The sequence below is a fragment of the Melospiza georgiana genome, chromosome 12, assembly GCF_028018845.1.
Source record: "Melospiza georgiana isolate bMelGeo1 chromosome 12, bMelGeo1.pri, whole genome shotgun sequence".
Classification (NCBI taxonomy): domain Eukaryota; kingdom Metazoa; phylum Chordata; class Aves; order Passeriformes; family Passerellidae; genus Melospiza; species Melospiza georgiana.
In genome coordinates, this window is record NC_080441.1 from 3,629,866 (window position 1) to 3,701,954 (window position 72,089).

At 39.5% G+C, this 72,089-nt stretch overlaps 1 protein-coding gene across 1 annotated transcript; it reads right to left on the minus strand.

Annotated features, from left to right (window-relative positions):
* Nucleotides 1-19,815: 19,815 nt before the first annotated feature.
* KLHL4 (kelch like family member 4) lies at nt 19,816-59,131 on the minus strand. The gene is made up of 11 exons (XM_058032559.1): nt 57,940-59,131; nt 39,352-39,522; nt 38,336-38,472; nt 37,508-37,704; nt 34,447-34,659; nt 33,231-33,417; nt 29,645-29,869; nt 27,580-27,742; nt 24,728-24,940; nt 22,723-22,894; nt 19,816-22,011 (listed from the first exon to the last, which is right to left on the minus strand). The coding sequence occupies exons 1-11, from the start codon at nt 58,362-58,364 to the stop codon at nt 21,952-21,954; spliced, it is 2,163 nt and encodes a 720-aa protein (XP_057888542.1). The 5' UTR covers nt 58,365-59,131; the 3' UTR covers nt 19,816-21,951.
* Nucleotides 59,132-72,089: the final 12,958 nt, after the last annotated feature.

The following is a 72,089-nucleotide window of genomic DNA, read 5'->3' on the forward strand; positions in this document are numbered from 1 at the left end:
GAATGGAAGTTGCAAAAAGAGTCTAATGAGAAAGGTGCTATAAAACCAAATTAACTGATGTTAATGACTGACAGAAGCTAAAAGAGCTTCCATCTTTGGTGCCACATGAAGTACTGAAAAATGTAGCAGTTAAATTGTGTTAATGTTCAAATTTCAAAAGAATAAAGGTAATAAAAAAGCCTAAGGAAAAATAATGAACTACCGGAAATACTTGTGAGTATACAGGTGTCTATGGGGGGTAAAATAAAGAAAATGAAAATATACTGATATAGGTCAGAAAATAGTGAGTAGTTTCTCTGAATTTTCTTTATTTATATGCACTAAGCGCCTGTTTTGTGGATTTTCTTGATTAGATTGTGGATTTTTCCATTTCTAATGTGATTTACTCTCAGTGACTATATAGAACTTTGAATCATTGCTCCATTCCTTTTCTATACCCATAGTCTGCTTGCAGCACAGGAGCTGGATGAGGTTTGGAGTCAGACAACCACTGACAAACAGTTCTCATCCAGCCTATATCTGCATTAACTTTGATAGATCTCTAACATTCTCAGTGAAATGAAATTTCTCATGAAATTTTCTATCAGCACTGGAATGCACAAGATCCCTACCAGGAGGAGGTGGCAGCTGAGCCTGTAGAATTTGGTGGCATTTCATGCACAGATTCCCATCCAGCAGCTGCATCAGCTTTCACATGGTCACATATTTTTATTGCTGACACAACAAGCACAAGGATCAGCGAAGCTTTCAAATTTACATGTTGCTTTTAACACAGCACTCTCCCTCTAAAGTCACTGGATTATTTTCTATCTTTATATATAGCACAAATGCAGTTGGGTATCCCTGGAGAACTGAGGGGAACCACCTTTGTGCCACCTCATTTCCCACAGTTATCACCTCTTGTTTCCCTATTCCTCTACATTAGCAATTTCTGTAATCCTTTCCAGCAGGCAGCTTCAAAAGATTAGAAAATATTTTTTCACTCTAAAGTAGTCAAATAGAAATGTTGCTATTGAAAATGAATTCTGCGTTCTCTGTCCAGGAACTGGTTTGCACCACTTGAATTAATGGTGGAGAGTGGTTGCTGTGATTATCCCACAGCTAACAAAAGGGAAAAAGAGAGAGAAAATTGCAGCACTTACTCAGGAGGAATCACTGGGATATTTAGGGAGATGCAGCCACATTATACTTCACTGTAGCCCTTGTGTCACAACGTGAGGGGATAATAAAAACCAGCATTTGAGTAAAGTTGACAGATTCCAAATTTTGGTGGCACTGACACGGAGCACGCAAAGAGCATCATCCCAGTGTGTGTGGGGAAACAGCATCCCCAGCAAAATTCTGTGAGAATGGCAGAGTTTAACAGCTGCAGCATCAGAAAATTCAAAGAGGATTTTTTTTGTAACCTGAAAAAATATTAAATGTCAGAAAAGAAGTATTGGTCATTCAGTAGAGATAGGAATCTGGTGGTTTTAAGAGGAAGGTAGCAAGGCTCGCTTGCTCAAAATATAAGTGGGCAAAGTATTCTGATTTCGGGACAAAAAGAAATAAATCCAAGTACTACAGGGCTTTAAAACTGAAGAGACTGACAAATAACATTTCACTTTTGAATTCTTTTCAATAACTTCAGTGGTTTGGGAGTTACCTGGGAAGGTCTTACAGCTCCCAGATATTTTCACTTTCACTTTGAGAGACATGTTTGAGTAATGCCCAAATATCTTAGATTAAGAAAAATTTTTAAAAGTTGGTTTTTACAATGGCAAAATTAAAATATAGATGTTCATGTGCATACTTAAACTGACACTCATAATTAAAAATAATGCCTTATCATTTCTCTTCTACATTACCTGTTGCTACTGGACAAATTATTTCTTTACTGTGTTTTTTTATTTTGAAAAACTACATGTGATTATTATGAATGAGCTTGCTGTAAATTTGCCTTTCTTGCACGGCTTTATCAGAGAAACAAAGGCACATTTGGGGTTTTCCTGCTACCCCACAAGCTTCTGCTCCTGGATTTGTGGGCTTCTGGAAATCCACCACCCCACAGTGGCACAAAACTCAAATAGTGTTGAACTCTCTTAAGAACAGCTTTATAACCTATTGCACCTCTACTTTTAAAATAAACAGATATTAAATAATTTGATTCTTTCATCATGCAGTAACCTCCTTGGAGGAAATGTCATTCCCTAAAGTTATCCAAAGTGAATATCTGCAAAAAAAAGATGTGCTGAGATTTTAGGGATGGAAAAAGATGATTACTGATAATGCCCTTGTCTGGTTGCCTGTCAACACACAAGTACTTCATCAGAAACCTGCCAGGGTTTTGTTACATCTCACTGTAAATAACTCAATGAATCATTTTCCCTCATGGATTGCCGAGGAAGAATTCCACCCTACAGGGAGTTGAATATACTCTTTTTGTTTAATGTCATTCAATACATGAACTGCAGGCTGTAAATATTTCCCAGCTTGGAAGGACTTTAAAACACTTTCCCTGTTGTCATTCCACTCTTTATTCATTGTCATCTGAGCATTTTGTATTTTCCTTTACAATGATCTTTCCTGCTCTCATTGCTTTTTTTTTTTTTTAGTTCTTCCCAGTGTAGAGTTTGGGGTTTCTCTTTAATTTGTATGATTCTTAGTTGTTTAAATATATCATACACATTTCCCTTAAAAGTATTGAAAAAAATTCTACCACAATCATTCTCTGTAAGCACTGATATTATAATTAATTCTCTCAAGGCTGTTAATCAGAATAGAAGTGCAGACTTGTACTCATTTTCATGTATATTTTGGAAATGGGGATGCTTGAAAGAAATTTGAAGAATTAATGAAATATCACTGATTTGGCCCCTTCTAAGGAACATTCCTTTCCTTTGATGTTGTTATTACATAGTAATAAACAATGCTTAGAGCTCAGCCCTGATAATGGAAGAAATTTGGGGAAAGTTTTAGTGAAACTGATTTTTTTCAGACCATGGCATTAAAGTCTGTTTCTCTAACTGTGCAAGAATCTGTTTGCAGACAATGGAAATGGAACTGCAGCACAAGGGCAAACCTGAAACTTTTGTGTGTGCATCAACTTTATTGCATGAACCATCTGAGAACAGAAACAATGATGGGTCAGGTTTGGATTTTATATCCTGAAAGACATCATAATGCTCTTTCAGGATTATTTTGTGGTACTGTAAAGGTGTCTTGCCTTTAGGGATTTTTGTTTATGTTTGTGAGCATGTGTATCGTACCTTAATTTGTGTATAGAGGCATAATTCAGCAAAGACTTTTATTTTAAATTTGAACAGTTCTGCAGTCATCACTTCCTGTGGAAGTGAACGATGAACTGTAAGTCTGACAGTAAAACTTCTTTATTTCATGATTGCAATGAATATTTGCAGGTAATTCTGTGTGAGTGAGATCTGGGGCTGTTTGAAACTTTGGAGTTATTGCTTTTTAAGAACTCCTGAACTAAATACTGCTTGAGGGAGCACTGCTGGTGTGTTTGCAGGGTGCCTTGCCTTGCTGAGCCCGCCAGGTCTCTCAGTTCAGAGCAGGTTTGCTGCAGTTCTGCACAGTGAAGCATTGGCAGGTTTTGCTGTGAGCGACAGGGACAATGGATGGGCTCCAGGACACAGGGAGAGCACAGAGGAGCCCTGCAGATATTGGATCCCTCTCTGACAGATGCCCTGACAAACCTGGGCAGCTCTGAACGCTCATTTTATTTTATCTCCACTTACATCTCGCCCTGATCCACCTAGGCAGCACTTATTTAATTCAAGAGCCAATTTTGCCTTGATTTTGGGAAGAGCTGCGTGCTCTTCAGCTGATTCTGGGATGGATGGTGACAGAGCTTTGCTTTTGCTCCAGTCCCACCAAATCCATCAGTTCCTCCCCAGTCGCTGCGAGTCCAAGTGAAGAACAGAAAATGGCTTTTGTTTCTCTCCCTGTTCCTTGGTATTGAAACAGGAATGATTTATGAACTGCAGGGTGGAACAGTGTGGAGCAAATACCTGCAGGAAAGTCCTTTGGGTGCTGCTGTTGTTGTTGTTCCTCTGGCCAAGGCAAAGCTGGTGCTGCCCCATCCTGCTAAAACTTAACTCTGACTGAACCAAGCTAACAGTGGTATTGCCCTTTTAAAATTATTATTCCCGCATTAAATACTATAAATAAATAACAAACTGATTTATCAGGAGTCTTGAAAGTGAAGGCTTTTTGATTCAATAGAATTGCAGTGTAAATACTAGACCAAAGAACATGAAAATTAATATTTGATGGAAGACAATAAAATACACCTTTCTCCCCAACTTTAAACAAATAGAACAAAGACAGAAATTGCAAAAAGAAGAACAAAGCAGAAAGGATCCTGGTATCAGATAAAAGATCTGAAGTCTCAGGAAAAACAAAAGCTGTCATTTTATCATAGTTGCCATCTTTTTATCAAATATTTCAGTATTTTAGCTTATGCCACCATCTACTGGTCACCAGCTCAAAGTGTTCAGCTCACTCCAGTGCGTTCCCCAAGGTTTTCACATTAATGTCTGGTCTTGACCTGAGCTTTAGGAATAGATTTTTAAACACCTTTTTGCATTGGCATAAAACTGAAAATTGGGTAGAGTGATAAAAATTGCTTCTTGATTAGACACATGATTTTGAAAACTTGAGCAGCTCATATTTCTGTGTGCAGTGTGGGAGCTGGTGAGAGTCACCTGTTGCTGGAAACTTGGAAATGTTAAATTTTAATTAATAGCTTGCATGTGTATTTAAGGTTAGCATGGCACTTGCTTCGTTTATAATCCATAGGATTTTTTATCCTTTGGCATGATTTAATGCATTGCACGTGCCACATCTAAAGAACAGGGTTCTGGTGTTAACAATCTATTTTACCCTCACCTTCTGCTTTTTTCAATAAGCTGAAACAGAGAAATGCCAAAACATAGATCTTAAAATGTCAGGCCTTTAGATAAATTTCTGCAGAATTTACATTCCTTTACTGTAAATTTGGGGTCTTGGCAAGCGTTTTCACTCACTGCATGTGAGAAACTGGATGATACAGCCCCGAGTTCTGCATGGCTGGGGAGGGAATCGGGTAATTCTGGTGATGTGGGGATGTATTTCGTGTACCATGGAGTTTACAGACAACCACCAAACAAATGGAAGAGATATGATGTCCCTTCATCCTTTTGGTCGAAGGATGGCCTAGTGATTTTCCCCAGCTGGCCTAGAGATTTTCCCCAGCCCTGGCTGTTGCTGGCTTTCCTTTTCCTCCCTCTCCCAGAGACAAACCTTCCTTTCCAGCAGGAGGAGCAGGAGCAGGTAATCACCCTTCTGGGAAATCTCCACCATCACAGCAGTTTGGTACTTTTGGAAGTTGGCCAGAGTGAGGAATTGTGGCAGGAATCTCCCTCCTGCCCTACCTTTGGTGGCTCCAGCATGATCTAAGGCTGTTCTTTGCCCAGCACCAGTCCCAGGTGCTGTTCCTGTGCACAGCCTGGGACATTTGTCCTGAAGGCGCCGAGTTTCAGCACTGGGCTTGAGTTCCTTTCACCTGTGAGGATGTGAAACCCTTCACAGCCCTCCCTGAGTTCAAGAGTGGGTTAAATCCCCACCACAGGCAAAACCTCTTCCACTTCAGACGACCCTGTGAACTTGAGCCAGTAATTCATTAATGGAAATGGAAGCCTTTATTAGAGACTTTAATTTCCATGCAGCTATAACCACAAAATGAGTGTGTGAGAGTCCATCCCTGACTATGCCTGAGTGGCTCACTCGCCTCCCATCCCCTGGCCTGTGCCCTGGCAATTTCTGAGGTGACAGCAGCACCCGAGCCTCTCTCACCCTGCCACACTCCCCATCTCAGTTTCTATAGTGATCACTCCAGGCCTTCCTGCTAATGGACACAGCCAATTAATTTCCTGTCTGTCCTTTTTGCCTTGCTTAGCTTTACTAATGCCAAAACTAAATGTCAAGTAGGAAAATCTGTTTTGTCCCCCTAGCTTAGAAACAGTAGATAAGGATAAAATCTAAGCCAAGCATTGCGCTTCTGGAGGTTTCACATATGACTAATTGCAATTTAGAAACATAGATGCTTTTAATTAAGCTTTATTTTTTACAGGCGGAGCATAGTCAGGGCTGCAGTGGTGAGCACCCTTAGGACTGTCAGGCTGTGAATTCCACTCTAAAAATTGGTCTGATAGGAGAGTGGGGTTTATTTCCTCCTGGCTGTCTTTTCCAGGCTTTACCTGAGGGAGAAAATAATCTGGTGTCAGGTCTTTAAAAAGCTGGAGGATATCCCTGCAGTCACACCCCTCACTGGCAATCTGTCCTGTGGTGAATCACAAAGGTTTGGCACCATAATGTCCTGTCCAGTAGCAGCTCTGGGATTGTACAGCAGGAAATCGAGGCAGCCTAATGCTGAGACAGATTTGTGGCTAAATTTGCGTTGTTCCTTGTGAAAAGTGCTCCTGCCTCCTCTCTGTCACTGCAGCAGGCTGTGCATGCATCACTCTGACAGGAGCTCCTTACAGCAGTGCTCTGGAGCTGGGTAATTTGTGCTTGGAAGGCCAGAAAGCAGGATAATGGGAAAGGAGGTGATTTTGAGTGGTTCTGTCCAAGAGCTCATTGATCTGCTGCTGTGGATTATGACACAACACTTGCACAGGCACAAAGTTGCCAGCACCACTTACACTGGGTTTTGTGAAAGAAAAACCCCAATTCAGGACTTGAAAATAATGTCTTGTTTTTTAACTTCCTTTCTAAGAAAATTCAATACTGATTGGCTGAAGGTTTTTTTTTAATCACTAGGCTAAGTCCAAAAATTTTTTTCTCAAAAATGTTGTTGGGATATATAGGGAAAAAAGAGCTTTGGTTCATTACTATGAATTTAAGCATTCATTATGGTTACAATAATAGCAGAGAGATCAGAGTCCATGGAAATGGCATTAATGACCCTTAGCAGGAAACTGCTGTAAAGTTGATCAGGACCTGTGAGTGATTTGCATATAAGTGACAGTCAGGAAGATGATCATTGTTCTCTAGCAATTTTGCAATGAAATGAGTAGTAGTCACACAATTAAAGCTCTAAGTGTGCAGTTGATTAAGGAGGATCGGTTTGCAAAGCCCTGCTGTTTAAAGCGATCAGGTTTGAGGAATGAAGTCTTTCATCAAATGATTAGTTGGATCATTGGGAATGGCAGCAGAGGTGGCTGGAATTTGCAGTTGACAGCACTGAAATGCCTGAGAGGTTTAAAAGCTGATGGATACTCTCAGCCTTGCCTTGAGGCTTTGTGTCCATATCACCCTCCCTTGTGCCACCTTGGCCCCAGCCCAAGGAATCCTTGGTAAATACACCTGGCTCTCCCAAAGCTTCAGGAATTGATCCCCAGCCCTCAGCGACAGTCAGGGCGCCCTGCAGTTAAAGATGGGCCCACAAGGAGCCGTGGTTTATATCCCACACCAGCTCACATCAGCACCAGCTGATCCTGCTCGTTCCTGGGCACTCAGAGAGGCAGAAATTCACTGTCCTGTCACTTCTCCCAGCCTGGGCATCAGCATCAGCACAGGCAGGGTTCAGCTGCCCACAACAAACTCCTCTCATTTCTGTTTCCTTTTCCCTTTTATGTTGGCGCCCCATTGTCGTCCATTGTGAGCGCCCAGAAAAGGAGTCCATTTTCCATGGGGAAACCTAAATATTTGCAAACTTCGCTGGGTTTCTCCAAAACTAAAGCTGCCAGCAATTAGGACCCCACATTATCTTAGAGCCCCTAATGCCCCCTCTGAGCTGATCCCCAGAACCTGGGGAAATTGTTTCTTTTTCCCATGGAAAATTACCTCCTTTTGCTGCCTGGCACTGGCCAACACTGGGGTGCCAACCTAAAAATTTGCAAATTTTGCTGGATTTCCCCAAAACTAAAGCTGCCAGCAAGCTGGACCCTTCACTCCCTTACTGCCTGAAATGCCACATATGAGCCTGTACCCAGACTTTGAAAATTACTTCCCTTATTCATTCTCAGGTCCCAGTACAGGCGGTGAATTAAAAATGTTGCAGCTCATAAGATGGTCCTACATGTGGATCAATGTGTTTTACTGATAGTGATTAATATTCAGAATGATTATTGAAGATAAAAGTAGCAATGCTTTCTGGGGTTTTTTCTGCAGCTGTTTTTTTCCTTCTTTTCTTTTCTTTCATTGGCTGCCTCTGACATGAAGTGATTTACCAAGTTAGGCACCTTGAAACACTGCTAATGAATTTCTAAACACACTGAGAGCGTGATCAGGACCGTGCTGCACACATAAAGAAACATCCCATGGAGGTTTCGTTCAGCCTTTCAAACAGCATTTTGGCTCCTGGGGGAAACTCTAAACAGAAGAAAAGCACAAAATGCTCAGAACCCTCAGAGAGGCTCCCAGCATGGAGAGATGGCTCAGGGAGCAGAGCCAGGATTTGCTGGGTTCCCATCCTGTGTCACCTGAGGCTCAGGTGTGCTCCAGCTCCTCTGGCACCTGCAGCAGGGGGCAGGGCTTTGGTGGAGGGGTTCCACCCCTCTTTGGAGCCCTTTGATTCCCCTCTGTCTTTGCAAATCTTTGCAAGGATGTCTTAATTAACCCTGGGCATGGGATTTAAATACATGAGAGGAGCCAGGAGGTTGTTAGGCAATCCAGTTGTTAGTTAGGTTCTAGCCAGGCTTTAAGGATGCTCTTTCCATAAGAACCAAGTGCCGGAACAAATCATTATTATCTCCATCACCTGAAAAGATTCAAAATGAAACTATACCTTCAAAATGAAGGTATAGGTTTGTTTAAAATGTGAGCTTGCACTAATGAACATGAAAGCAAATAAAATGCTTTAACGGACTAAGTTTAAAGCTCTTTCACATCTCAATTTAATTGCACTCACTGCAATTAAATCTCAGATTAATTCAATCTCACTTCACTTCAATCTCCTCTCAGATTTCCAGTGCTCATAAGAGTCTTTTTCATATTTACTTCATAAAGTCTTAAATATTTTTATGAAAAGGAGCTATCCTACAAGCAGAATAACCATTCTGCAAAAGAGAAGCTTCAGAAATTGTTATGGAGGAGTCACAGAGCATATTCTGGATAATGTAAGTGGAATGAATTAATCTCTCTCAAACTCTGGTGATCAGAAACTACTTTATTATGTCTAGGATATATAGTATGATGCATGTCAGGACAGAACATAAATTCCTTTGACATAAAATTACAGGGTTTAATGAAAATAAGCTACAGATGGATGGAACTTCTCCTCAATCCTCTGTCAACCCCACACAATTCTGAGAATAGGTGGCAACAATAAATATGGAGAAAAAGTGAAGATCTTTTACTCAATTTTACACATCATTTACTGTTCCTGTACCATTTTCCTTTTAAAAAATGGACATTTTCCAATGTCACATGCAGTGGTTTGGAGGAAAAGTTAGTTTGGGAGTTGTTTGGGCTGCTCAAAGTGAGCAGCTTGGGCAGTACTGGGCCCACTGAATCCACAAACTCCCTTCTCAAAAACACCTGCACACTTTCCTTCATGAGAATTGATATAATTTAATTTCACTCATATTACTTATTACAAGAAGTTCATGGGAACCTTGTGTTTCATAGAGGAACTCAATGAAAGAACTTAATTTTGTTACATAAAGAAAAATTTACCAGTGAGGGAGAGCTCAGAGAGAGCCAGCAAGGCAAAATGACTTCATGAATCTGCCAGGAAGTTTTTGAGTACATGAAATAGATTTTTGTGTCTGTTAAATCTTGTTTTAGCAGGACAAATCTTAAGGCACTGTCACTCTGTTGCAGCTATAGGCACCAACCGGTTCCGAGTGGGCTTGAGGTGATTCCTAACTCGGATTCCCTGTTTTTAGTGCAGCTGATAGAATGGCTTTATGTGGGAAGGAAAGCCAAAATTGTGACTTTCAGCTGCCTGCACTTCCTCAGAGCCATAAAATGGAGTGCACATGAGAATATTCTCCCATATAATGAGCGTATTCAGGTTTCAGACAGAATGCAAGGGCTGAGGGCTCAAAGGCAGAGCTTGACAAAGAACCTAAATACATTTCCTTGCTTCTAAGACCAGAAATTCTGAGTACTTTAAAACTGAAATCATCTCCACTTTTAACTGTTTAATTCCTTAAGGTAAAAAATGTCAGGACATAATAAAAGGAAGGTATTTTGGGGAAATTCTGTTTTGACCTGGGTGGATACTCATCCCGTTTATTATGTCCTGGTTTTTATAGAACTCCTTGAAGCTTTTCTGAAATTATATTTGCACTTCAACTCAGAACATTTTTATTCTTTTAAAAATTCCAGTAATGCCAACTTTATATCTGTATCAGTACGTACTTAATGAATTTATTGAGCGGCCTTGTTGTTATGAACTTGAGATAAATCCTCTGCCATATCTGTTTAGGGACATGTGAGCAATAATTAACGAAAACAAAACTGCTACTGACAGGTGGGCTTTGAGAAGCAATTTTGGTAATAAATATAGCTATAAACTTAAGCTACAAAATAAATATAAACTTCAATAGATATCTCACCATTGATTCATAAAGTCTTTGTGAGCAGCAAAAAACATTTGCATGAGCCCAAGAGGATTTTTACACCTTGGCATTGCCAGGTTGGAAAATACATTTACATTTGACATTTATTTGAAGATTTATAAAGCTGAGAAAGATGAAATATTCTGTTGGATTTTGTTTGCATTCTGTTTGTTGATTAGATTTTCAGTTCTGTCGTACATGGTTGGGGAGCAGAGGGAAGAAGGTTAAAGGGTTTTTATAGATTAATTTTCTCACCGTGTTCTCCTTCTTAAAATGGTGATGCTACTGCCATTTAGGGTTATGTTTTTCTACTGAATTACCTTGCTGTTTAATGACCAGAACCTGTTTCTTTTCTATTTACCTCCTGTATTATTTTGCAAGTGAATTGCTTTGAAAGCTGAAAATCATTTTGGTTTCCTTGGTCCAAGAAGTTTAATATATGGTCCATGGGGTTTAAAAAAATTAATAATCTTATGATTCTTTGCTTCATCTGAATATTTTCAATGTACTTAATGAGTTAATGACATGTTTTAATTCATGGATTATGTTTACATCTTATATTTACAGCTTAGGCCTCTTGGGTAGAAAATATTTCATGATACTTTTCTGGTTTTGTTCATCAATGTTGTCCAGAATGCCTGCCAATACCAAGATTTCTGGCTCATTTATATTCCTAAGAGAGGAACAGTGTGGCTGGATCATAGTCTTGCCCTTCACAGCGATTTCTGCACTGAAGTTTAGAGCAGTGGATTGAGTTTTGTTCCAGCAGAACTCCCAGTGTGCAGCTCAGCTGAGAACTGAAACTGGGATTTCCAAGGGTGGCCATTCATTGCTGTGACTTTACAGAAACCCCCCCTGGGCTGGGAAAGCCTCAGCTGGGCCCTGAGCTCCTGCCTGCACTGAATTTGTGCCAGAGGAAGGTTCTGCATTAGCACCAGTGAGCTCTGCTGAGTGCTGAGGTCAGCTATGCATTCCACACCTCAGCTGCAGAGGAACAACTTTATTGCTTTTCATGGTGCAGCGGGAAAGGTGCTTTATGGTGCCACAGACAATTAATTGAGGTGCGTTACCTAGAAACTGGAAAAGGTCACACGTGGAGCATAATTGGCACCTCATAACCCCTATTAATGATTGCAGAAATGCAAATTAGTACTTTTCAGTTTCCAACAAGTAGCATAATTCTTCTCCAGCTTTGAGTTATGTGTCCATTTGCTTACAATCTTTACTCTTTAAAATGTTTAATTTACCTTTCCTCCTAAAGTAACCTCAGTCTACATTAAAAGTTATACTCTATATAAATTATACTATTCAGAAGAAGTCTATTAAGCTGCAATTATTTTCCTGTGCAATAGGCACAGAGAGAGAGAACTGATACAAATCACACATGCAATGCTTCAGCAACCTCCCTTCAAGGCTACAACCTTTATGAGATTGCAGAAAAATGATTTTTCCTTCTTTATGAAGACAAACTTGAGAATCTAAGGGAATTTAATGTACTAAAGAATAAATAATAGGTTTATTTAAAGGTGTTTTGTTGTTATTATTGTGTGCAAAATGAGTAATCCTAGCACAGAGAATGGGGAGTTGATAACTAAGAGTTAGCGACAGGATTTGCTCCAGTCTTTATGTCCAGTTGTGTGTGGCCACTCAAACACTCAGATCCTACAGATTTTACTGTAAAAAATGGTGCAGTTTATTGGTATTTTCTGGTGATTGTGTTAAAGCATCACAGCATGACATCAAGGTGTGACACCATTGAGCTATGAGATTTCCTTTCCTCCAAGGCTGTAACATTTTCAGTGTTGACCAAGACCAAGAAAAAGTTCAGTGGAGTGTGAAAATTCTTTAAAGATAATTTTCTTTTAATTCATGAAATTTAAATTTTGTTTTAATTAATTTAATTTATTTAATTTAAATTAAATTAGTTAACTAAATTAAAAAAAAATTTTGGTGTAGCTGCACCTGAAATTGAAATCCTGTGACACAAAGTGTGAGATCTCAGTGCTCTGCCCACTCTTACCAAGAGCTCATTGCACCAGGTCTGCTGGAGCCACACTCAGCCTGAGCTGACAGTGCACAGCAAATCCCCACTGGTGCCTGTAGAAATAACCCCCAGCAGTTCCTGACCTTTCCAAATCTCACCTTGCAGAGGAATTTTAGAACAAGACCATTGATTCATCAGTTTTTCCCAGGTGACTGGGATGTTGATTGATAAAGTAATTTGATGGAAGGATTTATTCTAAGGATGTCTAAAACTCAGGGTCGTGCTGGAAACAATTTATTGTTTCGAGTTTAAAAAATTGCACATTTATTAAATGGTGCAAAATCTTCACCTCAGTTGTTGATAAATAATGCAGAACCACCATGGCTCATTCCCCATTTGATTCATTGTGTTGCTTCCCCTCCTGATTTAAAAGTCATGAAAACTTTTCCTTTTGTCCCTTCTTTTTCTTCAAGAACACAAAAATTTTAGGCTTGCACTCACAATGCAGGAGCTTGATGGTGATGGAGCTAACTAAAGAATTTGCCTAAAATTTAAAGGTTTAGAACCCCTGTAGTTCCTACTGTTCTGTGGCACTAAAATTTATTATTTTCTCTTTCCAAAATGAAAGGCTACTTAGGTCCAGTGTCAATTCCAGCCCTGAACATGTATTAAAATAAATAAATACCATGTTTATGTCACAGAAATACTTTTCCTATTGGCAGACAACTAAAAATTAATTTCATTTAGTAAACCTGGCAGACTGGCTGACAGTTTGAATTGAAACAGTCAAGTTACTGTCAGTCCAAATTAATGAATATGGACAGAAAGAACCACTTTTGCTTAAAAATGTTGTGCATTTCAGTATCCTAATTAGCATTTTGAGTTTTAATTTTAGTGTTAGTTTTGGAGTAAATGGTCACAGCTTCCATCCTCCAAAGACAGTACTACCCTATTTTAAGAGCTGCATGCATATTTTTTTTCCTAGTAATAAGTAATATAATTTTCTGTTATATCTGTTACTATTGAGACATAATTAGCTTTTAAACTTTAAAAATAGCATAAAAGTAATGGATATCTAGTCAGAGATACACCATATCCTTCCTTCTTTTCCTTCTTTTCCTTCTTTTCCTTCTTTTCCTTCTTTTCCTTCTTTTCCTTCTTTTCCTTCTTTTCCTTCTTTCTTTTCCTTCTTTTCCTTCTTTCTTTTCCTTCTGAAATGGTACAGCCCTATTTTGAATTTTCTATCCAATGCAAACAACAATTTCTCTCAGTTTGAAATGCAGTTTTTTCATTTCCTTTGAGCTTTCAGCCAAACAGTCTGCTGTTTGGGTTTTTGTTGTATTTTTTTTTTTTAAGTCAAAACTAAATTAGCGATATTGTAACTCAATACCATATATATATATATATATATATATATATAAATTGATTTGCTTTGTAAAAATAACTTGGAGTGCCATTACAGCTACACTGGCTAGACTGGGTGACTTTCTGAGCTATCACCTGTGGCAGACTAAAAATAAAATCAGTCTGTACTGAAATCTGAGACATGCAGGAGGCTCAGGGTGTGGGGGTTTTACTGATATAATGTGGAATATCATCCTTTGGTGATATTCAAAGACCCTTTGGTGTTTGATCCTCCTCAAATCATTTGTTTGCAGGTTTGTTCTTGTTTGGTCCTTCACAGAGGGAGCCTGATTTTCAGTTTTCTCTTCCTCTTATCCTCTCATTTCTTATTTGAGAGGAGAGATTGACCCTCACCTGCCCACAAAGCTCCTTTAGCTCCCTCTGAAAAACTGAGAAATAAATTATCTCAACATTCCTTATTTAACATGCCAGCAATGGGACCACATTGCAATAGATGTGTCTGCTTAATTTTAAAATGAAGTTTTTGCTTTATGAAGTGATTCTGGGCTTCTCATCGGTCATGAAACAAAAAAAATAAAATCTGTTTATCATAAGGGTAAGGCATGGTCTGATGTGTTTGATAGAACAGCTTGAACTCAGTTTATTTGACAGTTTTTGACAGAAGAGCAAATGAGCTTTAAACAGTAGAGTCTTTTAATACACTGCACAGAAATTATATATTAATTTGCAGATCACTTTTAGATTCTTGCAGTGTCCCTTAAAGTCCTGACTCTGTCAATACAAAGATGTAAAAAATGCTTTTCACTGAAAAAGAAGTTATTTGCATGCTCAGATAAAGAGCTTGTTGCTTGCAGTTATCAATCAATATCCTAACACAATTCCAGAAAATTCTGTTTAAACACTTGCAAATATCTGTTCTCAAATGAGAATTTGAGAGTAAAGCATGTAGCTCTGAATTTTAAATAATAACAACAATGAGATATGTCAATAAATTAGAGGACTATAAACCATTCAAGATAATGAGAATTATCAAATTGGTTTCCAAACAATATTCCTGGAACAACTTTAGCAAAAGCTTGCTTTCATCTGTAGCTACAGTACTTTTATGAGAAGATGCCAAAATTGTAGTGGACCCTGCATTATATCTGTCTCTGGAGGGCTGAATAAACCCAACAGTCATAAGAGAATTAGAAGGGTTTTATGATGACAACCTAGTGGAGAAAATACAAAAATACAATTAAGTAAAAAAGGTTTGACCAGGAAAAGAGGAGAATAAATACAAGGAGATACCAAACAAACAAAATATATGTAAAGTGAAGTTCATAGAGGTTGATTGTTAAAACTTAAGAAAATTACATTACATTTTAGATCTTGTTGGCTTTTATCCTTTTTTTAAAGGCCTTCAGCTCTTTATTGCTAAAGGAAATAAAAACCTCTTGGCATTTAATCACCATGAATTTTAACTCTGTTGCTGTGTCTGCATGCTAGGTAATTGAAATGTGAATTTTATACAATTTTAGTCTCTAAGTTACTAAGTGTAGAGTGAAACAGATTCCAAATAAAATGCTGCTTTCTGATCAGACAATTCTGTTGTTGGAAGGAAGAAAACAGGAAGGAAATCTGTAAGAAATTCTCTCGTATTCCCTTAGAGCTTCATTGCTCCTGCTTTGCTTCATGGCCCTTTTTACTTCTTGTAGTAAAACACCAGATGAGATTTTTATAATGTATTTACTGTATTTTAAGGATCAAATTAAGTTTGACAGGCTCCTCAGAGGAATGACTTTTTGGGTTTGGTTTTTTCCTCCTCTGTAGTGTCTCCTTTAGCTCCTGACCTCTCCTCCCCAATCTCCCCCAGTTTCACAGGACATTGCCAATGCAGTGTGCACAATGTTGCTGGGGAAGAACACGCCACAGAGATTTCTCTTTATCCTTGCAGCATGTTTGATTCCATCCAGCAGCTGCAGGCCCCCTTCCCCACAAAGGAATCTGATTGCTGAGTGTGATTAAAATGAATTTTTCTTTATATGGCACAGTGTTTTCCCCAAGTGAATCAGACAAGCACATGTTTTTCTGAGCTCGTGCAATACTTGAGGTTGTAAAGACACAATCATCACAAGACTTTTTATTTACTATTGTTCAGCACAAACAGTGAGGAGTGAAAGAAACTAATGAGGTCTTTGATAATCAATTCTTATCAGAGATGCCTTGGGCAGAATGGGGTTTTTCAATTATCATCAGTTGTTCCGTAGCTGTACATAGGCTTTTATTTTTTCATCTAGAAGTGCTGATTTTATCTTTATTTTAAGAAAGATTAGCCTACATTTGAATGCTTGAAATTAAAACTGTTCCCACTTGGACTGGTTTGGTGACAATTGGCATTATTTTCTCGTGCCTGATTTTACATGGGAGCACTGTCAGATAAAAGCTGAGCTTTGGAAGGAGAATCTCAAAGGCAGGAAAGCCTTTGGCATGTGGGGGTTTGGAGGATTTGGGGGCAGGATGTTTGTTTTTAAGATAATTGGAGATGGTTTTTGTGAGAATAGGAGGGAGGTAATGCATCGAGGAGCCTCTAGGGAAATAATATTTCCAAGGTTTTTGGAAGAAAGCTCGTTTTTAGTGAGGAGGAGAAGGCAGGGAAAGAGCACTGAGACTTGTTATGTAAAGAGCTGCATGCAAATATTAACTCTGGCTTTTAAAAGGGACCAGTTGGACACTGAGGAGCATGGGAAGCTGAGAAAATAAATTTCAATTTTTGTCTCTCTTTCCATCTCTGCTGCTTGTCACAGAAATAAAGAGGTTTTCTTAGGGAGTTGTAATTATTGAGGAAAGGTCTTTGGTTAGGGGGTTGGTGTCCTGAAAAGAACAAAAGCAAACTTTGCCATGTAATAGTGGTGGTTCACAATAGATTATTGATATATTGTGGTGTTTTAACTTAATAGTCAAATGTCTCTGAGCTCAGCCTTAGCTTCAGCTGACAGAAGTCAGTGAGGAATAGTTACCCCTTTAATCAAAAGTATAGCAGAGGAATGGGTCAGTTTCAAGTGCTCTAACATGTCACTTTCCCCAACATTTTTTAAATTATTGTTTTTATTTAGAGCTGTCTTATAAACGGTGTAAAGCTGATTGTAAATTAGTCTCTATTTTCTGTAAGGAATAATTCATAAACTGAACTTTTTAAATGTTTTGCTTCAGAACCTCTTTCTGGATTCTGGAAGTAGTAACATTGAACCATCTATAAATTGAAAGTGACAGGGAGAACTACATATAAAAGCAAGTTGCAGCCCTGTGTTTAGAGAGGTGAGGTGAGAACGCTGAATCCTGGAAAAGTTGCATCCAATATCTGGGAATATTGAATATTCCCTGTTCCCTGCTGCAGTGGAAGGATGAAGCCCTGCTTTATCCTCCATAAAAAGAATTGTCAGGACTGTATGAAGTTTCGTTATCTTCATGTAAAGCACATTGTACTCACCTCTGGCTCTCTTTCATGGCTATCCTAGCATGGGAAATAGGGAAACAGAGCAAAAACCTTTTAATATTTTATTTATGGCTTTAACACCTATGGGTTTGTCATGTGCATTTTCTAAATGACAGAGCTGTGCAGTTTTACCCCACATCAGGAACTGCAGCTCAAAAATGTCTGGATGAAGTCAGGGGTGGGTGCTGAGGGCTGCCGGGCTGGTTGAAGGGTAATGGGCCAAAGCAGACCCTTCTCTTCATCCCCCTGCCCACGTCCTTGGCTTTTCATCCCAAACGTTTGCATCCACAGAAACGAGTTCAGTGATTAAGCTCAGCAAAATCAAACATGAACAATTTTGATTTCCATGTGCCAAAACCCAGGACAGGCACCAGGGCAGCAGTATCAGCTGCTGCTTTGGGAATGCAGAAGAGATTTTGTTGTACCTCAGTAATTTTGATTCCAAACTTTTCTGAGGAGCTCAGCAGTGTCCGAGCGTGCAGGGAGTGTGTCCATGAGGCAGCTCCACTAAATAGAGGAGGTTTTGGAGAGTACTAGAGAGTGGATTTATGTTTCAAGGAAAAATATTACTACAAGGCAGCCTCGTGTTCTCTTAGAGTCAGGATTCCCCAAAAATTGTCACATAGCACCATCTTCTGAGCAGAGCCTGAATGGCAAACCGAGCCTGAGCTGAGCTCGAGTCTCGCTCAAATCCCCGGTGCTCAGGGCTTTGCAAGGACTGAGGGATGAGAAAAGTTTCATCCAGTTTGCTGAGGAGGAGGAGTCATTATTATGAAATGGATCTAAGAGTGTCATGTGTGCCCTGAGTGAAAAATTAATGGGCAAACATCAAGCAACTCGAAGGAAGTTCACACTGAAATATCCTGTGTGGAAAATGTACTGTGTGTGACCCTGTAAGGGAAAAATTCTCGTGTTACTGCCTGGATTGAGCAAATCCTTACTAAGTTCCTATAAACTGTGAATGGAGGCTGTTCACTCCTCGGTTTGTAAAATTTGAAGACACCCAGAACTGATCAATTGAGGTTGGGGTTTAGTGTAGCTGTGTTATGCAAGAAATAAAAAAATATATTCTATCAGGGATATAATTTATTTTTATTGTGACTATGATTTATTTTTATTGTGACTATAATTTATTTTTATTGTGATGGATTTAAATAGCTCTAATACTGCTTTCCTCCAAGTGTCACTGCCACTGTGGAAGGGATTTTTCTGGGCTTGTGCTCTTGGCCTAAAGATCTCCTACTACACAGAGACAGGGTTAAGCTGCACCTTCAGCCTTCCAGAACTGATTTCAGGGGTAAGTGGTATCCCTGCTCCCCATACATCCTATTTACATAAAGTGTCACTGCTGCTGCAGCTCATGTAGAGTTATCATCCAAACCTTAAAATTCTCTTCCTTTCTTTCCTTCCACCTTCCTGTTAAGAGCCCAGTTTCCTTTTGTGGAGTGCTGGTTTCCTTTCACATGGCTTTTCACTGCTGTACAAATAATATGGAAAAAACCAAAACAAAACCCTTAAAGTTCAGCACTAAAACCACCATATCCTTCCCATCCTTTCCCTTTTCCTCATACCTGTATTTATCTTGGTGCTGTTTCTATTACAAAATGCAGCCTTAAACTTGAAATTGGAGAAGTGCATTTGCCACTTCAGCCTTGCCACAGAAATGAGAGCATCTCATCCCATAACACACACATGCAAATATTCCCATGCTCTGCCTCAGAGGCTGTGGTTCCTGCTAGGAAGAGCTACTGAATTTATTAAACTGATAAATGGAACTGATTTCTGAAAGCTAAAACCATGACATATTTTTTTCTGCCTTGTGTTATTTTTTACCTAAGCAAACCTCATGACAGGATTTCTATAGAGAGCTGTAAAGAAATACAAGTGTTCTAATACTCCTTGTGAGCCTTTATTAAATTACAGAAATGGCAGTGTGTATTTTGAGAGATATTTAAGGAGATAGTTTATATCTAAGTGTTTTCCCTAAGTGTTTCCTGTCTTCTTTACTGATAGAGCATTTAATAAAATTTGCAAGCTGAGAAGGGGACAAAGGCAGGAGAGTTCTGTGTCACCTCAAAGATTCTGTGTGTTTGGATTAAGGTGCTAGAGACTTGAACAGGTTTCTGGAGATGGGCTTTTATTTATAAACCTCTCAATTAGCTCAGGAGCCATGGCTGCTTACTCTCACTTGAGGCTTCTGCCTTATTTTTCCCAAGAAAACTTCAAATTCCCTGCAAAGCCTTAGTGGGTCAGGCCCATTGGCATTGTCAATCTGTCAGTCTGTCCTGATGTGCCTCTTGCCCATGTTGGCATCAAGTTGCACATTGTATCATTTTTATTGGAAAAATGAGCATTTTTATCTTATTTTTTTATTTAAAAATAAAAATAATTAATAAAATTAATATATTTTTTAATTTTTATTTTTATTTTAAAAATGAGCATTCAATACCAGTGTTTTCCAAACACATGAGGCTGTGCTGGTTCCTGGAAGCAGGGTGTGCTGTTTTAGGAGAAAAGCATGATTTATAGCTTGAGTGAAAAGCAGCAGGGACCCTCTCCCTGCATCCACACAAATCCTTATTCATATAAAAGATTGCACGTGGCTGTTGCAGGGCCAAAGCAGGATGACAAAGAATAAGGGAGAAATGTTAGAACTTTTATTATTAATGTTTAAAAGTTGGTGTTTGCTGCAAGAAGGTGTTCTGGGTATGTGGACAGAGAGCTTCCCATGGACAGGGAGAGAGGAACAACTCCCAGCTCCCACTCCCCAGTGCCACGGGCAGATTCTGTCTGTGCTTGGCCCCTTGTGTTTGCTTCAGATCCTTGATCTGCTGGGAAATTAAATATTCAATGATATTCTTCTGATGTGACTTCTGGAACCCATGAGCTGGTTTTCTTTACAAGGGGATTTTTGTGCATCTTTTGTTCTTTTGGAGTACAAAAATGAGATTGATGCTTCTGTGTCTTCTAGTTTTGAAAGCATAGCCCAAATATAAAATATAGTCCAAAATTTCTTAGCAGAGAAAGTAAAGTTTATTTGAATGTAGCATGCTATATATAAACATAATTGATTTTTAAAGTTAAAAATGTTCTTTTTTTTTTATAAATATGCTTATGAGATTTTTTTTCCTTAGAGGCATTCAATAAGTTTAATACTATAAATTTGTTTTAAAATAGCATATTGCTAAAATCTGAAACCACAGTATTCTATCAGGAAAGTTGGCCTACACATTCAGAGATCTTTGTCTCTGTCCTGAATTTTCTGATACTGACAAAACATCAACATAACAAACACTGAGGTGGATACTGACCAATTATTGTGCTTTACAGCATAGAATATTTTACATACATTCTTTTTTCTAGAATACACTTTCAGCATTTTGAAATCATAAAAAATGAAATTAAAGCAAAACAGTAGAAATTGGCACACAAAAAAGAAAATATCATGCAAGTGGAATATTATGTGCTGTTCTCAGGTGATCCTTTTCCTGTTTGCTCTTGATTTTCATCATTCCACTAATTCCAGATAGAACATAAACAGGTTTACAGAAATGGTATCTAAAGTTACACAGTGGGTGTGGTTTATTCCTTACCATATTTCTACTGTACAGGAGAGAGAGCTGGTAATCTTCAGCTGAGGTCAAAGATTGTCATATCAATATGATATAAAAATTTCATTTTGTAACTTATATTCAAGGAATGTAATCACGTGATTGTTTTAAAATTTAATGCATGGTTATTATCCCAAGAATAGTCAGGTTAGTTTAACACATACTGACAGATGGTTAGTGGGCAAAGAGAAATCCATGAGTAACCTGACACAGAGCAGCATTAAAATATCACAAATCTATGCACTGAAAATTATTGCAAATTATATTTGCATTATGCTTTGACAAGAGAGATTTCTTTCTGCTGGCACATAATAGGATAAAGGTATCTTAGCCCTACTATTCAGTTTAATACACTGCAAAAAAGGAAATTCTGTCACAGTTCTAGCAGTGCTGGATGGTAAAGAACAAACAAATTGTCTGCTTCTCTGATTTGATTGTAAAGTTAATTTAGGAGTTTAATTTCTGAATATAGAAATTAAGTTGCTTCTGCAGAGAATATTCTGTTGACAGTAATACTTAGGAGTAAATATTTCTTTTTGTGCAGTTCCCTGTTGGAGGTGTTTCATAGTCATTTTCATGTACTTAAAATATAAAAGCTTTTTTATAAACTTTAGCATTCCTGACAACATAGAAAGGAAAAAAAGTTTTTGAATTCTTATACACATCTCTCACTGCTGCAATTTATAAATAACAGATTCAATTTTGTAACAAACCTGAACCATTCAAACATTTAAACCATTTTACTGGATTTTACATATTAGGCATAACAAAGTCATTCACTTCTGCAAAGTTTTCTGATTCTTGTGATGCAGGAAGACACTTCTGTGCTGCAATGGTGTGATGGCTCAGGGATAAATATTGTCTGTAAGGGAGGGATGCTGAGGTGTGAGCAGTCTGTACTGTCCTGGAAATGTTTCTTCACTTCTGAGACTCCACTCAGTTCAGTTTCATGGTAATTTACAATCCTCAGGGCAACTTCACAACAACTACACATGCTCCAGCCCTGCCAATGTTGACAGGAACTTCCTGGAAAGGAAAAGGAAAAAGGAAAAGAAAAAGGAGGAAACATTTTTAGTAGCATCCTATGGATAGGACAAGAAGAAATTACTTTCAGATTAATGGAAAAGCAATTTGTTTATTCAAACTGATGTAATGCTAAAAAAAAATTAGGTTTAACTAAGGTATGAAAACACAGTTTGGGCTTTTTGGCCGAATTCAGTTACAAGTGTTTAGCCTGGGGTTGTCCCCCTGGCATGTTCAAAGGCCTCCACATCCAGTGTTCCAAAACCAGGGACCTGTTTCTGGTCTTCATTTAACATGAAGACATTTTAGATGGCTGCAAACGGATCCTGGCAGAGCAGGGATTTCCTCTTGCTCTCAGTGGGGAGGGCCATAAATATAAAAGTCTGGAGGGGCCTCCAGAAGAGGGCATGGCTGACAAACACACCAGCTCTGCCAACACTGAATTCAAGCACTTAAAACCCCAAGTGATTTGTGCAAGCTGGTTTGCTTGTCCATGCATTTCCCCTCATTGTGAAAAGTTTTATGTGGTTATTTTGCAGGGAAGGGGGCTGATATTTTATGGAAGCCCACCTCTAGTATCATACAATATTTCCTACATCCCGTCATGTCGTTTTTCCCCAAAGCGGCGACAGTTTCCCGGTTATTTGTACAGAATTATCCCTATCTGCAGGAAGACCCCCTGCCCTTTCTGAGGCACCCCTGGGCCCCCATTACCTCTGTCCACTCGTTGTTCTGAGCATCGTAGGACTCGACGGTGTCCAGGTAGGAGTGGCCGTCGTAGCCGCCCACGGCGTAGAGCCGGTCCCCCAGGGGACAGATCCCCACCGCGTCCCGCGGCACGCTCAGCGGGGCCACCGTGGTCCAGGCATCCGTTTTGGGGTCATACCTAGGGAACGTGGGGGTCAAATTCAGAAATATGCGTGGTGGAGGCACGTTTCAGGTTTAAATTGCTGATTTTTGCTTGTTTTCTCCTGTGTTGCTTCTCCGAACGGATACAACTGAGATGTCACTCGGTATTGTGTTTGCTGGGAATGTCCCAACAAAGCCAGGAATGATGCATCTGATTCCATGTTCTCAGAAGGCCAATTTATTACTTTATAATACTATATTATATTAAAGAATATTATATTAAAGAATATTATACTAAAGATAGCATAACTATACTATCTATAGTGTAGTATTCTTTAATAAAATATAGTACTATATTATATTATATTATATAGTATTATACCAACTATACTAAAGAATACAGAAAAGATACTAAATAATAGAGTATTATACCAACTATACTAAAGAATACAGAAAGGAAACTAAATAATACAGAAAGGATACTAAATAATATAGTATTATACAAACTATACTAAATAATACAGAAAGGATAGTAAATAACATAGTATTATACTAACTATAGTAAAGAATACAGAAAAGACATGAATGCTAAAAAAGATAATAATGCTAAAAAGAATTATTGAATGCTAATAAGATAATAATACTGAACGCTGTATTCAGTAATATTATCTTATTAATTAGTAGATAATATATCTTATAATTATTAAGATTATATTACTGAATGCTAAAGAGATAATAATGAAAACTCATGACTCCCTCCAGAGTCCCGACACAGCCTGGCCCCGATTGGCCAAAGAGTCAAAACAACTCACAGCAGACTCCAATGAAACAATCACCTGTGGGTAAACAATCTCCAAACACATTCCACACAGGAGAAGCAAATCAGATAATTATTGTTTTCCTTTTTCTCTGAGGCCTTTTAGCTTCTCAGGAGAAAAATCCTGGGCAAAGGGATTTTTTCAGATATTGTAAATGCCACAATTCAGTTTTTGATTTAGCCACTAGAGGGGCCTTCAAGCACACAGAAAATGCTCCTGTTTTCACTTTTTGATTACAGACTCTTTGTTTCAATTACATTAAGCCATCAATAGATTTTAAACACAAATGGGAATTGAGGGGATGATAGCATGGCCACCAGTTGACTCAGCAAAACTAATTTCAATATATTCTTACTTTCTTCCTCCCTAAAGCCTTTGGTTTTCTGTTTATTGTCAGAATTAATGTTTTCATAGAAGTTTACTATAAAAGAAGTTAAATATCTTGTGTAGTAGCTCTCAGTTTCTGACGTGAAATGTGTGGCAGCATCTTACATTAATATTGATTTTATTTCTGATTTATTCCAATATAAATTGCAGTGAATTGCAGGTAATGCCTGCTTTACCCCATTTAAGTGAGAACAGAATTTGGCCATTGTTGCTCACAGCAGGGTTTAACACCTGCTCAGTTTTCCTTCCTTTTCCCCAAATGACAAGACTGTGTGATATTTCTTATATTTTTATATCTTTTATCAGTATCAGTCAAATTACTGGAACAACTGAAAAGTGTTTCATTCCTACAGCATATGGCACAAGCACCTAAACCTGAGTCCTGGCATTTGAAAAATAGGAAGGTCACACGTTTAACTTGTCTCAGTACTTCAGTTCCTTTTACCTGGCTCTTGGGTAGGTCAGGCAGAAGGGAGGAATTTGCTGCTGAGGTCTAATTCTCTTGTTATCACAAAAGTATTGGAAGTCAGTTTTTCCTGCTCAAAATATTATTTCAAAAAGGTGGAATATGTTTTACAAACACAACACTCCAACTATGAAGAGAATCTATTCTAGAATCCCTTCTCGAATGAGAGAAAAGGAAGAAGAGCAAAATGGTTTCCTACCTCTCCACGCAGTCGGACAGGCGGGAGCAGTGGTTGGAAGCAGGAGCGTCGTGGCCTCCCACGGCGTACAGGAACCCGTTGTAGGTGGCCACACCAACGCCTCCCCTCCTCTTGGACATGGAGGCACACAGGCTCCACTTGTTTGTGTGGGGGTCGAAGCACTCCATGGATTTCAGGCAGGAGCTCCCGTCTCGCCCACCGACCGCGTACAGCCTGCGACAGCAACCCGCAAGCAGGAAAACAATTTCAGTCTCTACTCTCCCACTAATGAGAATTTTTTCTGGCTGACTTCATTCAGAGCACTTTAAAATTGTCATTATTTGGTGCGCTCTGAAACTTCCTTTGCTCAAAGGCAAACGTGTTAGATGTTTGCCATCTAGCATAAAGACATTTTAGATGAAGTTACATTCTTCACTTACAATGGAAATGTTCAAGCAGCCACACATGAAAATGAAGCTTAAAAATTCATGTCAGGTTCTCCAAATGTGAGCCAATAGAAAGAGCTGAATTGAAAGATGCTGCATATGTTTGAAACATATGGTGGCATTCCCGGGGACAGGGTTACAGAGTATGACATATTATCACATTAAAACTTTTTCCTGCGCAGTTAACTTTAATAACTTGAACAGATATCTAAAACATATATAAAATATATAGTAAATATATTTTCCTCTGAGTCTGTATTTAAGAAAATCTGCTGGACAGAAGGGACCACCTTGTGTCATCTTGTCTGTTCAGCCCAAAGGCTCTTAGCAAACAGAGATTTAAACAGCTGATGTTGGGGCAACATGTAAGAATAAATTGTGGTAATCCCCTTTAAAAAACATTGGGGGAACTTGTAGGAATAAATTGTGGTAATCCATATTAAAAAATGTCAGAGGGTTGTGGCTTTTTGTCAATGAATTTTGCAAAGCCTGAACTTGTTTCTGGTCTCAAGCTGACTTGGGTGCTGCTGGACTAGGATGGAATGTAATAGAAGATGTGTTCAGGTGTTGAGAGTGCTGGTTTTTCTGCTCCCTTTCATACCTTTGTTATTGTTTTCTGCCATGAAATTTCATTTATGTAGTGCAGCTTATTAGAGAACTAGGGAAATGGGCAACTTGCCCAGAGTAAACCAGATCAGCTGAATTTTCCTTTAGAAGTGCCTCTTTTATTACAGAGACTTAAAAATCTTTCTGATTTCTCTGGTGCACATTTTAACTAGAATATTCTTCTATTCACCATTAGAATAATAAAAAATCCCCAGCTTTCTCTCTCCTAGTGTTTTTTCACTTGATAAAATTGAGTTTGGTTGTGCAATTTGTTGTCTGATCCATACAAAACTTAAGGCTTTGATTTATTTTCTTTTCACATCATGCCATTGATACAGCCTGCTTGTTTACACAGCTTTCACAGGCCAAGGAAATCTCTGTATACACAAAGTGATTGGTTGGGATCCTTTGTTTTCCACAACATGTCTCCAAACACGGTGGTGTTTCCCATTCTCTGAGGAAAAGACCAAATATAGCATCATTGACTGATGTTTTCAATGGAGCATTTATTGGTCCAAAATTGCTGCTCCACAGATATGTAAAGGCTTTGCTGGTGGGGTTAAACAGGAAAAAATATGGTGTGGTTTAGGGAAACAGGAAAAGGAGAAGCATTCTCTTGGTTGGAGCGCAGCAGTAGCACTGAGTGATGAACATTTGATCTCCTGCTATGCCAGAAATTACATCACCAGCCTCACAGACGTGATTTAAGCCCTGCTGGAGACAGTTTGTATCAGCAATGATTGAGAACAGAGTCAGGATCGGGCTGATTTCCTCTCTGACAAAGTGGTTTCCTGCATGTTGCTGCTGTGGAAGGCACCAGGAGGAGTTTCTGGTTGGGTTTCTGCTGAGAACATTTCCTCTGAGCTATAGCAGGGACCTGGAGAGGCACTTCTGCCTCTACAATTTGAATCCTGCTTGCAATATGAATGCAAACCCCCAACTTGCATTTACAAACATCCCTTTGCTGACATCTTTGTTTCTGCTTTTTCTCCTTCTCTTTTTTGGGAATTTACAAAGAGATCAGGGAAGCCAGTGGCAAAGGCTCCAGGTAAAAGTAAAAGCAGTTGTCTGCCTGTAACTGAGTGTTCCCAGCCCCTACAGACTGCTGAGAGCTTCCCACAGGGTTAAATAAGAAATGTTGGCTCAAATTGTATTCTCCATAACCAGAGGCTTTTAACAAAATTTTTGTAAGATCCACAGTTGTCTGTTCCCATGTAAAAGGGCTTGAGTGGCTTTAGCATCTTAGCAGAATGTTTCAGTGCATTAACACTTGATTTTGTGTGTTTAACCAAGAGATGGAGGGTGGAGCAAGTCTGGATTGGATAAGATTTAGAAGAGACTGTTTATTCCATACATAATTAATAAACTCATCTTCTTTCCATTAAACACCTCATACACCTTTTTAAAAATTGGCTGTGAATTTCTATGACAAAGGAAAGCCTTTGTTTCTGTACACATTAAGTCTATTTAGACACAATGATTTAAAAGTGTAAACATAAACTCAGAACATTTTTTAAAGTAGCTGATTTTATATCCCCGTATGTTACACTCTAGGTAAAATTATGGTGTGCATGTAATGACATTTTCACATTGCTATAATTTAAAAAGGCTGAAATGTTTTTGAAACCTGACTGCAGGCCTGCGATCAATTTACCACACAGCAGAGGAAAGGCTTTCCTTTGTTATTTCTACGCATTGCATTTTTCTCTTTGTTTCCTCGAGGTCATTAATAACCATAGGCCTGAAAATAAAATTCGAGAAGCTGCACTGGCAGGGAAGGGAGCAAGTGAAAGCCCAGAGAGAGGTTTTCCTGTTGCATACTTGCTGTTGAGGGCTGCCACCCCCACGGTGCTCCTCGGGGTGGACATGCTGGCCACGTAATTCCACTGCCGCGCCTGCGGGTCCCAGCGCTCCACCGTGTTCAGGTAGCTCCAGCCATCGTGGCCTCCAACTGCGTACATTGGTCCTTCCAGCATTGCTACTCCTTCAGAGATAGAATTGGGGACACGGAATAGAATTAGGGACAAATTATCGCCTGGTTTCGGTGACCAGCGGCGAATTCATTTCGCTAATTCCCCATATGCAGATAAGCAATTTGGGCTGGTATTAAATGATCTGAAAGCTGCCTTTTCATTTGGAAGAATAAATAGAGATAAACAAGCACTTCACATACAGTGCTCTTCTAAATAACCATTATCTTTTGCCAAAAGATTAGAGGAAAGCTGCTTTAGTTCTGATGTTCTCTTCTTGGACTTTTATCTCTTTCACTTCTGGTGACCTTGCAAAAACAAATTTGAGCCCCTAACTGGGGAACGATGTTGTTCTGCTACAAAAAGGCAAAACTCGAGTCAGGCAATGAAAAATATGCCCAAACCAGCAATGTCTCCTAATTCTGAGCCAGCTGAAGCTCTGTAGTGCTGCCAGCACGAAGCCTGGGTGGGTGGGTAGCTGGCTGTCCTTACCAGCCAGAGCACCACAACATTTTAATGCCTCTTGGGTGAGAGCTGGCTCCTTTCTGCTGCCCTTGAGGCACAAGAGAGCCAGCTTGGCTGTCACTGCAAAGCTCTGGGTGGACAAAGCCTGGCCCATTGTGCTTCTCCAGAGCAGGGCTTTGGTGCCTTCCCTTTGGGAGCTGCTGCTGCTGCTCTTTGCTCCCTTTGTTATGTGAGGCAAAATGTTTCAATCCAGCTGCTTAAAAGTTTTCTAAATCTGTCTTTCAGGCCTAAATATACATGGCCTGATTTCTTCAAAAGCACCAACTGCACAGAATCTCCCTGAAGGTAATGGGGACTGTAAGAGTGAGGCAGCTTTGCAAACCAGGCACAGATTGAAGCCAAACTTTGGGCTCTCCAATTTATGGCTGTGACCTACTTGTTGGGGAGAATTATGCCCCTGCAGTCAGGAATTATAAATATTTCAATGCAAATTATTTCATCTGTTTGGTCTTCTTCCCCTTTGCCACCTACTAGTGTTTGGTTTCATAAATTTGGTGCTCTAGCTGGTAAGAACCCTCCACGATCCTTTCTCTGTCAAGCAGTGGAGAAGGTGACATAGGCCATATTGTTTTGCCAAATAATTCTGGATCAATCTTCCTCTATTATCCATAAAAATAGAAATATTTCATGGCATTTGAACTTACTGATGATTTCAAGCTATACCTGTTTCTGTAACTTAAGAGAAGCCAGCTTTTTCACAAGGCCTAGGATATATAAATTCAGAAATCATCATATTCCCTCTGTTACAGTCTACTCATCTCTAAACGTAGCCTTATTTTCTATAGTTCTGGAAATAAATTCTAGATTTCATATTCATATTATTCCCTCAGTGTGAATAATATTAAGGATTATTTTGCAGTAAAAAAAAAAACATAGATACTAAGCCACTGCCAAGCTCTGTAAAACTTCTTGTAATTACAACATTAGAACTGGTGAAGTTGTACTTATTTCCATACACTCTTTTCTTCAGTGTGGGTGATGCCCTGATCTGAGTTAGAGAGGTGGTTGATACCTCTGGGTTTAATTCATAATTTATAAAAAAAATAATAAATAAAATCAAGTTGTTATTGTATTGTAAACATATCATTTGACCATTAAATCATGTGAAAAGTTAATTATTTTCACTATAGTTTATACAGCAAAAATAATATATATAGTTTATATTTTGGAATTACCTACCAGCAAAATTAACCCTGGAACACCAGTGCTAGTTAGGTGTATACTAATAAAATCATAAAATTATGGCAATTGGCAAATCTCTCTTTGAAAAACGTCCTCTACGAATATTTCTGGGAGTCTCTGCGCGCTGTTAGAAGTTTTCTCAGCAGTGCTGGAGTGGATCAAGGCCCTGTGTGTGTGCTGGGAGTTTGCAGAGGCAGAGCCCCTCTTACCCAGGCCGTGCCTGTGTGTGGACATGGGGGGCATCACGGTCCAGGCCTTGGTGACGGGGTTGAAGCACTCGACGATGTTGGAGGTCTTGAGCCCGTCCCTGCCCCCCACGATGTAGAGCTTGTTGTCAATCACGGCCACCCCAAACTGCAGCCGCCGCCCGTTCATGGTCCCAATCTGGATCCAGCTGTTGGTCCTCAGGTCGTACTTCTCAATTGTGGTGGTGCCTGTGACAAACAGAGACAGCCTTAGGGAGCAGTGCCCAGCCACCGGCAGCCAGCTCAAAACTGGAGTAAATTATAAAATATTGAAATTTTGTGTGTGAGGTTTTGCTGCGAACTTCAGTTCTCGTGTGAAGCCAGTGAGAAAGTTGCATTAATTGCAGGCGTGGTTGGCAAGTCTAGGAGAATATACTGGTGGCAAGAAATGGAGAATTAAATAGTGGCAGTGTGGCATTCACATTCTCTGAAAAAATTCCTTCCTCCAGGGTTTTTCTCCTGGGAGCTAAAAGGCAGGGGGAGAGAAAAGGAAAACAACTCTTATCTCATTTGCTTCTCCTGTGTTGTGCTCATGTGGAATGTGTTTGGAGATTGTTTACCCACAGGTGATTGTTCCATTGGACTCTGGTGTGAGTTGTTTTGACTCATTGGCCAATTAGGGCCAAGCTGTGTCAGGACTCTGGAAAGAGTCACGAGTTTTCATTATTATCCCTTTAACATTCAGTAAGTATCCTTTCTTATTCGTTAGTATAGTATAGTATTCTTTACTATAATACAGTATCATAAAGTAATAAATTGGCCTTCTGAGAAAATGGAGTTCTCCTCATCATTCCTGCCTTCATTGGGGGCGCCCGAGCATTTGCAATATGGCAATTTTTGTAGCGCTGCACATTTTGGAGGTGAATTGGATCTGTTGCTTAAATACCATGAGAGTAGGGGGTTTGTGGGTTTGTTTTGGGGTTTTTTTATATTCCTTATGATTACAGTGCCTCACAACAATCTGCTGTTTAACCGTATTAGTGCCTGAAGCATTAGTGATATTAAAACCAGACTCTAGGTATCTGTCTGAGGAACTGGTTAAGCATCTTCAGGAATCCTGTGTGTTTTCCCTTTTAGGATGGAGTCAGGCAGGAGGCAGGGCTGTGTGTGAGTGCACACCTGCTTCCCACAGGTATCTTGCCTGAGGCTCACCTGTGCAGCAGTTCTGCAGCAGCTGCTTGGCTGCTCTAACACACCACACACATTTTCCATTTCTTTCAGGTCACCGGACCTGCACTAACATTTTACTGCAACCCTTCCTTGGGCAGGAGCTCTGCCATTCAGCCTGACACTTCCCCACACCCTGGCTCCCGTCACTGCCCAGGAGTGAGCACAATTGCTCCTCCGAGAGCTGCTGAGCACAGCGAGGCCACGGCTCAGTGAGATCCGAGGCAGAATTGCCACTGCGCCCTGGAGCTCAAATTCAGCTCAGTCAAAGGCAGCCAGGTGAGGAACACAGAGCTGATTTCTTGTTCCTTGACTGGGATTTGAGACCAGACAAGTGGTGTTTGGGAGACAACAATAGGCAGTTTGTGGCTAAGAAATTACTTTTACAACAGGAAAACAGCCATGCAGTAAAGCAGAAAAGAAAGGTAGGATTTGGTTTAGAGATCTGTTAGAGATCACCTGATGTACTCCAGAAATTCAGTGAAATAAGAGTTTATCTCATGCTGTCTTTTCTCTTATCTATATGTTTTTCCACATGTATAGGTTGGGAAAGAAACCAGCTCCATCTGCAATAAAAGGCAGAAATTCTGCTTTCTCCCCTTTATTCAGAGCAGCTGGGTTTCTTTGCCTGTTCTTTCCATCTTGTTATTCTGTTTTCTGCTCCTTGCTTTGATTCCTTCTCATTTATTCTATGCTAATACGTGAGTGCCCCAAAGTTCTCCACTTCAAAGGAAATCTCTCACACTAACTAAAACACAGGGAAAATGCAGTCAGGTTTGAGTGTGTTCAGCCATACCCTGTGGGCTGCAATTTTTACAGAGGCTCCAAGATTTGAAAGTCACAAAACCTAACGTGGTTTAGGCGCATTCCCGTTTTTCAAAATTCCAGCCCAAAAGCACCTCTTTTGATCTTCTTTTGATCATTGGAATTTGAGATTTGTCCTGGTATCCCACCTGAGATAAGCACAAAGGCAAAGCTGGCGTTGCCTGGTGTCTATCACAGGCAGTGTGTTATTGCCAGGGGTGGGAGATATTCCCTTCTCAGAGCTGCTCCTCCAGAGCATCCTGGTCTCCTTCTGCTGCTCCTTTATCTCCCAGTCCAGCCCAGGCTCCAAATCTGAGTCAGAGCCGTGGAGGGCAGCAGGAGGAGCAGAAATGCTGCTCTTCCTACCCACCAAAAGGCAAAAGTTCAATTGGCTTCGCTCCAAGGTGAGAAGTAAGAGAGGCACCAAGAGGAAATGCACATGTTGACTGAAATAACCCTTTCTTTGCATAACCTTTACTGGGAAAAAATGATTGGAAAATTGTGTTCTTATTTTCTTTAAAGATTACCTGGTTGCCTGATATAATTCATAAATACTCAGTATCGCTAATGAATCTCCTTAATTGCACCAGATTAACTCCAATTTGCTAAATTGTGCTAGGAATGAGTGTTTTCATGTTGTGCAGGGGATGGATGTGTGTTCTGCACCTGATTTGATTGCACAGAGATAGGGAGGTAGCTCTGCAAGGTCTCTCATGTGGGGAAAAATCAGTCGTCAGCAGCTTTTTGTAAACCATGAAATGGATTATCTTCTTTGTGATTCTATTAAAAGTGAACTCACACAGCTAAAAGTAATTCTGTGCTGTGAGTCGCTAGACTTTAAACTAATTAGAGTTCTCTGGCTCCAAGCTGTGGGTTTGAAGTTGAGGTTCCTGCAGAAAATGATTTAATATTCTGCTTCCTAAATAGAATAGTGCAATGTTTAAAGCTGTAACCTGATTGCAGTTGTGAAAATCAAATAATAGGAACTGGAATATATTTATAATAATTAACTTTCAACTACAAATCTGGGGGAAAAAAACAAACCCTGTGTTTGAAGTCCTGAAGAAAAGCTGTGTTCATGAAAAATACAAATCTTTGCACCTGGAATGTTCTAATAAGGATTTATCAGCATTAGGTAGGAGTTCTCTCTAGTTCAGTGATGGTTTTTGGTTTTATTTTTCTGCTTCTCTGAAATCCAAGCTTTCTTACTTTGTCAGAATACTGACCACAGGGTTCAGTAGTAAAAAAATCTTGAAACATTTTAAATATTTACTTTTCCTTCAGATTCAAAATTAAACTATTTTTCACAAAAATTCATGCTAATTTTAATTTTAAAAATCACCATATGACTCAAACTTCTTTAGTCTGCGCCTAAATATAAATGTATTGTTTACAAATATGGTTCTCACAAGAAGAAAGCACTTTTGAAACGTAGGATTCTGTCCTGTGATTTGCTTTTTCTTCTTTTTTACCCCTAAATTGACACATTCCTATGGGAAATATTTAACTAAATGCCATGTACTCCCCGAGTGTCTGTAATACAATGAATTAATCTGATCAAATTAATTTGTGGGCTTACCTTTAGTGGCATCCATGCCTCCCACAGCATAGAGGGCACCCACTGTGGATTTCCTGGGCTTGGTGCGAGGGCTCTGCATCATGGAGCGTCTCTCTGGCAGCAGGTGGTACTTCATGGCCTCCATGAGCAGCTTCTGGCACTCAAGGTCGTCTGCAAACATTGGGCTGTTTTCTAGATCAGCCAGGAGCTAGGAAATGGGGGGGGGAAAAGCATCTTGATATACAGCTAAATCATTAAAATTGCATGTACTTGAATAATTGAAGTATTTGTAGCTACAAATATTCATTTTGAGCTCACCGCTCATTTGTGCTTTGCTGGGAACTCTGCTTTCATGCAAGAAAAACTATAAAAAGGTGAAGGGGGAAAGTCTATGAGTGTGATGGCTTTGATTAATCTTTTCCTACCTCTTTCTTTTAACTTTTACAAAAGGTTCAAATCAGAAATTTGTAGTGCTGCACTCTCTACACAAAAATCCTTATGTGAGTAAATAAATCTACCACAGAGCACTGGATATCTCTGTGAATATAAGATACTAAATATATTTAAAATTAAGTGTTTATGGTACTTTTATATGTTATTCAAGGTAGAACATTTGCAGCATCAGTCATGCAGTCATAAAGTCCCGAACTGACAGTCTCAATATTCTATATGAAATCTTGAGGAAATATAAGGATTCCTCTATGACACAGAGACAGGAGTGTCACCTTTCTGTAAAACAGAATTTCCAGCCCTGGAACTTGATGGATGAATTGTCTCTTCCAGAATTAAGGGACAAGTAATGTCAGTGCTCAGAATTGTCAGCATTCATTTAGGCCCTTTAATATTTGCCTGCTTTTTATGGCAATAAAGAAAGAAGCATTGTGGCTTATCCGTCCTGCAGCTTGATAAATCTAAGGAAATATCTTTGCATGTTATCTAAATTGCTGTGCTGTTAGAGGGGACCTATTACAACCCAGCATTGGAACACTTGGCTTTTGGAATAGACTGGCATTTTTTAGAGGTAATTCTGGGCCTGGTAATTACACTGGCACTGGGGGATGGGGTTCTTTTCATCTGTGTTTAAAAACAATGAAGATATAAAAAAAAATTAAAAGTGTGGAAAGCCACCAACGATCTCCAGTCCCAACCAGAACCTTCCCACCAAGTTCTGCCTGCAGGATGCTCAGTCCAGGCATTCCAGCTGGCAGAGCTCCCCGTTAACCCTTGGTGTTCCCACCTGGGGGGGCAGCAGGGGCAGCCTGATGTAGGAGAGGAGCATGCCCAGGTCCTGCTGGCGGGTTTGCAGGTCGTGCCTCACCCACATCATCAGGGCCTGGAAAATTGCCTCCTCGTCCGGCACGTTGATGTCGTCGCTAGACAAGAGCTTGGCAATTTCATTAGCTGGGAGCAAAAGAAATTCCTGGTTTTTTATTACTTCTATGAAGTGCTCCTAAAAATAAAAGAAGATTTCAATGCACTGGTGATTTTCACAGGTAGAAATAGCTTTTTTTTAGATAAGGTAGGCTTTGTGAATGTTTCATTCAGGGAAATGCTGTGGATGTTCTAACTATCACTAAATGTGATTTAGGGGAGATTTTGGTAGGGATTTTTTGGTAGATTTTTTAAGGGAGATTTTGGTTGCTTTTTGCTGCCCTGCTCTTGCAGAACTGAGGAATTATGCTTATTTTCATACCACCATGCTGCAGATGTCTCTGTCCTGGCTTAGGGACTTGCCACTGGTACTTTTGCTCATCAGTGTGATCTTAGCTCTGTGACTTGATAGAAATACTATTTGAAGATAAAATGTGCATTTTAGAACTGCCAAGTGGACACTCAGATAAAATGCGTCCCTTCTGCTGCAGATTCAAAGGTTTTGAGCCAAATAAACCAAAACCTTCCAATCCTTTTGCAGCAAGCTGTGCCAGCTGTTGGCTGTGTGACCGTGTTCTTAGGGCAAGAAAATTCAGCAAAGGAAATTCAGCTCACTTTTCTAGCAGCATTGTTTGGGCAATACAAAGTTGGATAAATCCCAATGAAGGCTCCTCAGCCTTTCAGCCACTGCTGCAATCAATCTCCCCAACTCCAGAAGTTTCTTAAATACCTAGAATCTTTCACAGAATTATTTTTCATTTAAAAAATGTTGTACATTTGAGTTACAACAATATCAGAGTTGATATCAATATATAGGCTACAAATATATATATTATCTCATTCCCTATCAAATTCCAAAGGAAAAAAGAAATTTAGTGAAGAGAGAGAGGGGGTTATGTTACTTGCAAAGAGATGCGTGTAGGAATTTATGATTGCATTTGAAATATAATTTCTATTTCTGTACCTAGAACTAATATATCTCCTTTAGGAACCAGATTGAAATAGGACAGTTGAAGAAATTTTAGTAACTGATATTTTATTGTTTGTTTTTAGCAGTTTCTTCACTTTCTGTAACTCTTTTCAAGTGTAGCCAGGATGCAAATTCAGAAGTATCAGTGATTAAAGGAGATGTGAACTTTGGTCTGTTATGCATATCCTGCTTCAATTTGTGACATTCAGAAACAGGGACAGGAAGGCCAGTCCACTTCTAGTTACAAATATAGCCCCAGTTGTTTATCAGAACGAGCTCTATCTGCACGAAAAGATACCAGGCAGGAAATTGTTAATTCTCTGCCTCTGTGGCCAAAACATTGCAGGGGAAGGTCCCCATTGTGTCTGGTTTTATTGAATGGATCTGGTGTTTACAGCACTCTGAAAATGGAATGGGCTCTGTATTTACAGGACAACTTTCCAGCCTTTCCCCTGAGTTCCACATATTCACCATCACAAAATAAACCTGAATGTTTTACTTATCCCCCTCCACAATGTTTATGTGTTTATGCATTGTGATCATCTCCTGTTCTCCAAAGGTATTTTGTAATGGCTCTGCAAGGGTTTGAGACAGATTTTTATTTCAGAGATGCAGGTTTCCTCTTCTTTTTCTAAGCTGTCAGTAGCAAACATGGTGGGTGGGTTTGTGGTCCAGGTCCTATTTCATGGCAGCATTTTCAGCCTGTTCCATGCCAGAACAGGAGGTGCTTCTAGAGGTGGTAGAAGTTGTTTTCAAGGGAAATAATATAAAACTTATGCCCAGTGCTGCTAAGTGTCACAGAGTCATCATAATCCTTCATTTTAGGGTATGCTTAATTACTCAACTCTCAAATTTTTGACACATAGTTTCAAAAACTAATAAAGGTTTAACTCCTGGGAAAGACTGGAGGATTTAAATGGTAAAAAAAACTATGAACACAAATTATTGTCATAATCTCTTTGTTGATTATTGTCTCAACATCTCTTACTGTCATAAAATGATAAATCCAAACCTACAATTTTATTTCAGTTTTGCAGAAATCTGGACCATAATTTTAACCCCATGTTCTTACACTGGTGGGAGGAAATAGGCAACAGCAGAGGGGGATTTCCTGAATTTGGATGAGTACCAAAAGGTTTGGAGCAGCAGGGACAGCACTGTGTTATACAGGCTGAGCAAACCTCTATCTTAAATGCCCCATTTCAAACTCTGACATGTAGAGGGGGTGTAATTGCTGCTAAACAGAGCATTCCTTGCTGTGACTGGGAGGAGCACAAGCATTGCCCTCATCTGCTCATGCCTCTCTCACCTCCTTCAGCAGGTGGACAGGCACAACCCCTGCTGGAGAGTTCTCAGCATTTTGAAGCCTCTAAACTGGTTCTGACATCCTCCCCTAATATTGCAAGCAGAAAGCTGCCATGGGTCTCCCAACAAGTCATTCTTTTTATATCTATTTAGCTCTAGCAGTTGCCATTCTTTTTGTGTGTTTGAAGCTGTGATAGCACATCTTGTTGCCCTGAATATTTATCCCTCAATTTAGTTTCATAGCGAGTTATCTCACTTCTCTGTTTCCCATGCTCTGAATATTCATTTCTTGCTTTGAGCCAGAGGAGGATTATGCTCCAGTCAGGGACGTGCTTCTTTTTTAGCATTCCAAATCTTCCCACCACATTCTTTATTTTGACTCTATTTATGAGTGTCTCACCTTAAAAGCAGCTTTAGAATCTTCTTTGTGTGGAATCAAAGGCCTGAGCATGGCCAATTGCTGTTTGTCCCTAGACACGAGCCGTGTTAAGGCCCTATTACATTTTTTGGCAGGAGCAGGTACCACTTGCACTGCAAATTCAAATTCACTGAGGCTGCCCTTCTACAGGGCCAAACTCTGAGGTGGGGAACAGCAGAAATGAATATTTCTGTACGTAACTGTGACTGCAAAGCTGCCAGCTGTTCACCTTACCATGGTGTAGGTGTGGGCCACCTTGAGGAGCTCAGAGCAGCCCTGGGCATCCCCAAAGGAGCGGATGCCCAGGCAGTTGGAGGGGTGCAGCTGCTTCATGAGGAAATTGCAGCACACCTCGATGACCTGGGAGAGCTGCAGGAGGCACGCAGCAGCCAGCAGGCTCTCTATGGTGTCTTCTTTTAACTCGAGGATACCTGGGCAGTTTTCATTTAGGACAAACAAACAAAAAAAAAAAAAAAGTTTTAAGTCATTTCCCTTGTATTTTCATTATTTAAAACCTTGTCGCTCTTTGGCTTTTCTCTGAGATGGCCTTTTTTTCCTTTCTTGCTGAAGGATTCTTTAAACAGGTATTTTAACTTACAGGATTTGGTGGATTTTGAATACAATGATTTGGACATTTTTATTGGAACTTTAACAGCTTTAGATCTGATCGGGGTTGGTAAAAAAAAAAAAAAAAAAGAAAATTGTGACTGGGGAAAAAACTTTCCCCAAAACAGGGCTCTGAGTAACCTGGTATTGTGGAAGGCGTTGGCTTTGGAGATGAGTGTTTTTTAAATTCTGTTCCAACCCAGAGTATGAAAATTCATTTATTAATGAACAAAAATATGTATAAATTTCTATAAGCAGAACTTTAGTATGAAATTCATATATTAATGAACAAAAATATATATACATTTCTACAAGCAGAACTTTAGTATGAAAATTCCTATATTATGAACAAAAATATGTATAAATTTCTATAAATGGAACTTTGGTGTGAAAATTCATATATTAATGAACAAAAGTATAAATAAATTTCTGGGAGCAGCCCTGGGGCAGGGTTACCTGTGTAGGCGTAGCGCACCAGAGCCCTCAGCGCCTCAGGATCCACTCCCTCCATCTTGATCTCCTCCTGCTTTGCTTCCCTCACATCGTTGGTGAACATGGCAGCAAAGTAATCAGAGACTGCACTGAGAACCAGCCTGCAGGGGAGGCAGGGTTAGCAGAGATGCCTCAAGGTTTTCTATTTTATATTTTTCACATTCTGTGCTGCTTTAGTGTGTACTTCTGGGCTTTACATTAGGGGATGGTGAGCTCTGTGCACAGAGCAGGGAGACAAAACAATTCCTGCTCCAGCTAGGACCAAGGACAAATGACCCAAATCTCAGCCCAAGAGCACAAACAGCATGGGCTGGAGAGAGAAAAACAAGCAGGGTGGGGCTTCATAAACTAAAACTATAACTGGACAATTAACTCCAATTTCCAAAGGGACCAGAACTTATAAAAGTGTCAGACCCCTGTGCCTGGCCGTGCATTTTGGGACCATTTTGGTTCATCTTGGGTGCAGCCCTGGCTGGACTCCTGTCCTGCCCAAGGTGGATCCATTGGGGCCTTTTAATAAACCCCTACTTTATTCTTTAGCTCCATCTAGTCTCTGTTCTAGGGCAGCCTTCACAAGGCATCAACAGGACAGCAAATTACCTCATCATCTCAGTGCCTGGCAGAAAATCCAGCTTTATTATGTCATGAACTGTGTGTACAACGGAAATGACTAGCATAGGAGTCAAGTCTTGCAGCAGTGAGGAGTGAAGTTAAAAGAGTAATTAGTAATCTAATTTTCTCCCAGAGTGCTTATCTGGGCAGATTTTCTTCGCCGATCTTGCTGTGGTTTGACAGCAGCAAGAAGAGAGGGTGGACAGTGCCGGCAGTTTGCATTTGAATTTTATTATGTTCAAAATAATAGATATGAATGGTGATTAGCTGGAATACTAATCAGAGTAACTCTCCATTCACAACCAAGTATTCATAAATTGAGGCAGAATTTTGGGAATTAGGGGCAGGAAGGGCCCTGGGGGCTGTACCTGTGTGCTGGGATCCTTTGGTCCCCGGCGATGAGGAGCACGTCACAGAGCTGCTGCTGCTGCAGGTAACTCTCCATCTTGCGGAACGTTTGCTCTGCGTGGTTCGAGGACTGGAAAAACTCATCAGAGCCATTGGTGCCCATCCCCAGAGAGCTGCTGGTGGTGGACAGCCTGCCAGGGATGAACACAGCGTTAGAAATCCATTATAAACCCAGATGATGTTGAATTTATTCAAAGGGCGGCACAGAAATTTTTAGCAGTCCCACAGTCCTTGTCTTACTGTGACTTCTCTTTGCTGTCTGGAAGTTTTTATTCATAAACCTGCACATAAACTTTACTGCACTTTATTAAACTGTAAACAGCTGTACTTTACTGCACTTTATTAAACTGTAAACAGCTGCACTTTGTTTCAGTGTGTAGTACTTTATTTCCCCCTAGTAGTAGGCTGTGTAGTATTTGTCTGCTTCCATCAGTTTTGAGTGGATTGCACAGCACTGACGTGATAAATGCAGCCTCCTGAGCACTCACAAACAGAATCTTTAAAAAAAAATCCTGTTTTCCTGTGATCCTGACAGCTAAAATACCTCTTGGCATGAAATATTGGATATTACATCTTTAGGTGTTATTTCTGATCTCTTCTTACTTTGTCCATTAAATTACTTGAGTCAATAGTAATGAATCGGAGGAGAATTTAATGAGCATCATATAATTCTAGAGAAATTTCCAAATTAAAATCTCATGGAACCTGTACATGGCCTTTAGAATCTGAATGCAAATAGTGGAGACAAATTAATTTCTCTGCCTTTCACAGAAATGTACAATATAAATATATTCCTCCCAGTCCAGAATTCTGTTAGCTTCCCCAGTTATAGACAACCCATATTGTTTTTTCAAAACATCATTTCTTACAGCCTGTAAATATGGATTTTGATGTAGATTGAAACACCTTCCTGACACTTCCTTAGAAAAATCTTTATTTTTCTATTCATCTTTTTTTAGTAAATAATTATGCATTTGCTGATATAAATTTATATCTCATAGCTTGAAAGTGCTGCAATATTTAACACTACTTTAGCTAATTATTTAGAAAAACATTTTCTCAGTTTAATATCATATTTTTCTAGAATGTATAGCACCTGTTTTTTTAAATTTCCAAGCTCAACTGGGAAATAATGACAGCTGTTGACTAAATTTCCTGGTTGTCTTTGATATTGTTAATGCAAATTCATAAATGATTAGGAGAGATAAGGTCTCTTCACAAAATTAGCATATCAAATTTAGCAGAATATTGGATTACATCCACAATTTAACATCTAGTTCAGAAAACAGAAATAAAAAAGGGTAAGTTGGGTTGAATTGGTAGTATCAGAAAATAGAGATGTTAGATCATTCATTTCCAAAGATCATACCTCATTATATAGCTCATAGAAGTCAAGGGAAATAATTAAAAACCAAACTATAATGTAATATTGAATTGAGACACAGCAATTTTCCATCCCCTTTGCAAAACGTTTCTGTCTTTATTACAACTTCAAATCCATTTTAGCTTGGCTTAGTTTAGTTTTAAAGAAAAATGGGGAAAGCAAGTTCACCTCTAATATGTTTCCTTTGTCATTTTTGATTTACAAAAACGAATTTGTCTCAGTGTGTTTAATGACTTCACTTTCTTATTTGTTTTCTCCCAATGCTTCCTAGGCAATGACAAAGCTGCAAAATTGGATTATATGCTCATTAGTTTTGTATCAGCTGCTGGGTGCCAAATTCATACTCTGGAATGTTTTGTTATTTACCTCTTAAGCATCTTTTAACATTTTTCAGAAAATTATTTTTTGAAAAAAATATTTTTTTCAGATTCAGTAGATGCACTCTAAGTGTTGTGTCTCAGTACGTTGCACTTAGCCTTGATGTTTGCAGAAAAAAATTCAAATAATACTCAGTCATCCCAATTGTAAATAGATAGTACTGCTGGGGAAAATAAATAATTCCCCATGGCACGTATTTATTTGTGGTTAGAGAATCATTTCCAAGGGAGTGAAAGTCTAATTATTTCATTTAGTCATGGGTATTTTTTTCAGAAGTTTATTGGAGTCACATTTAACTACACCATAAATACCACTAATATAATTAATTATTTCAAAGGCAAAGGTCTTCGGAGACTGAAAAATACTGGAAGCAAAAGCAATTTCTCCATTAAAATTAATAATATCATTTCTGGTTTCTCTTCAGCAGCTGATTCGAAATGGTAGATATATAATGGAGGGGGAAAATTAAATTCAAAGATAAATGTTTATATATTTTCCTTAGTGTATGACTGTCAGACTCAAATATTGACCTTCAGAGTGTAGAACTGGGTAATGATGAATTAAAGTCAGAGATCAAAATATCCTCAAGGAAGGAGTCAGGAAAAGCCCCCTGGAGTTTGGCAGAGGATGCTGAAGGTGTAGCACAGATAAAGATTTATTCCTATAAAATGTGCACAAATTTGGGCAAACAAAAGCTGAGTATTCAGGAATAAAAGTTTCCAAAAGGGAGGAAAAATATCAATGGTTTGGTCTGAAGAATCAGGAATCCAAATTGTTTCACGTTATCTTTGTGCTGGTGTTCACTGGGATGAGGAGCTGTAATTAGCATTCTTAATAAAGCCTTAAAACGTGGATTAGCCTGGAGAGATAAATCTATATTTAAATTATTCTGAACTCACTGAGTTGTATGAATTTCATTTCAGGTAGAAACCCAAGTGAAATCACTCCAGAGTTTTCCTGTAAGGATTTGTGAAGGACACTCAAAATATGGTCCATTTTAAAAGGAACATGGGATTTTGGAACAGAAAATATACACTGAAAAGTTGAAGAAATAATCAAAAAGCATTAAGTGTCTGGATGACAAGAAGGACATAAATACCAGCCAGCGTGGCTGGTCACAATGAATCACGTCAGAAAATTGTATTTCATTCTTTTTTTTCCAAGGTACCAAAGCTTACTGGGAGGAAAACATGAATTGTCAGAAGTCATCTCGCCTTCTGGATGACTTCTGACACTATTTCACCTGACATTTTCAGAACTGAGCTGGGATGGCAGGTTCTGAGTGAAATAAATACAAGAGGTAGGAATAACTGGTTTAGCCACGCTTGAAATCTGCCAGGGATTCAGTTCCAAAGGCAGAAAGGTGCTGAGAGGATTCCAGGCAATTCCTGCTCCTGATGCTGTTCCATGATTTTATTACAGAAAATCATGTGGTAGAAAGAAGGTTTAATTGTTATTAATATTTAATTATTATTATGGGTAATTATAGCATATTGTATGGGTTTTTTCCTTGCTATTATCATAGCAAGAAAAAACTTTTTTGGGAACAGAATTTAAATTCAGGGAGGGAACGGAATTTAAATACAGAGAGGCATCTTTGTCCTTTTCTCATTAAACTTCAGGAATTTTTTATTTTTCAAAGAGCTGGTTACACCTCTGTTCAAATAATTACCTGAGTGAAACACAGGGGAGAAAATGACAGGTAACAGCAAGATTTTTATGGATCCTAAGAAAGCTGGGACTCAAAAAGGTGTATGGAGGCACAATTTCAGCTTTTCTGTAATCAGAATTGATGGCATGAGTTTTGTGATTCATTCCAGGCCGACAATTCTTTAAATTTCTGAATTATGTTAAATTAATTTTCTGTCATAATGGAGAACTCTTCACAGTAATCAGCAGAGCACTCTTCATTAATCAGTATATAAAGGATAAATCCAGATTTCCTCATTATTTAATTAGAATGCAATAACACATAAATGCCATTTATTTGTCATATCATTTTTAAAATTCAGTGTTTTATTAAACCTCATTCAGTGTGTCTGTGGCCAAAACCAAGAAGCAAACCTGATGATAAGGAAGCTTAGAAGCACAATATTGCATGAAAACAAGGTGATTTATTGGAGTATTTTAATTTTCTTGGTGTTCATGAGGCTATTATTTACATTTTTGAGGTTATTATTTACATTTTAATGGCCACCACTTCCTGGGTGTTTGTTGAATGTGCCTGTTTAAGATGCTGTGGTATTGGAGAAATTCAGTTTAACCGAGTTCAGCTGTTGGTGTCATTTATAGGTTTGGGTTTGGGGTGTCCTCCCCGCGCTCTGTAAACCCCACCAGTCACAGATTCTGGATTTCAGGGGCCCCAGCTCTGTGGGATGTGCTGGAGCTGTGCCCAGGCAAAACTGCAACCCCACCAGTTCTGTTGGTTTGTGCAGCAATATTTCCAGTGCAGATCATCATTTTTCTTTTCTCTCTTTTTATTTATTGCTTATTTAAAAGTGCAGCCCAGCCCCTTCCCCCAGCCACCCCACTCTGCTCAGCCCTGGGAGCTCTGCCCCAATGGCTGCTGACAAAAACTCCTCTCCTACAAAAATCCCAGCATCTGTCACAGCTAAACCCCAGCAGCTGGCTGAGAAATTAAAATATTTCAGTTAGGAAATAAGAGAGAAAAATTTAGAAGCCGTTTCTGAACACAGATAAAATAATGATAAAGTTGTATTAATGTATTAATTGGTGCTGATAAAATTTTAGCATATCAGTAACTGTCCCAGCCCCTGCCTTGAAATTTCTGCTGGAGTCATCTTCTTCATTTTTTATTTTGTATTGTGGTTTTTAGGGTATGGGTGAAAAGATTTCTCCTAAGAGAGTATGGGAAATTGTTGATGACTGCTGAGGTCATAACATTAACATGAGGTTGTAATAATGATAGAAAATGATGTAGCAAATGAAGAAATAAGTAATTAAAATTTATAATTTTTTTCAGTTAACGGAGAAACTCCTGACTTCCCAACTAAACTGAGAGCTCTGACAATTCCTTTGCAGCTTGGAGCTCTTGAAACTGCCTGGTTTTAGCAATTTTTATTGCCAAGGCTAGCACAAACTGTCCACTTGTCTCAGTCAGTGTTAGTTAAAATAACTTTTCCCATTTGGGATTAGAAGTGTAAGTGTGCATTTCATGAACTGCAAACCACTTTTAGCTCGTTTCAGTTTTGTTCTTCCCCCAGACATGATGATATACAGACAGATGTCAGCATGATTCATAGCAGGATGAATTTGGGTTAGGATATTTTGAATTCCCCCAGAAATAGAAATCAGGGATTTATTGGGGTAATTCCAGCGGGAAATGGGAGCTGCACCCAAACTGCAGAACCCTGAGCCCTTTGTGCCTTCTCTCAGCTGTGGCCACTCTGATCTTGAGGTACAAAGATGAGTCAATCCAAACATCTCCTCAGTAAGGTGCTTCCCTTTGGAAATTGTATATTTATTATTTTTAACAGAGGAATTACAAAATTATTTTCCAGTCTCTGCAGATTAGTGTGTGAACTCTCTTGATTGTTGATCTACTTTTTCTACTGTTGAAAGATCTCATGTCTACAGAAGGGTTTTATGCTCATTGTTTTATGCAGATAATTGAGAAATTGAATAATCCTCTGTACAAAGAAAGGAGTTTCTAATGGTTCTCATCCTGGTGCAGAACTAATCTGAACATGAAACTTTGCTGTAAACATTTTTGAAATACTTAAAACCCCTTATTTCTGTGGCATAGAAATTGGAGCTGTAGCAATATCCAATCAGCCTGGAGAGAGCACTGCCTGCACAGCCTGTTTTATTTAATAGAAATGTTTCTATGTTCAGGGGTGAAGTGAAATCATTTCAATTAATGCCAGTTTAAATCACCATTCAAGAGCATTATCCTCCAGGAGAATTAACACTGTATTCATTTAGATTATACAGTAAAGAGTAACTGAGTGAAAACTTTCAGGTAAAAGGAGAGGAGTATTTTATATATTATCATCTTAAAATTGTCCTTTGTTCTGATAATGCCAGGTGGTCACTGCAATGCATGAATTCCAAACTCACATTTGTAGTACATGATTGTGTTGGAGGGAAATTAAAAGTGAAGGAGAAACTCATTGAGGTTGAGTATTTCCTGCTCAACTTCCTGGGAACAAGTGATAATCTTTCTAAAGACCAAAAAATTATATGACCAGAAGGCATGATACAGCATGATTTTGAGATGTCAGAATGTACAAAATGAAAAATAATGGTTAATGCTGGATCTGAGCCCGTGGCATTTTTCTTTAGAGGACATGGAAAACAAAATACAGGCCAATGGCAAGAGGAGCTGGTTTTCACTCCAAGCCAAGCTATTGCCAGATGAAGCTAATTAACTCCATGTTTTTTCCTTCATTAAGCACTTTTCAGAAAGAATCCTGATGGGAAGGGGAAGAAGACCCTGCTTTATGCTGTCCCTTTTGACTGTTATTGGGAAAAGTGGAGCAGAGAGGAGCAAAGGGAGATCCAAGTACAAGAAAAAAAGAAATAAAGAAATGTGAAGTGGTTGTGCCTGCAGTGAGCAGAGCTTTGAAAGGCAGAGAGTAACACTCCCAGTAGCAATTATCCCTGCCCCTGCCAATCTGAGCCTCGCAGCTCATCAAGGATGGACCCTGCTGGGAGATTTCTGCAGATCTCTTGGTTTATTAAACCTCAAACCACTAATGCCTTCATACGTGCTTCTCACCTTTTTTTTGTTTTTCATCAAAGGAAAAGTCAGACTATTCTTGGGCTTCTCATGACCATCTCATATTTTACATTTTTCCTTTCCTGCATTTAGCTGGATGCTCACTAACAAATAACAAGACTTACCACGCTTTCCCCTTCAAGTGAAACACGATCCCCTAGACGAAGGCACCACTTCAAATTTCATTTTGCTGTATGAGACACCCCCAGTCACGTAAAAATCTCCAGGCTTGTTCCAAAATATCTCCTGACCTGATTCAGCTGATCTGCTGGATACCTCATTCAAAGCTAGACACTACTGCAGTGGGGAGGAAAAATGTGATTTTTGACCTATTTAACCCTGTCATAATTACAGATTTATTAGAAATGAGGGAAAGAGGATGTGTTAAAGGTCTGGGCAGCCTCACAGGTAGAAATCAGAGATGAGAGGTAGACTGAAGTTTTCTATTCTGTTTGAAGGTTTTTTAAGCCACATAAATTTATCTGTGATCAATTCTCTCCTTCTCTTAATTGTGCAATTACACCCTGAGAGAGTTTCCCTGTGTTAAAGCCAAATATTTCTGTGTGTCCCTGGGTACAGATATGCTGATATCAAAGTACTCTCCAAAGCCAGTTGTTATCTTCTGAGCTTCTGTGTCAGAAAATATAACTCAAACCTGGGTCTGGAAAGGAATTCAAATAACTTAGCATACTGTATTCATTTCTGGCTCAATTGAGGGCTTTTTCTTTCAAGTCAGTACAAGCAAACCAGCACATTGTGACTGTCCTTCCATATTTACTGGAGGGAATTTTGAATGTTATAAATTATGTAGACTGTCATGCTTTAGCTCCTGTTATCTTTGGTCACTGACTTGCACTTTTTAACACCTGAAAAAAAAAATTTTATATAAATAATTAAATATAATATTATATATATCTTATAAATATAATATTATATATATCTTATATCTTATATAATATTATTTATATAAAATATAATTATATATATATATATATATATATATATATATATATATATAATTATTGTGTACATCATGGTATGTCAGAAATAATATCCACTGAACATCTCCTGTGCTACCTCAGAAAAGAAGGGGGTTGAGGCAGCCCCTTACAGGAATTCCTTAGTGAGGAAACCTCTACTCGTGAGCCCACAGCACCTTTGTTAGACAGAGAGAGAATTGTCTTTACAACCTTTACAAACAGAACATTAGGGCTGCTTTAATTTGACACTATCAAGTGTATTTACCAGTATTTCTGACAACCTGGCTTAATAAAAGCTGTGCTCTCAATGCCATTAGTGACTTGGCATTTATCTGGACAGATAATAGTGATAACTTGCTCCAACAAGCCAAGGTTTGTGTCAGCCTCACTCACTGTAATTGAATCTGAATAAAAACACGAAATCTAAATAAATGTAGCACATTAAACCAAAAGAAAAACAAAGAAAAGCTAAAAGTGTGTAATTGATATGAACTGTGAAAAATATTGCTTATATTGTTATTATTATTACAGGGTTTTTTTCCCAGAGTGCCAGTAGTAATCACTAGGCTGGAGAAAGGCAAATTTCCATTGTAATGTGGTTATACAAATAATAACACAGGGATTTTATTGCATTTATTCATAAAATATTGTCCTTCCAGTCCTGAATTTATTACTTTTTAAATTGTGTTAAAGTCAGGTTTGGATTCCCTTTAAGTGAAAAAGTGTAAGGAAACTTCAAACAGCTGAGGAGTAATTGGGCTCTGTTTGAGAGAGGAAGGGAGAGGCACATTTGGGGGCATCCCATGGGAGCTTCCTCCCAAGCAACTTCATTGGCATTTTGTGCCACCAAGCCACTCTGCATCTCTTTTTTAGCAGAAATTTGGGGATCCTTTAGGTGAATAAAACAAATGCAGGCAAAAGAATTAATCCTGACTTACAGCCTTGTCCTTTCTGCGCTGATCTCAGCTGTTGTGGCTGAGCAGCCTGGCTCCTGCAGGATCACCAGGCTGGAACTTCCTTAGGAAGTTGTTTTGCTCTGCTCCTAAATCCCCTGTGGCAGCACCAGGGGCTGCACTGCTGGGGAATTACTGGGTCAGAAAGGTCAAAAATCCATCCCAAGCCACTGCACCAGCACACAGACATGGGTGGGGGTAAGGAGGGAATTTCTGCCTTTAGGTGTAGTTTGCCATAAACTGAATTATGAGCTGGAGACAATCCTTTGTGAATGACTTTTGTGAGGCAGAAATGGGAGTCCTGATCCAGAACCAGCATTTTCATATTTAAATGATCATTATATATCCATTATAAACATGATAGAGCACCCCAGTTTTTGTTCAGGGTATATATTTATTGTCTGATCAAAATATTATTTTATATATGTATGTGTGTGTGAATGTATGTGTATATATATATATATATATATATTATATATATATATATATACACACACATACATATGTATATATGTATGTGTATATATATATATATAATTTTATATATATATATATAATTATATATATAATATATATATGTATATATATATTATATATAATTTTCTTTTATATATTATATATATATATATATATATATAAAATATATAAATATATATAAAATATATTTATCTCCCTGCTCAATAGGTGGTCAGAAATGGTGGCATCAGAGCCAGTGTCTCCTTTGCCTTTTCCCTGAGTGCATGGCAAAGGCAGAGCTCCAGCTCCACAAAGATGAATATCTGAAACATGAACCCCAATGGATCCAAACTGAAGGCAATGTTTGAGCAAATATTCTCAGTCTGGAATCAGAGATTTTGATCTGGTGGCCGTGGCAGAGAGGGGAAGAAGGAGCTGCCCCCAAAGATGTGGAACATGACTAAGGTAAAATTGCTGAGGTATTTTTGCCTCTGTGTGTGTGTGTGCATCTCTATTTCCTCCCATTCTGCAAGGTTCTGAAATGGTCTGACATGGAGACAGAGCTTTCCTGAGCATCTGTGCTAAATGAACGCTGCAAAAGAGGTTTCCCTAGCAACTCAAACCATATGTAATAGCTTAAAATAGCTTTTCTCCAACTCCTAGGATTTCTTAGTGGTTTGCTCACAGTTTCCATTTAAATCAAGGTATATTTGCCCTATTCAAAAAGGTTCTTCATTTTCCCAACTTCTATTAAAATGAACAGGGTTCGGAAATGCTCATTTCTTGTCAGAATGTCTCCTTTCCTCTTAACTTGGAACTTATCAGGTAAACTGAAGCATGGCAGAGGATGGCAGTGGCTGTCCACTTTCTCGGATGTCTTGCCTTTGTTTGCTGTTCAAAACATTTTATTGGAAATATATTGGCCTCTAATATTATTATAGTGGGAAGTCCCAGCAGGCTTTGATTTCTGTGATGTCAGTATAATGAGAAGATAATCTGTGCAACTCTAAATATAATGGATCTCTCATAGTGTACATGAATTCCACTTTGCTTTGCTAAGCTGTGTGCAGCAAATCTGGATGTTTGAAAATCCTGCTCAGTTCCTGTTGTATCCCCAGTAAAATGCTTTTTTACATGAGGGAACTGTGATACCAAGAGCCTGGGTGGTGGCTCTGAGGTAACAAAAGCAGGCAACAAATCTGAGACATAACCCATATTGTGATTTTCAGATCCTGGTCATGAAGCTAAAAATTTAGGCTGAGAGCACTTGAATTTGATTAAATCAAATGTTGATATCCAGGTAAGAAATCTAGATTAATGTCCCAAGGTTTTCGAAATACATACAACACAACTGAAGGAAGGGCCAGGTATCAGCCATTGCTTTCCTTTCCTCTAAAAATGTTTCTTTGGCCTAAATGGATTTTAGTGGAGAATGTGATGAACTTCTTATCCTGTAAAGCGGCATGAGAATACAGTGCCTATGTCCTGACAAAGCACTTTGCAACTGCATTCATTTAGATGCTCTAGCACATACTTAAATATTCCTTTAAATACTTTTAGTTCTCCTCTTGCTCCCTGGGAGCAGCAGACAGGTTTTAGTGAAATATCCTGACTTGTCCCATAGGATGGAAACAATTACTACAATGAAATAAAAATGCTTCAAGCTAAGAATTCTTGGATGGGCAGAATTTTGTGAAGAGCCAGGCCCTCTGGTCTTGTTCTAACTGGTTTAATTTGTTTTGAATTGAGGTTTTACTGTTGAGCATTTGCTTGGAAAAGGAGGGAAGGGGTTGGTCTGGGAGCAGATTTTCTGCCACAGCAGGGTGGGAATTTCAGCTTGATGGAGTCACTGAGGGGGAATCTGATGTCATAGAGGTTAAATTTGGTTATAACTTTGTTTTAGAGATTATTTTCTTTATGTTTATATCCTCTACTTCAGCTCTATCTGTGAATACCAACAGTTCCTCAGCTTCATTTTTAAATTCTTTTACCCTGCACACCAACAGGTGCACAACAAGTGAGCCACAGTCTTATTTAATTGCCTGGTATAATCATTCTCTAAATACATTAGGGAATTATTTTGTTCTAGCAGAATGAAAGGAGCTAAACCAAACTGGTCTAGTTTAGTTGGGCAAATTTAGCTGCTTGATTACAGCAAATAAATCCCTTTAGTTGTTAAGTGTGTAGGATTTTAGTATTTTCCTCAGTGCAATATTCCAAAGCAAACAATTCAGCCAAAAACCAAGGGTGAAAATAAATAGTTTCTTTCTCTTAGGATCCTGTCTGGCTCTAACTCTGAAACTTTCTCCCCCTTTTCCCAGAATGTTTCACCAACCATTTCATTTCTTGTTGATCTTTCAGTTGCAAAATCTCAGAGGGTCTGTAAGAACTGCTCTGCATTGGGCACATGTGTTTAATCATCTCCTTAACTTTTTCTGGAGACATTAAGAAGTGATTTTAAGAACAGTAATAACTCTTTAAAAAGTAATTTAGCAGCTGTCTTTGCTGAGAGCAAGCTCTGTGGAGTGAAAATGAGGAGATAATTGAATCATAAAAAAATTGTTTTGAAATTACTGGAATTGTCCTAGATTGTTAAATTACTATTAAATGGCATTTTTTCCCCTGCCAGTAATAATTCATCTTTGAAAGCTGGGCTTGTTAAATGTAGGCCTGTAAAATAGTGTGTGTTTTCTAATAAGTCAGATTATTTCTCATTATAGACTTCTTGGTGGGTAGACAGGGTTAGACTTGATGACATCCAGAGCTCTTTTTCTGCTTAAATTCTCCTATGAGTCTGTTTATCTAGCTATGAAAAAAAATAATAATTTTGAATAAATATCCAGTCCTTCCACAGGATGAATATAAAATTAAATTCAAATACAATTCTTCTCATTCCTTTCATCTTTAATAGCTGTTTCAACCCACTTCAATACTCCATTTTTTTGCTTTCAAGTTCTTCAGAAGATGTCATAATAAAAGGTGAGAGCAGGAATACATCCCAGGGATGCCTTTGAGACATTGTGATTCTAATTTCTGTACCAAGAGCTCTTGTATGAGGTCACAGCATTGGTTTAGTCAGAATTAATTCATTGGTCACTGTTCAGTGCATTTGCTCTTGGCCTCAAAAGGCCTGGTCCTCTTTGTGAATTATCAACTGCTGGGAAAAAATAAAAAGGTGATTTTCCTCTTAGATTTTAATCCTGCATCAGATACCACTTCCTGTAACTTTATACATTTTCCACACTTAGCAAACATTAGACATCAAATTTTCTTGGTTACCCCCAAGTACCCTATTTCAACCAGTTGTGTGTGAATTTCCATAAAATGTCACTTCTGACCCCTCTCAAATCAGCCACAAACATCTTAAACAATCCAGTTTCAACTTATATTTTGACCTTTAGCTAAAGATCATTGTTAGAAGAAAATTAGTTTTTGCTTGTCCTTGAGGTAACAAGGGAGCATTTTGTTTGTCCATTGCAGGCATACAGAAAAATCATCTTTTTAAAACATATTGCTGGAATTGATATTAAAGTGTTATAAATGCTATGGAAACTGAAAAATTCTCCACAAGACACAAACATAATTTCTTTTCCTTGTTGCTACTTCTTGCCAAGTTACACAGTGTAAAATTCATATAATTATTCTTTCTAAGCACTTAGAAACATAAGTCAACAAGAATTTGCCAAGAATAACGTGTCAAAGTAAACTGAAATGCCTCATTAACAGCTTTTACTAGAAATTATGGAGAACAGAAAAGAAATAGTTGTCATGTATACCTTGAACATAAGAGTATTTTTTTTTCATTGTTTTGTATCAGACAGTGCAAAGTTCAGCCTCCAGGACTGCATGGAGTTACCCATTTTGGAACAAGGGTGAAACTGGTTTGAAATCTTGCTATTAAATTATCAATGGCAAATGGCATTACATTATCACTGACAAATAGGAAGGGAAATCGAACTGGGTTCCTAAGGAACTTAGCACTGAAGCTCCTCTATATCTTCTCATAAATTTATTGAAAAAATGAAGAGAAATCTTTGATATTATATATTACAATTGGAGATCAAGCTAAGAAGAGCTGCATGTATGGTGGGGAATTGGATCAGAACTCAATATTAAATCACTAAATCAGGGTTATAAAATCAGAACTGAATACCAGCTAAGCCAGTTGGAGACATTATCTGATAAACACAAGATGGAATTTATTTGTGCAAAGTGCTGCTTTTGGGAACAAATAATTGCAAAAATGTACAGATGGTTTGGGAACAGGTCCCTGGTACAGAGGCAGGAGCTCCACATGAATCACAAGGCAGGCACGAGCAGCAGCACCACATTGTTGATAAGAGAAAAACAACTTCTGAGGACATTCCAACAGATTTGAGTCAGGATGACACAGAAGGAATCCAGCTCTCCCCTAGGACTGCCAGATCCAACAGGAGCACATCCAGCTCTGCCCACTGAGAGCAGACAGAGCTGCTGGACACAGGCAGTGGAATATCAGGGCTGTAGGGGAGGGATTCTGGGACCAGACTGCACAAACTGCAGCTCTTTAGACCTGCAGCAATTGTCAAACATAGGCAAAGGGTGTCAAGAAGGAAAGTGTGGCAATAAGAAGAATAAGGAAAACAATATATATATTATACAATGAGTGTGTGTGTATATATATATATATATATGTACATATGTATATATGTAGGGATATATATAAATATATAATATATATATGCACTCATGGGGAAAGACCAAGGCATTAATGAGCTTAATTTCTACTGTAGTCAAGCAAGGAAGCACCTAAACCCAGTTGGTCCAGCTTTCTGACTTGAAATGCTGTCTGATTACATGTCCAGCATTCTTTATCAAGCTTCTAAAATACTTCTTAAACTTAAATTTTTTGAAAGTTTTTTCGAACTGATGGAGGTTGAGTGAAAATAAAATTGGAGGAGTTCTGTTTTAAAAAATAAGGACTGCCATGATGTGAGATTAGGAGTTGTTATTTCTAAACTTTACCTTGGGTATCAGAGATTGTTCATGGAACTGAATTCTTACCACGACAGGGAAGCAGTGTGGGGATGTTCCCCCTTTATCACATTCTCTGCCCAGGGCACACCTCAGTCCTCCCTTTCACTGCTGCCTTGGGATCCACAATCAGTCATTCCTGTGTTCCACTGTTGATTTGGGTACCCAGAACTTCCCTCACAGTGCCAAAAGCTCTCTCAACCTGGTTTGACCTGTGCCTTCACAGGATAACTCATATCTTCCCTTTTCACCAGGAAAATTATCACCTGTTTTTCTTTATTTCACACTGGAGTGGGAGCCAAGGCTCTCATCTGCTACTGGAGGTAAAAGCAGAATTCAAGGGAAAACCCTCAGATAGGGGACAGCATTTGAAATAGTCATGTACATGTGTGTGTGTTTATATATTTGTCAGAGACAGTGAAGAAAATAATCTGATAGTTATTTCCATATGTCTGCCAGAACCAAAAAAACATGAATTTTCAAGTCATGAGATGAACTATCAAAATAGCTGTATATCAAAAATAGCCCCCACAGAACAGGATTGCCTTTGGGAGGAGGCACCTCCCAAGTATCTGTTTCCATGTGCATCAGTAATGACTGTTTGGATTACAACATCAAAAGATACTATTAGAATTAATTAGAAATATATTTTGTCTCATGTGGGAAATTAGACAACATTTGTCCTAGAATTTGTCCCAAGCTAGAGTTTGTCAGCAATTTTTCAGCCACATAATTAGAAAAAAAGATGCAGAAGAGAAAAATGGTGAATGGATGCTCCATTTACCATTGAAATCCAAGTGCCTTTGGGCAACTAGGAAATACTTAAGCAGCACACACGGTCTGCAATAGCACACTTGTGGAATCACAAACCTGGCAGGCATGCAGGAAGGGATGTGGTAATGTGGCAGAACGTTAATAAATGTGCTGGGCACTGGGCTCTCATGGAGAAGTTAATATCTGTAAGCCTAAAAATTATTAAGAGAAGTAATTGAACTAATTAAATATAAAAATTATTCTTTTTTGGAGGTTTCAGTGCTTTGTCAGTGTGTGGGTGCGCACAGATGTCCATGGGGAGCACACAAACCTTCTGTTGACTTTCAGGATCTAACAACCAAATCCTCCCAGTGTGTGCTGCTGTGTCTGCACCACGGCCACACCACTTTCCTTGAAAGGAATGGAAATGTTTCCTGTTCCCCCTGGCAGAGGAGCCTGAACCTCACAAGGTTCCATCAGGACAGGTCAGAGATGTCAGATCAGAGCAGCTCAAGTGCTCATCTCCCCCAGCCCTGCCTGCTGAACCACCCACAGGTGATTCCCCATGGGCTCCTACAGACCTCACTCACTGCAGCTCCTCTTTAAGCCAAACCTGAAATCTCTGCAGGTGTTTTCCCTCCCTTGGCACAGCCATAATCCACAGGTTTATCTTGCTGATCACCCCAGTAACATCAGACAATGCTGCACTGGGAAAGGCACTCTACAAATAAAATAACTCGGTGGCTCTGCAGCCTTTAGCTGGTTTCTCTCTTTTTCACCCAGGCAGAGGTGCCAGTCCTCATTCAAGGAGCAGATGGGTGAGAATCAGATAAGGTCAGTAAATTAAGGTTGTCTGCTGTTTATCTTTTATCCAAACCACAGATGTAACTTCCCTAAGGATCTCAGAGCAGCTCAAGGCCCAGCATTTTAGATGCTCCTGGTTGAGCAGGTTCCCTGAGCAGCACTGGGCCAGGCAGTCCCCAGGATGCTGAGAAACTTTCCTTACCCTTGTGCCAACACACCATTTATTTATGGCCCAAAATGTGTTGGTTGACCACACATTATCTGGTTATGATTAGGACAAAACTAATAAGTTTTAATCACTCGAGCCTCATTTATTTTGTCACTTATCATGGGATATAACTCAGGAGCAAGCCCGTGGACCAGAGGGGTTTCTTTAAGTCTAGCACCATTTAATCTGGGGACAGGAATGCCAAAATGGGTTTAAGAAAGCAGAAATAAGAGTATTGATCATTGTGTTTGGTACTTTATTTTTTAACTTTCCTTTTCAGTAACAACCCTTATTTCATCAAACCCCTGGGTCCTCTCTGTCCAGCACTGACAGCATTCAGTCCTGAGGTTTGAGAGAAAGAAAGCTCAAATTTTTCTCAAGAAATTCAGAATATTGGTTTTGCATTTCCAAAGTTTTCCATGGGAAGCATTAAACTCTTAGTAGAAACTGCTTTCATATTCTGCTAAGGGTTGAGGAATTGGCCAGATTCTCTCCCCTTTTTTACTATTTTGGATTTCCATGTGACACTCAGCAGAGTCCTGCTTTAGATCCACCTAAAAATGGGACTTTTCCAGGCAGAGGAAAATCCACTGGTGGAGAGAGAGCTGCTTTGAAGGTACAGAGCTTTTGTGGTCTTAAAGGTAAATTTGTCTTTGGTGTTCTCAGGTGTGGGTGTGAAATTTGATCAATTGACATTTGAAATACCTGCACAGCTCCTGCTGTGGCGGCTCTGGCAGTGTGTGGGCTCAGGGGATCCTGCAAAAACCTGATTTTGGTGTGTCAATCACCAGCAGAGCCCATTAATTACCATTGATTGGGACTATCTGGAACTTCTAAAGGAAAAGGGGACCTGGAATGATGTAAAGGCACCATTTCAAAGATGAGACATTGTTTTGAAGAGATGAAAATACATTCATCTAGAATGTAGATATTCATGATATCTACATTCTAGATTTAGTTAATTGTAGGTATAAGGCTGCTTCTCCTTATTTCTTCTCAGTATCTCATTTCTACCCAACCAATTAATGTATTAATTAATGTGCTGGATGCTGGATGCTTTAGGGGAAGGGAACAGAGATTTACCTAATGATTTCTGTTGATACATATTTAAGAAATTTGAGCTATGTTGTCCTTAATGGTCAGTTTTATTTTCTTGAAATAAATTTTAATTATAGAGAAACTCATAGCCATGAATTACTTTATAAACAATTGATTACCAATTCAGCTTTTTAAGATGTATGTTAAAATAAATTTTAATCTGCAACATGCAATGATGGCTTTTTCTGAAATCTTAAAGAAACTCACTTATTTGACTATAACAATATATGATATATGCAGTTCCAAAACTATCCTAAAAGCTGCAACTTCAAACAGCTCAAGAGCAGAACTTAAATTGGAATGGATATGAAGGTACAAAACTTCAGGAGGTCTTAGCAGAAACTTTATATATAGCTGGAGAAAATGTCACATCTTATTTTAGAAGGCAGTGGTTTATTACCTCCAAACTGAACTGATTAGGGGATTTTTTACCTCCTTCTTCACATGGTGTAGAATCTTATTTGGATGAATAAGTGTTCCTTATTTTCTTCAAATCAAATCAATTTTCCTTCTAAGGTGTGTCTAAAATCACCTCTTTTTTAATTTCAGGAAATTTGTGCTATCATTTGAAATGTTGTACTAAGGCTTTGCTGTTTCCCCATTCCAAACCAGCACCCCTGGAAACACTCAGAACTCCCACAGTCCTTCCTCAGGGCTTTTATTCCATCATGATTTTATCTGGTACCTATTGACTACTGGGACTGGTTTCCAAGTGACATTTTGGAATGCAGTTTTTGCTGTTCCATCTGCAGATGTTCCCCACAGCAGATGCACAACTTGAGAAATAATAACTGCTAAAAATATGCAAGATGTCAGCTTGGTTTTTAGTGAGAGAACTGTAACTTCAAGTGAGATAAATTTGTATCTAAATGCAATGAAATACATTTAAATTATGTCCAAAGACTGATAGCAATCTCATCAAACAGTGCAAACAATCATATCATAAATGTTTGACTTGTCTCCAAGGTGGGGAAAGAACTGAAGTCAAACATTTATGATATGATTGTTACAAAAATGTTGCTAGATAAGCTAAAAATACTGACATGAGTTTTGAAAAAGAAAACATAAAAAAACTTAATTAAATAAGTGGTATTGACATTGTATTCTTTGTTATTCACAACTTAAAAATAGCTCTTCCTTTATGCTTACACCTCTAAGCTCTCATAGCTGTGATGTTTTTTCTCCTGACCTTGCAGAAAAGATTTGTCTTAGCCTACTAAATAAGCTGTGAAAGTACTGGGATTTCAAACAAACCTTTAAAAAAGCAAAGAGTAATGCTTCCTTGCCACTAGGTTCAAGGTTAATTTTACTTGCCAGGAAGACAGTAAAAGAAAATCAGTGAGAAATCTGAGAGATCAATGGCAACCACAGAGCCCATGCACCTCCAGCAGCTCCCATTTGTCAAAGTTGCGCCCATTGATAAAGTCAGAATGAGGACAGGATGTCAGAAGGCTCCTTTTTTCATTGCACTCACACATAACAAATCAAGAGAAGAAATTGATATGCTGGGAATGTTGATAGAGCAAATTTGACAAACTGGCAGGTTGTATGCATATGGAAGAGTTATGGAAGGATGTACCTTAAGCAAAGATCACAATTTCATGACAATGTTTCTGTTCATTTTTTTGATGCAGAAGTGCTCCTTCTCTCTGAGTGTGGGTGTGCACAGACCCAGAGTGAGATGAATGCACTAAGGAACTCTGGCTGAAAACAAAGACACTTTTAGGGAATAACTCGGAAGCAAGTCTGCCTTTCCAAGCGCACACTTCAAAACTCCTACCTCTCTGCAGATTCATCTGCATTTTGTTCTGTTATCATCTGCAGCTCCTGCGTGGTTTTACTTGACTCCTCTTTGCCGGAGTTTTCCTGGGTGCCGCCGTTTTTGCTGCTGTCCTCGCTGGAGCGCAGCTGCTCGATGAGGCTGTGCTGGTGCCAGCTGTGGATGGAGCGGTGGTGCCCCGGCGTGGGGCCGGGCACGGGGGCCAGGATGTTGTGGTGCACGGGGCTGCTGTTCTTCTTCAGCCCGTTCCTGTCCCGAGAGTGGCTCTTCAGCCGGCTCTGCACCGGGGTGCCCCTGTGCTCGAAGCCTTCCTGCTGGTGGCAGCCCCCCGAGCCGGCGGAGCCCTGCGAGGGGTGGCTGAACCACCTCCAGCGGAGCCTCAGGATCTGCTTCACGTCAAACTCCTTCTTCCCGGACACTGACATGGTTTTTTGTTTTTTTTTCCAGAAAGAAGGAAAAAAAAAATACAAAAGCCTATTCTTTCAGGAAGGAAATGGATTCTTTGTTATCTCTTCTGTTTCAACTCCTCTTCTTAAGGAAAGGCAGCAGCAGAACAAACACGGGCAGCTCTGTGCCTCTCTCGTGATGAATGCACCGCGAGCGATGCTGAGCTGCTGTTAGCTGTATAGGTGGGAATCCATACTGACAGGATGATGAGGTCAGACCTTAAACAAGTAAATCAGCTTAGCACAGGAAAGCAGCGACCATAACACTCCCCAGCTGCCAGGCTTACACACTCGCAGCTCCACAGCGCGGCTCCCCATATATAACCCAGCCTCACATGATCCTCAGGGAGCCCGAGCTGCGCCTTAAGATGCAGGGGAGCACGCACAAATAAAGTGACAACACTTTCTGTCTATCTCAGGGCGTTCTCCATCCAGCCTGCTAATTAGCAATGCTGCTTTTCACGGCGGATTTACAGAGGATGCTTCCAGGCGGGTTTTTGGTGGCGATTCTGTGGGAACTCTCCCGCGGCTCCTTAAGGGAATGCGTTTGTTTGTCTGGCTGTGTAAAATTCCTACAAATGGCCTCGGTGTGGTAGCACTTACCTAAAGGAGAGGCAGCCTTTGGATGCATGCTGCAGGACTGGCTGTGTTTTCTCACCCACCGATGGGTTTCTCCATAGAATTGCAGGGCTAGGAGAGGAGAGGGAGGGAGCTCAGGAAAATCGGAGATGTGCTCCCTGGATGACTGGATCTGTGGCAAGCACAGTTTCCTGGCTGAGTGCCTGTGTAAACAGCCTTTCCCATCCTGCTCTTGATTTCTCACGGACAGTGAAACACTCGTGGGGTTTTTTTTGAAAACACCTTTCTTTTCTTTCTTTCGGTAGCGTGCGCTGTAACGCGTTTTCAGCAAATTTAACAGGGGAGAGATTTTCATTCCCATCCCTTAGTTACCAGGCAGGGCTGTGAGAACTGTCCTCTGTGTGGTTTGAAATAGTGCACACAGAATGTTTTCATCTGCAAATTAAAAAGAAATGAATGGACTGGATTTTTTTTAATGCTATATTCTCCCAGGTTGGCTACTGATCGTCTATCCAACTGCAAGCAGGGTGCAGAAATAGCAAAAGCTGTAACACAAAGTCAGTAGAACATGATTCAGAGAGGACCCCTCTCTAACACACCACTCCTCTCAGACCTCCTGACATTAATTTCATTTTTCTCTGTTTTTTCTGTGAGCTTTTCTTCTTTTTTTTTTGCCAAAATTCTATGATCGGACATCGAACATTCAAATAAAATCCGCTCTTTATTCTTTTGGACTTCATATAGTACAAGCGAGGAAATGTGAAGTAGAGTTTAAAAAAACCTAAAGAATAAAAAACAAAATGAGAGGGTAGGACTAAGGAATTTGCAGTTTTTATACTGGACTCTCCTGCTCCTGTCCTATTCATGGTATTCAAGCAAAGGATGTGCAGCATCATGGGCTGGATGCACGTGAGAGAAATTACAGAATGAGTGAAGAACTCATCCAAATAATTGAAAGCTCTTTTCCTATCTAGATCCATAGAGGGAAAGACTTTGTACAAAAGAAAACCTGTGTGAAAGGCTTGGCCATAAAAGGCAGAAAGGAAGGAGCTGAGGGAAGGTTTGACAGACGTAGCCAATGCATATTTGTTGCTATAGAGAACACTGAGGCTGAGCTGTTGCAATTAAATGTACATTAACAAGATTTCCTTTGAGATGTTCTAGGAATAGAGAGAAGCTAGAAAACTTATTCAACTTCTAATAAGTTACATTAACAGGAAGGTGTATAAAGGCCTTAAAGTGCATTTAATAAGGGGGTTCAAGTCAAGCTTGTTGAGGATATGAGCTAATAAAGAAGCTGCTACCAAATTTCAGGGATATTAAAAGATTTATAGACAGTGAGAGGATCAGTGAAAAGGCTGGGCATTGAGCAGGAGAGATTATTGTATATCCAGAAGTCAGTATAAGATGTTTTCACACTTTATTGATTACCTTTTACAGCAATCTAAGACTTTCTGAAGGCCCAAGTGTTTCAGCCATTTTTTCTTGCATTACACATATATAATATTCAATATAATGTTTCTTGACTTCTCAGTTTCAGCCTGCACAACTAAGGATGTTTTTCCTTTCAATTTCACACAAGTAATGAGACTCAGTTGTATCTCTGTATATTCCTGAGGATTGCCTACATGGCAATTTGACATCTATTTTAGGGAAGGAGTCTCTATACACCAAGTTAATGAAATAATTTATGATGAAATCTTGTAGAGGTGGACAGAGAACACGTTTTCTTGCTACTCTTTAATCAGGTCATTGAGCCATCTCAGCAGCTCTGTCAGCTCCTCTTAGCAACAGCTCTGATACATTTAATCCATATTTTTCCACCATGTCACAAAGCTTCTGTCGGTTTTCTTCCCTTAAATCTCTTTTGCTGAAGTCATCCTCTGCTCTGAGATATCATCAAAAGCATATTCCTTGCATTTTACAGGGGAATGTACAAGCAGCACTTCTGCTTGTGAATTACGCCTGTTCCTGCTCAGTACAGGTTTTAGCAGATGTAGCGAATCTAGCTAAAATTAAAATAGTCAACCTGGACATTTGCTGAAGAGACCATCTTGCTCAGAGAGTCAGCTTGAGTCAGCACAGGATATGTTTCACGTGGGGCATAAGGAGATTATTTTTTTACAGACCTTGTTAGTGTTCTGGCGAAAATTTCAGTGTGCTGTACCAGGTCAACATAAGTGATTTGATAACCCAAAATTTCAGGCCTGAAATTATTGAAAGTGTGGCATGTATATGTATAACCCTGGAGCAGCTTTATGCCAAGTACCTGCTTTTCGCCATTTTCATTTATCCCCTAGTGAGAAAATTAGTTCTTTTTAAAGTGAATTAAATGAGTGTTTACTTCTGGGTGATTTCTTTCTTAATTTCTCACATGCTTTTAGGTGTATCTCTGATTGGGTTCAACCTTCTAAATGAGAAAAGAGACAACATATAAGATTTTTCTGTTATTCCTAGCCCCAATTTAAGGCCTTTGGTCTCATTTAGATGAATAACCACATAACAGCATTATTCTTTCCCCTCATGGCTGGAGATCTCCAAAGAAGAGGATTTTCTAGGACCACAGCAAGGCCAGCCAGGCCACCAAGAGGCTCAGGCAGGTGGGGCATGTGATGGATGAGGGGAGGCAGCTGCAGCAGGATTTGTTCAGCCTTAGGAAGAAAAGGCTCAGGGGCATTTTCGTGCTGCCTGCAGGTGCCTGGTGGGAGAGCAGAGACAGAACCAGGCTGTGCCAGGGGAGCCATGGACGGCAGTGGGCAGAGCAGGCCCAGTTGGGCCATGGCAAAAGCTGAGGAGAGGTGAGAAAACTTTCTACATGTGAGGTGGGAGAGCAGAGACAGAACAAGGCTGTGCCAGGGGAGCCATGGATGGCAATGGGCACAGCAGGCCCAGTTGGGCCATGGCAAAAGCTGAGGAGAGGTCAGAAAACTTTCTACATGTGATGGTGAGCAGGGAGGTGGGAGGAGGCTGCCAAGAGAGGCTGTGGCATCTCCTTCCTCAGGGAAAGTGGGACCCACTGAGGATGGGCAGGCCCTGGCACAGGTGCCCAGAGCAGCTGTGGCTGCCCCTGGACCCATGGCAGGGCCCAAGGCCAGGCTGGACAGGGCTTGGAGCCCCCTGGGACAGAGGAAGGTGTCCCTGCCATAGCAGAGGTGGCCCTGGGTGGACTTTAAGGTCCCTCCATCCCAAAGCAGATGGGATTCTGTGATGCCAAGTGTCACTGCTCCAACTGGGCTTGCTCTGAGTGGGAGATCAGCCTGGATGAGCTCCAGAGGTCCCTCCTGAGCTGTTCTGTGCCTGTGTGACGTGCCAGGGACTCTTTGATGTCTTTATCTCATGGCTGTGGTGCAGCCAAGCACAATTCATGTGGCTGTCAGCTGTGAGGAACAAATCCATCTCCAGAAATCTGTCCTGCAGCAAAGCATCACTGCCAGCTGCTCATCCCAGGGGACGCTTGACAGGACTTGGAGGAAAAATAACTTTTTTATCCACAAAAACCCCTCCATTCCATTCAATCCATACAAGATTTGGAGAAAGGTCTTTGCTCCCATCAGGAAAATACATTAAATCTGATGGTAGACTGGCCCCCAGCAGGAAACTGGGAATGATTTGAAAAGCTTTGTGTAAACATGTTGAACTTGCAGATGATTTGAATGATATGTATTAAGAGTCTAGGGTTTTGGTAATCATTTCAAGATTAATGTGTCAATACCTGATGCACCACTTGATTTAGTAAATTACAAAAGCATTTTGGTCATAATCTACCTATAAGATGAAATTGATAATTTTGTCTCAAATCATGTTTTAAATAGGCTTCAAAAATGACTTTTAGCTACAGCTGCCTCCCAAATTTGTCTGCCGCCAAAGCACTTAAGAGAAAGGAGTTTTATGATGTATTTCAAAATGTCTGAATTTTTCAGTTAGTAACTCAGTAATTTCTTTGAAAATTGAAGCAAGAGGAATATATCCATACAGTTATGTGATGTTTATTCTCTTCCCAACAGAGACACAGAAAATTATTATTTTTTCTTGTTCTTCTTTTTGCCCTGAGCCTGGTAGTGCAGTGCATGTATGGAGAGCCTGTTAGAAAAATATCTCTTTTCCAACAAACTTAGATGCAACTAATAAAAGGAGGAATCATCCACCTTTCTTGTAAAATAATCCCAGAAAAATACCACTTGTAGAGTCTGGAGCCAGGAGTATTGCAAGGTTGGTAGCAAGAGCTGATAAAGAAGTTCTTTGCTGGATATGAGACAGACCATAAAAAAATTTAATTTTTTATTAAAGTCAAGGATAGCTTTGGAGCAGAGTTCTTCAATACCAGGTAACTGAGCCAAATAGGGGAAAATGTGCATAGGCTGAATGATACAATCAAAAAGCACAAAAAGTAATCATTTCTTCTCATATTTTTGAAGATATTTTTTGTCTATTATGATATTACATTATTTAGAAAGTCAGGTTAATTACTTGTATCAATATTGTTTACAGAGTTTGCACTGGGGGGAACAGCACAAGAAGATTCTCATGTGCACAGATTGTTGATCACTAAACCAAGCCCTATTTAAAAACTGTTCCCTCTGTGCCCAAGCTGTGCCCCACAGGTCTGCAACACTTTGTGTGCTCAGCACTTCCACTGCAGATCAGGCCAGACACAGAGAACAAGAAGTTGAATATTTTTATGACCCTGTTTTGAAAAATAATGTGAAAAAGAGCTCCCATTAGTCCATTCTTTTTGCGAGAGATAGCCAGGAAACATCTGCAATGCACAGCAGCAGCACTCAGGAGTCAGAGCTGAGGGGAAGGGAACAGGACAAAACCCAAAGCAAATAATCAATTTAAAATCTGCAGGAAAGCTCCTGCTTTCTTTTGAAAGAAAACTTTCAATGCCACAGACTCCAATCAGTTTAAGACAGTCAGTGGCTTCCCATGCTCCCCATAAAGGAGGCAGGAGAGATGATCCACTTTAGGGAAGGTGTTGACACATTTAAACACAATTGCTTCCTCAAATAACTGGGAGCTATCCTACAGATTGCAACCCACCCACAGAGCCCTGTGCCAAAATTGGATAAAAATCACAGCATTCCCACAAGATCCAAGGAAAAAGCATGTGAGACATGAGCCTGGTATGAGTAATTCTGACTAAGAGCTTGACAAACAGTGGCAGTGCCGTCACCCTCAAAATGGAACCAGAACATTGGAGTGAAGAAATAAAAAATATCCAGAAGGGTCTACCATGGACAAGGGGCTTGAAAGTGATGCCATTAATGCAGCAAAAATAGAACTCAAACTCACGACTTGAAACTTGTAACAGGTCAAGAACAAGATATAAAAGAATGGAAAAAATGTGGATGGATGCAAAGAAGTATAAAAGATATTTGTACTTTGTATTTGAGTTTTATTCCTGTGAACTCTTCAGTTTCTCAACATCTTTCTCATGCTGGTGGGGCAGGGTTGTGCAAACCTGGCAGTACTTATTAAAGGTGACTGCTGCTTACCTAGTAACCACTAGTAAATTACTAGTAACTACCAGTAAGTAGTAGAATTGTAGCTGCAACTTGCATTTATTCCATGAAACAGATGGATCAAACAAGCACATGATGGCTTTTATTCCACAAATATAAAAAGATCACAGTGCTCAGGTTCTTGCAGAAAATACTGGAATTTTCTGCACACTCAGTGCTAACAACAACCCCTCTTTAACCCCCGGTGATTAGTGTTGGATATGAAGGAGTATGGAAAGGATCTGGCATACCTTCAGCAAAGGCCAGTGTGTGGGTTTGACACTTGTCACTACAGCTCTGTGTCATTTGCCATCTGAAAGCCCTGGCAGAACAAGGACTTATGCCCAAGGTCAGTCTTCTCTGGCAGGTTTTTTTTAATGTGACTCTTGTTCATTCTCTCTTAAAAAGTAATAAATGGCACCTTTAATTAATTGCAGGAGAGAGAATCCTGCAGGCAGCTGTATTTCTGTGCACTGTAAATGTAACGGTTCTTAGGAGTATTTAGGTTTTAATCCACAAATGTGTTCTGAGGCTCACGAAAGGTGCTGTATGTCAATAAAGCCTCTTAAAATGTGTAGTCCTGCATCTCCCCTGAATCCCTGGTTTCAGGGCTTGGAGAGATCTTCAATTATTCCTGGGAAAATGAGCAGCCTGGGGCAGGTTTGGAGGTTTTCTGAGACAATTGTTTGGTGCCTTTCTCCTGCATGGCTTTTCTGAGGTGCAGACCTTGACTGAACCCAGGCACACTGCCCAGCTCCCACCAGCTGGGATTTGGTCTCTGCAAGGGCGCAGAGAGGGATTCTGGAGCAGCAGCTGCTTGGCCTTGGCAGCACCAAGGGACCTGAGTCATTTCTTACAAACTGAGGCTCTTACTGCTGGGGTTTGTAACATAATAATCCATCAACCTTCACTTTCCCTCCCAGCCGTCATCACTTTTCCTACCAATTTTCCCAGAGGTTTATCTCTCCTTTGTGACTCCATAAGAATGCAGGGGACAGAATAATTTTTAAAATCATATGTTCAAAAGCATCATAGCCAAAGCTCATCTGAAAAAAGTGCTGTGAACCAATATCCTTGTCAGCAACCTGTCTGCAGCATCCTGACACCACTGCTTTGCTCATGTCCCCTGTAAAAGCACACAATAACTCAATTTTTTCTTTGACAAAAAGCCATACAGATCCACATCACAATATTATTGTTGTTCAGCCTGGCTCTGGCTGCTGTCAGCTGCCAAAACACCTTGAGGCTGCACTTTCACTGTGTGATACTGGCCTGGAATATAAAAATACAGAACTACATTTAAAGCACTCAACTCCTATCCTTCTCATGCAAAAATAATCTTTGGTTCTTTCATGTTTGCAGTTTTTAGAGGAGAGAGACTCAGCATTTCTATTTTGGTGTGCAAGGAATTTTTAGTGTTTTCGTATTTTCTGGGGGAAGAAAGAGATGTACATGTAAGTACTGTACCATAAGGGGAAATCTAGGAATTGATAGGAAAACAGAATATGTTTTCTCTTCATATCTATTTATTAATAATAAAATGGTACTGAACAACGGAGTGATTATATTTGCAAGTGATAGTAAATTTCAGGGAGAGAGGGATGGCATGAAACCTCTGGAAAACACAGATTACTGAATCTAACATGCAACATTCTGAGACAAAGCCTATTAATGACAGATTCCCAAAGGGCCAGAGATACTCAGCCTGCCGAAGAGAAACAGAAGGACAGAAACCAACACATTAAATCTGACTATTTAGCATAAAGTGGCTGAAAAATCCACTTATGGCCTAGGACAAGGGCGTGATTTTTTAGTGTAGATTATGCTGGTTTAATTTTTTTCAGAACTTCACCAGCAATTTTATTTGATACAGCTCCTTATCTCTTCATCTTGCCCCTGAGTTTTGCTGTGATTTGTGCCACCCCAAACCCCAGTGATTGTGAGAGAGCTCCTGTAGGTGTGACAGAGTTTCAGTGCTAAAAGCTGCAGCCAAAAGCTTGAAATCCATTTTCAGTTTCCCAGCTCAGTTTGGGGTGTTTGAGTGGGGTGCAGCTGCTCAGTCCTGCAAGGGGAACTCTCCAGCCCTGGGATGGGCAGCAGGAATTTCTGGTGCTTGGGGGAAATGTCAAGTGTCCCCACTTCCTGAAAGGTCCCCTGGTGATGTGCAGAAATCAGTGCAGGACAGAAATCCCCATCACTGCTGGGTGCTTGTGCTCTGATGAGATCTGGCAAAGGAAAGTGGCTCTTTTCTCTTTGATTAAGGAAAATATTGCAGCTGCATACATTAACTATAGAAATTCTATAACAAGGACAGCCCTGCTGTAATAAATTAAAACATATTGCAAGTACACCACCAGGAAACTTTCAGCAGAAATTAAGGGTAGCAAGCCTCCTGAAATTAAGCTTCTGCTGAAATAAATTGGTAATATCTAGCTAATATAGTTCAGCATATGTCACAAATGAAAGAGATGCTCTTGGCTGATAGTGTCACAAATGAAAGAGATGATCTTGGCTGATTGTGTCAATGTAAAAGGCTGTTTTCATCAAATCATTTTGAGGTCTCAATTTGCACACCAGGGGTTTTAAAGAACTTTAAATTTACTTTAGAACACATATTGAGTTGTTTGGCACAGTTGGATTGACAGTGTGTGGCATTAACTTTCAAAATTAAGTTACTGCTAATACACTTGTTAGCGAGTTCCTGATGGTTTACCACTTTCTTGAACCTTCAGGAGTATTGGATGCCATCATTATTTTCATGTAAAATACAGTTGTCTTTAAAGAACTAAGCCTGTAACTGTGGTGGTGCTAATGTGGAATTAGTGATTACAGGAAAAATCTAACTCCCAAATTCCACTGCTCTAAAATACTCAATTCCACTGCTCTAAAATACTCAATTCAGCTAACCATGGAAACATGCAGAAAAGCCTTGGACTTTTTTTTTAATCACTGCCAGCAGTTGATTATATTAGTGCTTCATTTCATAATTTTATGTGTGGTGTTAATGAAAATGTTATGGGAGAAAGCAGTAGGGAAAGAAAAGAGATTTGCCTCTCCTTACTTAATAACTGCTTCTTGCTGCTCCATTGAGGTGGCTTTTCCCTCTGAAATTGCTTTCTGTGTGCTGGAACACAGCTCATTGTTCTTCTGGCTGACAGTCTAATCATTCTGCCTTGCAGAGCTCTCACTTACACACAGAAAGGCATTGCTGGATTACCAGGACACCCAGTCCTCTGGAAAATAACACATCTTTTACCTTCAAGAGGAAGCAATACTGAAATTCCAAAAATCTGTGGTGTCATTCCCATCATTTATATATCAGGATATTTAATAACCTTCTTTTCACCAACCTGGTCAAGTCCAAAAGCTTTAAGAAACAAGAGAAGATTATTCTGCCTGGCTCTTTAAATACCATGATAGTAACTATATTCTTTTTCACACAACTTGCAGATTTCCAGCTGCCTTCTCACCTAGCTCAAAAGCAGAGAATCCCTTAACTTAAATATCTTATTGTGATCAATATTTTGATTAACACTGCACAAAACTTTCAGTGGCACTGCCAGCACGTAGGTGACTCACTAATCTGGCTGCACAAATCAGCTTTGCAGGACTGAGGGGGCTAAAGCACAAAAAGCCACACGTGTCACAGGGTTTAACAGAAAACCAAAGTGCAGCCCCTTTGCCTGGCTGTGTCTGAAAAGGAAAAATGTGTGTATTTAGAACAAATACGCCATTTGAATTCTCAGCATGTAGGAACTAACAGTTTTACTCAGTGCTGCTGTGATTTAAGGAGATTTTTGCCTTGTGTCCTCCTTTTCAGGCTGTTTGGGGACATTATTCACCTGTGATGCTGATATGTGTCAGCAGTACATAAATATAAAGGGGGAATGAGGCAAAATAAAAGGTTTTCACCAGTCTTTACAAATTTCAATGGTGTTCCTCAACAGCTGCTGATGCTCAGCCCAGCTCAGGTTTTGTGGATCAGCCCATAACACCCAGGGAGGGCTTGGCAGTGCAGGGCACAGCCCAGCTGAGCCTCTCAGAGGAGGGATGTGGGTTTGAAAGGCACAATAAAGACTTTTCAAACCACTGAGCGTGGTCTGTGTGGCACCTGAAAATGTCACCAGGCAATGAAATGCCTGAAATGCTGCCTGGGCCCTGCCAGGGGGGTTGCAAGGCACAGGTTTGGAACACTTTCAGCCCAAGGATTAAAGGAACGTGCTTTGAGAAAGAGAAATGGAAAAGAAGGTTAGAATTTTTTACTTTTTTTGGTTTTGTTTTTGTTTTTGTTGGAGCCTATTTAAATTACTGCCAGCAGTGTAAAATGGATCAGAGCTGGCATCTCAATTTTTGATGAGATAATCTGCAAATGGGAAGATCTTGTGCACATGGTCCAGGTCAGTGCAAATTGCCCTTATGTGATGTTCTCTTTAGTAAGCTTTAAAGTACCTGAAATGGAGCATCCATTTCCCTGCAAAAGAGACAGCTTTTGTATGAACAGACCCACTTTCACCACTTTCTCTAACTCCAAACTAAACTTTCTTCTTTTTTTTCTGTGCTTGGTTGTGCTGTCACTCCTATAATGAATTCAGTGCTGAATTCCATAGCATGACTAAAGCCTTGCCTTAATTTATTTTGCTTTAGCTTGAGGCTTTAATATTATTATTAATATTTGATTCTTTATTTTCTCTCTCTTCCTGATTTTCCTCAAAGCCCGTTCTGCTATTTTTCCTCCATTATTTACCCCTAGGCTGAAGGCATATTTCCCACCTTTGTAATTTAGCAGTGGGATATGAACACAGCCAGGTGGAAATTCCTGTATTACATTATATAATCTATAAACTTCCATTGCTAATCTATCTAATAGAAATAATGGCATTTTGAATCTGAAATTCCCTGAATTGCTTGTTTATAAAGCAAATAAACATAATTTAAAATCTTTTAAAAATTCTTATTTAGGAAATTATATGATCCACCAGTGGAGTCATTAAGTTTGTTCAATTCTTCAGTCCTGTCAAAAACCTATTAAGTTCCAGTGGGTTCTCCCCAACACATAAATCTTGCCAGGCATCTCTTTCTTAATTACATGGCACAGGCTGTCAGCTTGCAAATGTTGTGTAGTAAATTAAATTGTCAGAAATACCCAGTTTCAGGTGATTATTTGTGCTACTGAAGCTGTGCTGCACAGCTGGAAGGGCTTTCTTGGCCACTTTTGGACACAGCTTTCATTACTTATAGTTGTGGAAACATTTTTGTGGGGAGAGAAGTCAGCTTGTATTCATCAACTACACACTATTTGGTCTGTTTGATCAGCCATAAAAGTCAAGGTAATGAGATGCCTCCTGATATTTTTAAGTATCTGAGGTGGATTTCAATGTCTCACTTGTCTCCTTGTACCAATCAGGTCTGTGAGGGTGTGCAGCCACAGATAAGAAATAATTCAATTCCTAGTAAGCAAAAGCAATCTGTTGAAAAATTGGGATTTTTTTTCTGATGAAAATGCCAGAGTATTGGTCTAGAAGTTATAATGAGAATATGTACTGGGTACTTTTTCATTATCTTTGATCCAAAGCTCTGGGACCCTCTTCAGAAATCTTTAAATGATTTCTTAGAAAAGCAATATTCCCCTATCTTTTCTTTCCCATATATAAATTAACTTTATGCTCTCTGTGGCCCTTCTCTCGTTAAAGCAGAGACCAGGGAGCTGATTACCTCAATAATTAATTTGGCCTGACCCTTGTCCATGTGAATCACCCCGAAGGAAATACACTGGGACAGAAAATATATTGACTGTTCCAAGAAATGTCCTTGCTCCAGCCCAGAGCCACAGGCCAAAATCTCCATTCTGTTCCCCAGGCAGGATCCACCCCTGAGCAGAATCATCCTCAAAAGAAAGTAATGCAATATTTCTGTCTCATCTCACACTCTGATCATGGCAAGGGTGACTTCAGTGGAGAATTTCAGGGCAGGATTTTTGATTTACTGGAAAGTAATGCCATGGACCAGAATAGTTTGGTGCAACTGTTCTGCTACTTGTATTTTGTTCTTAAAATAAGGCACTCAAGGAATTGTGCATCATTTTCTTTGCCTCGTGGAATTTTGTATTTCAGAAAATCTTGTTGCCAGGATTCATCTGCGTAAATATCTGTCCTGATAGAAACCATACCTTTTTTGTGAAAAGGCAAAATGTTGTGCAGCCTGTCAGGCTGTGGGGGTGCTTTCAGAAATGGCTGATGCCAAAGGAAAACACAATTCTGTAAAAAGCCTGATTTAAAGTCAGTCTGAGCTGGGAGAGGGCAGAAACTCAAAGGTTTTGTGTTTTCATCAACTGCTGAACTGGTAAAGAATAACTATAGGTAGATAATAACTATATTAACTCAGATAGATAATATCTATATTAGGGATAGATATGATGCATTTTATTGTCTTAAGATCAAGACCACCAAAATAAAATGGGCATATTTTTGTGTTTGTATTTAAAAATCCTCCCAAAATCTACTTTCTTGCTAAACTTTAAACACAGAATCTCCAAAGCTGGAAGATGCTTGTTTCCTTTTGTAAATGTGTCTCTCTGCAGCACTTACACCGTGTATAATTTATGTGCACTTAAAATACATTTATATATATATATATATATATATAAAATATATATATATATATATATCATTGTTATACATTATCAGTGAGATGCTGGCAGCTGATTGCATCAGTCATGGGAGAATTTTCAAAACTGCCACAATTTCAGTTCTGTTGTGGGATAGGATGGAGAGGTTTTGGATCCTACATCTGAGAATGAAACTGGCAAAATTTCTACTGATCTCCGGAATTAATTTAATAAATTTCACTGCAGGCACATTTTTCTTGAACTCCAGATTATTTTCTAGGACTTTTTCACAGAATAATGGAATATCCTCAGTTGGAAGGGCCCCACAAGGAGCATCCAGTCCTACACAGACACCCCAACCATCCCCCTGTCCCCTGATACCCAAACCTTCCTGGATCTCTGGGGTTGCTCGGGGTTGTTCCATTCTCTGGGAGCCTGGGCAGTGCCCAGCACCCTCTGGGGGAAGAACCTTTTCCTAAGATCCATCCTGAGCCTCCACAGAGAGCAAAACGGAGCCTGTGTTTACAGTTACCCAATTTCCTAAAACACGCAAGCCCAAATCTCACTCTCTTTGGAAATTTTGGCCTAACTTCACCAGTTTTGCTGAATATTTCCAGTCTGCTCAACCATGACAGTGTCCAGTCACACTTGGAATTGTTTTTTTTAATATGATGTGTTTCAGTAGAATTTCCTGAGGTTGTAAGAGCTGCTGTGAGAGGAGAGGTGGGAATAATCGACTTTGCCCTGTTAATCTGCTCTTAAAACTTCCCTGGTTCTGAGCATCCCAAGGCAAAACCAGACACAAACTCTTCCCCCAAGGTCCTGAAAAATCACCAGAGATGGGGAAAGGGGGAGAGATGGAGAAGGCAAGCCATAGGTGGCAGAGCCAAACATCCCTAAGACATTTCTTCCTCATTTTTACATGCTCAAAATCTGCCAGTAACCATTGGAACCTGTGAGCACCACTCTGTTCCTGGGATTTATGAGAGCCTAAAGTACTTACAGAGGTTTTAAAGACAG

Coding starts and splice junctions, on each gene's coding strand:
- KLHL4 (XM_058032559.1), bottom strand. CDS start 58,364: ATGTCAGTGTCCGGGAAGAAGGAGTTTGACGTGAAGCAGATCCTGAGG. Junction 38,473..39,351: donor CAAAGGATCCCAGCACACAG/GTACAGCCCCCA, acceptor CCTCCCCTGCAG/GCTGGTTCTCAGTGCAGTCT. Junction 22,012..22,722: donor AGAACAACGAGTGGACAGAG/GTAATGGGGGCC, acceptor TTTCCTTTCCAG/GAAGTTCCTGTCAACATTGG.